The sequence below is a fragment of the Quercus lobata genome, chromosome 6 (assembly GCF_001633185.2).
Source record: "Quercus lobata isolate SW786 chromosome 6, ValleyOak3.0 Primary Assembly, whole genome shotgun sequence".
NCBI lineage: Eukaryota > Viridiplantae > Streptophyta > Magnoliopsida > Fagales > Fagaceae > Quercus > Quercus lobata.
In genome coordinates this window covers 30042226-30114314 of record NC_044909.1, presented here as the reverse complement: position 1 = coordinate 30114314, position 72089 = coordinate 30042226, and the positions used below count along the sequence as shown (strand labels likewise).

General features: G+C 34.9%; 2 protein-coding genes across 10 annotated transcripts in view; one reads left to right on the top strand and one right to left on the bottom strand.

The window, feature by feature from the left end:
• LOC115950099 (G-type lectin S-receptor-like serine/threonine-protein kinase LECRK1) overlaps positions 1 to 2253 on the bottom strand; it is a 2418-nt gene extending 165 nt beyond the window's left edge. The window contains exons 1-3 of the mRNA XM_031067348.1: positions 2196 to 2253; positions 606 to 1936; positions 1 to 525 (exon numbers count right to left, since the gene is read on the bottom strand). The exon at positions 1 to 525 is cut by the window's left edge and continues 165 nt beyond it. Of these exons, the coding sequence (XP_030923208.1) occupies positions 520 to 525; positions 606 to 1936; positions 2196 to 2253 (1395 nt within the window). The 3' untranslated portion in view covers positions 1 to 519. The remainder of the gene's footprint in view (positions 526 to 605; positions 1937 to 2195) is intronic.
• Positions 2254 to 16962: 14709 nt separating this feature from the next.
• On the top strand, positions 16963 to 30097 carry LOC115995305. Of its 9 annotated transcripts, none has more exons than XR_004093314.1 (5): positions 16963 to 17686; positions 21367 to 21396; positions 21510 to 21609; positions 21990 to 22060; positions 29917 to 30097. XR_004093314.1 is itself a non-coding variant. In XM_031119820.1 (4 exons), the coding sequence occupies exons 1-4, from the start codon at positions 17532 to 17534 to the stop codon at positions 30001 to 30003; spliced, it is 372 nt and encodes a 123-aa protein (XP_030975680.1). In that variant the 5' UTR covers positions 16963 to 17531; the 3' UTR covers positions 30004 to 30097. The 9 variants fall into 9 exon arrangements, 1 of the variants encoding a protein (XP_030975680.1); XR_004093313.1 differs by lacking the exon at positions 29917 to 30097 and adding an exon at positions 28796 to 28927; XR_004093311.1 differs by lacking the exon at positions 29917 to 30097 and adding an exon at positions 25371 to 25667.
• The last annotated feature ends 41992 nt before the right edge of the window (positions 30098 to 72089 follow it).

Below are 72089 nucleotides of genomic sequence, written 5' to 3'. Positions count from 1 at the left end.
ACCCAAAATCAGATATCTTTGCAGTCCATGTATCATCCAAGAGTATGTTTTGAGGCTTTATATTGCAGTGGATGATATGAACTTCACACTCTTCATGCAGATAGAGAATCCCTTTGGCAACATCAAGGGCAATTCTCACTCTTTCTTTCTAAATGGGGCGCATCTCAGCCTTGAAGAGAAGATCTGCTAACGAGCCATTACTCATGAATTCGTAAACTAGAAGCTTCCTAGAGCCCTCAATACAAAAACCAAGTAATCGAATCAAGTTTCTGTGATGAGTTCATGCAATTGCAGTCATCTCAGCTCGAAATTCCCTTTGCCCTTCTTCCACTACTTTCTCTAGTCTTTTAACAGCATAGCTTCGTTACCTTCAGATATAGTCCCTTTATAAACAGCTACAAAAAAACCCCTACCTAACTCTTCCTTGAAGTCATCTGTTGCTTTCTCAAGCTCGCTATAAGAAAATGATCTAGAGTTAACTCTTCAGTTAATCCCAAATTTGCATTTCCCAACAGCCTTCTATACCTGAAAAGTTGACGCCTGTATCTGAAGAAACTACAGATTGCAAAGATGAAACAAAAGCATGAAATGGAACCCAAACTTACAGAAAGAATCAAAATCAGACTTCTTTTGCTTTCAGTCAAGACCGTTGGAGCTAATGGGGGATTATGGTCTGGTAATGGTATTCTGAGATCATCCCTTATCACCTTAAAGAAGGCAGTATATGAAAAATTATCACTTACTCTGCCATATCTTAGTGGAAGCTTAAATTTGGTACACTCATCACCTGTATACAATACCGCCCCACATTTACAATCTTCCAAGCAAGATTTGCAACAATCTTCCTTCTCCATTTGTACCACCGAGTAAGGATAATCACTCCACCACAGATTCTCTAAAGGAACAATACTGTACAACATTGATGGATGTTTACTGCGTCTGCAATCATCGTCACTTGAGTTCTTGTAACAGCCCAGGAACAACTTACTGGCGTTAATGAAATGAAATCCAGGATAGCATTTACAGACATCTTTGTTGCCCATGCCTGAGCAGTAACTGTTGAATCCACAGATACCCTTGACTTCACATAGGTTAGACAATGCGGACCACTCCAGCAACACATCAGAGCCATTACTGCTCTCAAAGCGGTGTAAATACAATCTAAATATCCCATCTGCATCGAGTGTTGCACGATGGATAGCAGTCCTATTCTTGCTAGGGTAGGAGCTATTTGCCAAAATGTGTTCACGCAAATCACCACCACTAAGGAATAGAATGCCTATATGACTAAGAATAAGCTGTACATTGAAACCGCTATTAGGAGTGTCAGATGACCGATAAGCATCATCTGATTCTGCCGAGCTATTTACAGGGTAGCCAACAAGGTTTCCATCTTTCTGCATTTGAAGGAAAAATCTTCCACTTGATTGGTCTGATGTAGACACGCTAGAAACCAGTTTATACCCAGAAGAAAGATTCTGACCTCCTAGTATGGTGTCAGTTGGAAAATCAAAGCTCTCCCAAATGACAGAGAAATCATTGCCGTAGAGAACAAAATTACCAGAATCAAGCATAGCAGCTGAAACTAAAGGAGCAGGATCAAGCATTTGAGGAATTAACTTTTCTATGCCTTTCTCAATTTTTAGCAGCAGCTTACCATCTCTAGTTAAGTCCAGAGAAGCGTTTGAGGAGACAGGTGGGTCATCTCGATTTGCTGTCCAAATTATTGTTTTCTCAGTTTGATGAATCAACCATATTCCAATAAGAAAGCCATCACCTTGTTGGTAGAAACCAAATGCAAAAAGACCAGAAGGTGAGAGGCAAGAAGTATGGTTTGCACTGGGGGAAAGCGAAGACCCTAAGTTGATCACATTGGAGTGGTTTTGCCGAGCGCTTGAATCAATTGAAAGTGAGAAAACAAGCAGTAAGAGTAGAACTGGTTTGGAAATGGAAGTCATGAGATAAAGAATGAAAGAGGAGTATTAAGAGAATTTTGTCCAAAATTTATTGTAATTCTCTGAATAACTATAAATTCCCGAGTGTTAAATGGAACAAAAAGAAACAACCCAGGCAATTACACGGAGTTAGTTGCTGCCTAAAGTAGACTTGACTTGTTGACTTGACTTAGCTTCATCTGTTGCTGATAAGAAAACAAGCATTTTGTTGGTGCTGCTGGGTCCTAAACAAAAACATACCACAAGATTTATCATCTTTCTCAGCCACAGTCTTCAACAACTGAAATGGTATGGCCATTTCCTAAAGAAGACAAAGCTGATTGACCCAACCCAACCTCCATAAAGTTTTCCACAGGGCATCTTTAAGTTTTTCAACTCTAGAAAACGTAAATTCAAGAAGATCCAGGGACGCAATACCAAATTATTGAACCCAAAGACTTTTTTTTGGATAAACATAGACCGTAGTGTATTTTATCATTATAACATCAGGAAACAATAAAATGTTACTATATTTTTACAACCCTTGTATAATATTTTATTATTTTTATTTAATTTTTGTTTGGCAGAGACTGATACTTTAGTTATTGTAAAAATATTTTGACAATTCATTGAATCCCTAATACAACTCGTTTATACACACACACACACACAAAAAAAAAAGGTGAAAAACAAGAAGGATGATCAAGCCATATTGGGTTCTAGTTTGCTAAACTAGTCAAATCTCTAGTCTTCGAACAAAAGATCTATGATTCAAATCCAACCTACGTTAAAAATCAATTAGTGTCTTAGCTTAATAATAAAGAGAGCAATTATTTATTGTATTTAAATATATATATATATATATATATATTCAAGCCATGGGTCTCAAACCTTGACCCATAAAAGATGGGTTAGATAGACTTTATTTATTTATTTTTAATTTGTTTTGATTTCATTAGTTTTGTGAGAAAAAATGTGTTTTATGATTCGATCGCTTTTTTTTGTTTTGTTGTCCGTTTTAGTTGTTGAGATAAAGACAGTAATTTTAATCTATTGTGCATAATTTTTTATTCAAATTGTTTCAAGTCTGGATTATTTTAAGAGAGAAAAACTTTTTCGAGTTGCTATAGTGCTCACTCGGTCAAAAGAGCTACCATAATAACTTTAAAATAAAGTTGCATTAGAGCATTAGCAACGGAGATGTTATAAAAATTGTATTTTACTATCTAAAATCTTGTTTTATCTATTATATCAACTCACTTTACAATACACTTTACATCCTAGTTTTTATTTTTACATACAACTGATTAAAATAATATAACTACACAATAAAATTATATTAATATATATATATATATATATATGTTTCTCTCTTATCTCTTTTCCTCTGCTACTAGTCAAAACCATCAGCAATCCACCACCTTGCACCACCATTATTCACCAAGCATTCCACCACAAAAAGCCATATTCAACCAACAAACACACACCAAAAAAAAAATAAATAAATAACCATTTACTCACCCAACACCACCACAAGCCCACCACCGAACACATTTTGAAGCCACCCACAGTCGATCTAAAGCCACCAAAGCCATCTCCCACAGCCCCATGACCACCCCATGCCCACCAACAACCCACAACCCAAAATCCAAGATAGACAAGCTCTATAGCTAGCCACCCACCCAAGGCCAATCTAGCCAAATTCCAATCCGAACAACCACCAAACAACCACCCACAACCTGAAATGCAACTACTCCAACCAAATCTCCACCTAAACGCCAACCCAAATACCACCCAAACTCCGACCTAAACACCGACCAAATTTGACCCAAACCCACCAAACAACAACCACAACTATCTATTTCTATTACAGTGAGCAATCTATGATTTACAAGGCTAAGAGAGGAGATAGGTTCGAAGAGTGAAAGAGGCTGAAGGAGAAGAGAGAAAGGGAAAAGAGAGTGAAAACAAAGCACAGAAAAAGAGAGAGAGAGAGAGAGAGAGAGTGAGAGAGAGAAAAAGAGTGGAATAAAATATATTATTTATGTTTGCAATCTGATGAACAGTAGGTTGTAAATATAGAAACCTACTGTTCATATCTGCTTAAGAATTTTGCATTTCCATTCACGGATGTAACTCTATTTTTGAGTCTTGGTTGCTAAAATAGCAATTGGGGGGTTTTTACACCTCTGATGCTAGTGCTTTTATGGAAAGGCTATTTGAGCTGATATTTTGTAAGTTTGCTCTCCAAAAATGTGTTTGGACTTTGGAAAGGCTGTTAAAGTCGCTCTTTAGCATAACACACTAGAGCAAATTGGATATGGGGAACGACTCAGAGCTATTACCAAAAAAGGCCCTTATTAGACAATAAGCAATGGGCTACTTCATACATTACTTTTATGTAAAAAAGAAAATGCGATCCTTTGTAAACCCACGAACCAAGTCTATAATGTTTATTCTTCTCAAAAAAAAAAAAAAATGTCTATGATGTTTACCGTAACTACTTTTGGTTATCACAATAAAGAGGAGTAGTAGAAGAAGTCAACACACCAAAATCCTTAAGAAGCCATCAAAGCCAGAGGAGTTTAAATGTGGTATCAACAAGGGCACGATATTCCACTTTAGTACTGGAGCGGGCCACAACGGTTTGTTTCTTATTTCGCCAAGAAATTAGAGATGAACTAAAAAGAAAGCAATAACTAGTAGTTGAACTTCAATTAGTGAGATCTCCTGCCCTATCAGTATCAGTGAAAGCATAGAGAACAAGAGGAGACTAAGTAAAGTAAAAAGGCCATGAAAGAGAAAGTCCTTCATGTATCGAAGTATGCACAGGACAGTAGCATAGTGAGTCGATTGTGGAGGAAATAGAAACTAGCTCACCTGGTGAACAACATAGGAAATATCTCGATGAGTGACAGTGAGATAAACTAGGCTGCCAACCAATCGTCTATGAAGAGAGGGATTAGACAATGGTTTCCCCGCTAAGGAAGTCAGATGCACATTAAGTTCAATTAGAGTGTCAACAGTTTTACTATCAATGAGTCCAACTTGAGAAAAAAGTTCAAAAGCATAGCTTGAGTAATATAAAGTCTATTAGTGGATGAGTGATTTCAAGACCCAAGAAGTGGCTAAGATGTCTAAGATCTTTCATCTCAAATTGCTGACTAAGAAAATCCTTGAGTTCTTAAATGCCACTGAGGTCATCACTAGCTATGATCATATCATCCACATATAGGAAAAGCAAAATAATGTCTTTGTTGGTGCGACAAAAAAATAAGGCAAAATCATAAGAACTGGTAGTTAACCAAAGCAAGAGATGGTAGAGCTGAACTTGGCAAATCAAGCTCATGAAGCTTGTTTAAGGCCATAAAGTGCACGTCGAAGGTGATAAACCTTGTTTAGTTCAATAGAGAGATCGAGAGGAGGTTACATATAAACGTTTTCACTTAAATTCGCATTAAGAAAGGCATTTTTGACATCCATCTGAAAAATATCTCATTTACTAGCAATAACTAAAAGGGCACGGACAGATGAGATTCGAGCAACTAGAGTAAAAGTCTCTTCATAATCAATTTCATACTCCTGTGTAAAACCTTTTGCAACAAGACGAGTTTTATAGCGCTCAATGGACCCACTAGAGCGACTCTTAATCTTGTAAATCCACTTACAACCAACCATAGACTTCCTAGGGGGAGTCTCACCAAATCCCAAGTATGATTTTTAGATAATGCATCAAGTTCCTCTTTCATTACAATTTGCCATAAATGATCAATGGAAGCCTCATGATATGTTTGAGACTCGTGCAGTGTAGTAATGGTAGTGTAACAATGACAGCTAAGTAAATGTGCAGGAATAGATCTTACCTAAGTTAAGTGACGAGGTGGAATGTTTTGTGCAGATCTTTAGCCAGGGCAAGAGTAGGGGACCTAGGCTCAAAGTTGGGTAGCTTGTCTTCGACTTGTTCATCTTCCACCTGTTCATTAGAGGGTGATCTTGGAGAGGCATCAAAAATATTAGGTGATTGGACAAAGAAGTCTATAGAAGGATTGGGAGCAACTATAGAAGAAATATATGGCTCATGTGGAAAAAGATTTAAGACAAAAAAGGTAGATAGGGAGGCATGGAAGTGAGAGAGCTCAACAAAGGAGCGATGTTCCCAAAAGACAATATTGCAGGAGATATAAAGACGATGAGAGACAAGATCATAACACTGATACCCTTTCTAAGTTTTGCTATAGCCAAGAAAACAACAAAGTCTAAATCAAGGCTCAAGTTTTTTATGCTCATACGACTGAAGAAGAACGAAAGAGGCAGAACTGAAAGAGCGAAGGTGGTGATAATTTGGAGGTAACCCAAAAAGGCACTCTTATGGAGTTTGATTTTGGATGACAGTACTGGGAATGTGATTAATAGCATGAACAACATGAAGGGTGGCTTTGCCCCAAAAAGGAGCAGGAACTTTGGCAAAGATATGGAGAGCACGAACAGTGTTAAGAATATGATGAAGTTTTCGTTCGGCTCTACCATTTTGCTGAGAGGTACCTGGACAAGTTAGTTGATGAACAGTGACATAGGAATGCAAAATAGTTTTGTAACAATTCATAACGATATATCATATGAAAAATCCAACTATAACAAGAATAATCATTAACAAAGACAACAAAATATCGAGATCCACCAATACTAGAGACAGAGGAAGGCCTTCAAATATCAAAATGAATTAGGTCAAAGATATCAGTAAACATTGATTACTACTAATGAAAGGCAAAGCTAGTTGTTTTCCTAATTGACATGAAACACAATCAAAATTTTCTTTGGGCCTTGAACCTAACAAACCTCTAGAAGCCAAGTGTTGTACCCGAGAGGAAGATACGTGACCGAGTCAGGCATGCCAAAGTGCAAGGGAAGGAATAGAAGAAACTACAATAGTTGCAACAGCAATAGAATCAGGAGCAACAAGTGGAAGACGAAGGTTATCCACGAGAAACATACACCCAACTCTAGGATCAGTCTCAAGCTTCTGTCCCATCCTTGGATCTTGCACAGTACACCTAGAATAATCAAAAGTAATGCAATAATCCAACTCACCTAATTGTCCTACAGAAAATAAATTATAAGAAAGGTTAGGAATATTAAATATCCCAATAACTAAGAGGTTGGAGGTTGAGATAGAACCTATATTATGATCAAACATTGTGAAACCATTTGTTGTACGAATATTAAGAGGATGTGGTGCAGGTTCAAGTTGAGAAAATAAGGACGAGTAAGGTATCATGTGATTGCAACAAGCAGAATCCATAAGTTAAGAGGAAGGAGACATACCAGATAAAACTAAGAGAGAAGAAATAGATGTATTACCAATCGTATGAATTGTATTAGCGATGATGTTCTGTAGGTTAACTATCGAAATGGTGATAGTGGATCCAAAAGACTTGGACTTCCTGCAAATGGAAGCCATTGGTTGGATACTCTTAGTGTTAGTAACAGTAGTAGCAAAAATAGAAACAACTGATTTGTTACGATGCTAGCAAGTCTCAATACTATGACTAACACATCTACAAAAATTGCAAAATTGTTTGTTGGATTGTCGACGACGAATATTGCAATATGAAGACAAGTCATTTTTCTTCATTTAGAAGCAAAATATGCACACACAAAAAAAAAAAAAAAAAAAAAAAAAGACTACAAAAATGAAATCTACGCAAAAAAACTGGGTAAGAAGCACTTAAACTGCAAAAAGTCAACAGTCCAAGTTGGTCAAAGTTAACAAAAAGTCAACGGTCAATGGTCTATGTTAGTTTTTTAGATCCCTATAAACTAGATTGTTTAACCTAATCAATTAACCAAGTGAATACTTGGGTTTATTATTTAGATTTAGATTAAAATAATAAAGTCATATCATGTAAAGCAGCGGAAAATAAAGAACACAATGATATGATCATCTAAGAAAACCAAACCGTTAAAAAACTTGGGGAGGATTTAACCTAACTACCCTCAAGGTAAAAAGTAAATCCACCTGAAAGAATTGAAGTTTACAATAAGACTTAGACCACTAATATTCTATTGCTAGCAAATGTAGAACTTACGGACACAACCACGTGCAAGCTCCGAATCTACGGACTACTTCTCTCTTTGGCTTTGGTTAATTATTCAGATCTAGGTTAAAACAAAAAAAATTATATCATGTAAAGCAGCAGAAAATAAAGAATACAATGATATAATCACCCAGGAAAACTAAACCGATAAAAAACCTAGGGAGGATTTAACCTAGCTATTCTTAAGGTAAAAATAAATCGACTAGAAAGAATTTAATTTTACAATAAGACTTAGACCACTAACATCCTATTGCTTCCACATGTAGAACTTACTGACACGACCACGTACAAGTTCCGAATCCACAAACTACTTCTTTCTTTGGCCTTTGCAACAAAAACACCTACACTTGTGACTTTGACATCCCACTCAAAGGTTTATCAACACGAACTCTCCTGTTTGTGACTCCAAGACCACCCGTGAAGGTTTAGATCATCAGCACCTTTGATAACTAGAGAAGGCAGCAACTTCTACAACACTAGATCTTAAGATTCTTCAAGGCATAACACCGGTAGAAGATATGAGAGAGCTTTTTGGGTACCAAACCCTAGATACAAAGGAGGCACACTCTTCTCTCTTTGAAAAGCCTCACAAAAACGTGCGTAAAGTTTCCTTTATATACTAGAAGAAGTAGATCTGAAATCTTAAGCCTTAATGGGCTTAAACTGCTGTTTGGGTCGACTTAAAATTCTATAGACCCGTATTTTGATCGGTCAAGCCAGTCTTTCGATCGATCGAACCAGGCAAAACAAATGACGTCAACAGGCAACGATAGTGGCACATAGATGGAGATGTAGAAACTTCAGGCGAAGTGTGAGGGTGCGTGGGTCTTTCGATGAAACCGATTCTTTTTCGATGACGTAGATTGGAGAAAGATGATTTCGATGGTGGCGGCGGTGACAGGATCGGAATAACACTTATGGCGCATAAGCCGAGTGGAAAAAATTCATCAAAACTTTGACTGGCACATGGAGGTGCATGAATGGTCAAACGAGGATGATTTCGGCGACATTGAGTAGATCGGTCAAAGATCTACACAATGATATGTCTTATGTCCTAATTGGAGGTCCAATGTGAAAGATCCAATAGAGGTAGTAGTCTTGGTGGTGAAGAGCGAGCTTCTGGCGGTGGAGATTCAACCTTAAGGACCTCTAACGGTGACGGAGCAATCAGGAGAGGGCACCGAAAAGATTTACTAACCGGAGAAGTAGAGGCAGCGGAAAATACCAACAAAGACAAGACTGCAAGACATAAGAAAGTTAGAGCAATGACTCTGCATACCAACTTGGGAATACTGAATGAGCATTATTGTATTTCACCATAATAAAATATACATGAGTGCTTTTATATAGTAAAGGCATAGTGTTTAGTACATAGCATAGTATGCAATACAAGTATGTGTACTATACAAGTAAATAAGGTGGGTCTAAAGCCCATAGTCTATTACATGTTAACAATTAAAAACTAAAAAAGTCATTAGTTGAGGATGAGATGATATGATGAGGTGATATGGTTTAACCAATTAAATTGCACTGCGTCTGCATGGTAAAAAATAGATTTCGACAGTGGTCATATGAATTAAAAAAAAAGTGTTGACGCAGCATCACTACAAGAAAAACGAGCTATTGCGGCGGGTGCGAAAACTGCCGCTATATGTCGCCCATTGCGGCGCGTTTTTGGCCCACCGCTACACATGAGATCTATTGCGGCGTTTTTCATGACCGCCATTATAGGTAGGGTTTTTTGTGGCGTCCTACAACAACGGGACATAAAACCGCCGCAATAGACCTGTTTTAGCGGCGGTAATAGAGCTATAGTGGCGCTCCAAAAACCCCGCCGCAATAGGGATCCTTTTTGTGGCGGGTTGGACCGCCGCAACAGACCCTTAAATTTTCTAGCCCAAATTTTTCTCTCTTTTTTCGCTTTCCTACTTAACGATCAAATGGTAAATTACATCCGATTATTATGAAAATTGACATGCATGTTAAGAACATATAGAAAATGTGATCCAACGATTGGATTTTCAAAATATGAATTCAAAGATAAGTTATTGGTTGGTGTAACATTTTTTAGAGTTACATCAAGTGTAACATCAACCTAACCCTATATTTCTTAATTCGATGTGAATTTTGATAAATCTACCGTTAGATTACATTATCTTCATATATTTTTCATGCTTACAAAATTTCAAGGTGATCAAAAATTAATAGTCATGTCATCAATCAATTGTTTCAATTCAAGTTTTTGTAGTTTAAAATAACGCATAAAAGATGAGTTTAAATATCAAATGGTAAATTACATCCGATTGGCATTAAAATTGGCATGCATGTTAAGAACATATATAAAATGTGATCCAACAGTTGGATTTTCAAAAGATGAATTCAAAAATAAGTTATTGGTTAGTGTAACATTTTTTAGAGTTACATCAAGTGTAACTTGAACCCAACCCCACATTTCTTAATTCGATGTGAATTTTGACAAATCTACCGTTAGATTACATTATTTTCAAATATTTTGATGCCTATAGAATTTCAAGGTGATCAAAGATTAATAGTCATGTCATCAATCAATTGTTTAAATTCAAGTTTTTGTAGTTTAAAATAACTCATAAAAGATGAGTTTAAAGATCAAATGGTAAATTACATCCGATTGACATGAAAATTGGCATGGATGTTAAGAATATATAGAAAATGTAATCCAACGGTTGGATGTTCAAAATATGAATTCAACAATAAGTTATTGGTTGGTGTAACATTTTTTAGAGTTATATCACGTGTAACTTGAACCCAACCCTATATTTATTAATTCGATGTGAATTTTGACAAATCTACCGTTAGATTACATTTTCTTCATATATTTTTCATGCTTACAAAATTTCAAGGTGATTAAAGATTAATAGTCATGTCATCAATCAATTCTTTAAATTCAAGTTTTTGTAGTTTAAAATAATGCATAAAAGATGAGTTTAAAGATCAAATGGTAAATTACATCCAATTGGCATGAAAATTGGCATGCATGTTAAGAAAATATAGGAAATGTGATCCAATGGTTGGATTTTCAAAATATGAATTCAACAATAAGTTATTGGTTGGTTTAAAATTTTTTAGAGTTATATCACGTGTAACTTGAACCCAATCCTATATTTCTTAATTCGTTGTGAATTTTTACAAATATACCGTTAGATTTCATTATCTTCATATATTTTTCATGCTTACAAAATTTCAAGGTGATCAAAGATTAATAGCCATGTCATCAATCAATTGTATAAATTCAAGTTTTTTGTAATTTAAAATAACGCATAAAAGATGAGTTTAAAGATCAAATGGTAAATTGCATCTAATTATCATGACAATTTTCATGGATGTTAAGAACATATAGAAAATGTAATCCAACGGTTGGATTTTCAAAATATGAATTCAACAATAAGTTATTGGTTGGTTTAAAATTTTTTAGAGTTACATCACGTGTAACTTGAACCCAATCCTATATTTCTTAATTCGTTATGAATTTTTACAAATCTACCGTTAAATTGTATTATCTTCATATATTTTTCATGCTTGCAAAATTTTAAGGTAATCAAAGATTAATAGCCATGTCATCAATTAATTGTTTAAATTCAAGTTTTTGTAGTTTAAAATAACGCATAAAAGATGAGTTTAAAGATAAAATCGTAAATTACATCCGATTGGCATGAAAATTAGCATGCATGTTAAGAACATATAGAAACTATGATCCAACGGTTGGATTTTCAAAATATGAATTCAACAATAAGTTATTTGTTGGTGTAACATTTTTTAGAGTTATATCACGTTTAACTTGAACCCAACCCTATATTTCTTAATTCAATGTGAATTTTGACAAATCTACCGTTAAATTACATTATCTTCATATATTTTTCATGCTTACAAAATTTCAAGGTGATCAAAGATTAATAACCATGTCATCAATCAATTGTTTAAATTCAAGTTTTTGTAGTTTAAAATAACGCATAAAAAATGAGTTTAAAGATCAAATGGTAAATTACATCCGATTGGCATGAAAATTGGCATCCATGTTAAGAACATATAGAAAATGTGATCCAACGGTTGTAATTTCAAAATATAAATTCAACAATAAGTTATTGGTTGGTGTAACATTTTTTAGAATTACATCAAGTGTAACTTGAACCCAACCCCACATTTCTTAATTCGATGTGAATTTTGACAAATCTACCATTAGATTACATTATTTTCAAATATTTTTCATGCTTACAAAATTTCAAGGTGATCAAAAATTAATAGTCATGTCATGAATCAATTGTTTAAATTCAAGTTTTTGTAGTTTAAAATAACGCATAAAAGATGAGTTTAAAGATCAAATAGTAAATTACATCCGATTGGTATGAAAATTGGCATGCATGTTTAGAACATATAGGAAATATAATCCAACGGTTGGATTTTCAAAATATGAATTCAAAAATAAGTTATTGATTGGTGTAACAATTATTAGAGTTACATCACGTGTAACTTGAACCCAATCCTATATTTCTTAATTCAATGTGAAATTTGACAAATATACCGTTAGATTGCATTATCTTCATATATTTTTCATGCTTACAAAATTTCAAGGTGATCAAAGATTAATAGCCATGTCATCAATCAATTGTTTAAATTCAAGTTTTGTAGTTTAAAATAATGCATATAAGATGAGTTTAAAGATCGAATGGTAAATTACACCTGATTGGCATGGAAATCGGCCTGCATTTTAAGAACATATAGAACTTGTAATCCAACGGTTGAATTTTCAAAATATGAATTCAATAATAAGTTATTGGTTGGTGTAACATTCAATAATAAGTTATTGACCGCGCTTTTCTCTAAATCTGACCGTTGATTGTGACCATATTTTATAAGAATTAACCTTTCATTACACTCTTCTAATCTAATGTTAGATTTCAAATCTAAAAATGGCACGTGATGGACATGTGCTATGTACTTGTATGGTTATGTTCTCTCAATTTAACCATCCAATTAGTCATATTATTTTTTAAAAAGTTTTTTGTTTTTTGTTTTTTTATTGTTTTTTTTAAATTTTATTTCACAGTGCATTAATAAAATGACCAAGTGACTTCACCAAATTGCAGAATTTTTTTTAAATTTTTTTTTAAAAATATATATAATTTTTTTTTGTTTTTATCTTATTCTCCTATAATTTCTAAGTACCTATCATTTCTAACAAGTCTAACTTAAACTCAAATTCATCATTATCATTAATATTTAATTAAAATTATCATTTTATTTAAATATTAAAACCAAAACCTCTGAAACTTTCACAATTTTTCACATCATCATTTTAATTTTTTAAACTAAATAATGTGAGAGTTTTAATAAGAGTCTCTCTTTCTTTTTTCCTTAATCTTAAAGTTTTTTTTTTTTTTTTTTTTTTTTTACGTGAGTTTTTTTTCTTCTTCTTTTTTTTAAAAAAAAACTAAAGTGAGTCCTTTTAAAAAAAAAAAAAAAAAAAATTCTAACATGCGGTCTATTTAAAAACTAAATAGTGAGAGAGTCCTAATAGGAATCTCTCTCTTTTTTTTCCTTCATCCTAATTTTTTTTTTCTTTGTATTGAAACCTAAAGTGATTCCTTTATATATATATATATACTAGTATTATGCCCGTGCGATGCATGGTTTAATCAAGAATCATGTGTAATCTAAAGAAAATAATAAATATTTTTTTAATTTAATTAAATTTAAATAATAACATATATTTAAGTGGTAAACTCAATTTAATAGTTAAGAATTATAAACAACCCAAATTACTAAACAAAATAAATAAATAAAAGTAGTGAGATTTACATAAGAATTGAATTTTTGCATTTGAAAGTGATGGAGGAGGCACCGAATTTCAACCTATCAAAACAAATGTGTAAATATAAACTTCAAGAAATATTTTTGAGAAATACTAAGAGTTAAGACCTTGGCAATAAGTTTGCATTGATAATTGAAAATAGCTTCATTAGCATTGAGATGTCATAAGAATTAAAAAGTAATACCTTTTTATGAGTTGATCTAGAGAGAGAGGAAAAAAAAAAAAAAACACCTTTTTGTGAGGTCTGCACATCCTCCTAGGTTATAACTTCAAGGTGTTTAAAACTTTAATGGATCATGCCATATCTTGACCAATATCCTTTTTTAACCCTACACCTTCGATAAATCTCATTTTAGCAATTATTTTCTTATCCAATTCCAGAGTATATTTCAATTGACCCAAACTTGCTAAGCCAACTACACCTTAATTTTTGAGATTTTTATTTCTCTTGAGAATCCTTTGTTGTGATCATATCCCAATAGATTATCGTTGATGAAGATCTAGTTAATTAAGTTCCAACAATTCAAGCTTACTGTAAATAATCACTTTCAAAATTCTAATAACATGAATACTTCCATTTTTTTCTCCTTAGAAAATTTAGGTGAAAGAATAAAGAATACATACCAAAAGTAATGAGGATTGATCATACTTACCAATTATGGAATAAAAATCTTTATGATACATGAAAATAGCATCCATGACTCCACAAATGAGTACGTGCCTCCCTCCATGGCCAAATAGAGATGGTCAAAATAACAAAGCTTTTCAAAGTTCCCTTCAAAATCTATAGCTTTAAAGAGTTCCAATATAGTTAGTTGTAGTATAAATAATATGATGTATTTTATGAACATAATGAAACAAAAAAAGGAGAAAAAAAATTACAGGATAGAGTTAAATAACCTTGGAGAGGAAATAGAACCTATAGCTTTCATTATAGGCATCCTTAAAATATATACAAAAAAAAAAAAATAATAATAACAATACAAAAAATATAACCTTCATGAACAGTCCGAATGAGAAGTTTGAGGGAGGCAGAGCAAAAATATTTATAATTTTTTTTTCCTGATTGATTTTTATTCCCTATGATCTAATCGCAAGTTTTAGATATACTTGAAGGTAAGCAAAAATTGCAGCAATTTTTTCTAGATAGACACAAAATCTTAATTGTTCTTATCAACTTTTCCTCTACTAATCTTTGGATAAATACAAAATTTTACTTTTTCTTTTCAACTTTCCTCTATTTAGCTTAATTTTGATATCAACATTTTTTTTTTCCTTAACTTTATGAATAATTGTAACACAGTGGGAAAGATTAATTATTAAGAGTTTGAGTTTGAGTTTGAGACAAAGAGTTTAATTAGAATTAAGGATTTCAATCTTTGTATATCTCCATATAAACCACAACATATAAAGCACTTCAATTATAACATACGGATTCAATGAAACAACACATGTTCATAATTCAAGATTGAAATCTATTCAATCACACATATTCGTCCAGCCAAAAACAAAAACAACTGGCAATGTTATAATAAAGCTTTAATAAAACATCGATTCTACACGTCCCTTGATTGGCAATGTTATAGATTTCAATCTATTCTATAATTATGGTTTGACAATGTTGGATTTTTATCCACTTAGAAATTATAGTTGAAGAAAACTTATATATATTTTTTTCCTTAAAATCTCAAAATCTAAGAAAATTTCTCCAATTTGATGTCACCACTTGGCGCAACCACGGCATCTAAGCCCAACTTTTATTATATATATATATATATATATATATATAAAATCAAATGTGAGGTCTAATTAAAAAAAATTATAATTATTTTTTTAATCCTAATCCTAAAGTAAGTCAAAATTTTCAGTTTTATATGATATATAGATAATAATAATGATCAACAAAAACTTATGTTGCCTTAGTGGTTAACACGCGTGCCATTTATATTTTTCAAGGTCCCCATCCATGGTTCTAACCTATTTATCAAGGTCCCCATCCATGGTTCTAACCTCCATGACAGCTTTTTTTTTTTTAAGTTACTATTATCAAAACTAAGTCGTTTTGGTTCTATTTAAAACTAAACATAAAAAAAACCCTTATCGTCTCTTTCTCATTCAGCCGCCCTCCTCATTCCCCATCCCCTGTCTCCCTCTTAGAGCATCTCTAGTAGATTCTCCAAATTTTTGTACTATTGGGAGAATGAACAGTAAGTTTTACATTTAACTACCCACTTTTTCAAATCTACTTTCCAACAGATTCTCTATCACATTCTCTATCTCATTTAAATATTATTTCTTCATTCATTATTTATTCTTTTTTAATCATCATTTATTCTTTTTTTAACAACTATATTTTTTAATGAGAAGTGTTATGTTCACAATATTTTATGTAATATTTTCACAATAAAATTTATATGGAAAGTTGTTACTAGTTTTAATTTGAACTCACCACTGAAATTATTTTTTTACTCACCAATATTAACTAATAACAATCTATTACTTAAAATTTATTGTGAAAATATTATGGTAATATTTCTTAATTGCTATTTCTTATTTTGAATATTATATTTCCTTTCTTAATTACATCCATACGTTTCTTTTTTTTTTTTTTTTTTTTTTTTTTTTCTTTTGGCTTTTCCTCCACCACACACGTATCCCACTTATCTCTATCTACCCCTTCTTTTTCTTTTTCTAGTTCATTCCGGATCTCACTATCTCCAGCTCTCTCTCAAGCTCTCTCTTTTTTTACTTTGTCTATTTCTACTTATTCTAGAACACTCTCTAGCATGATCTTTTGACTTCTATTTCTGCTTCTATTTTCTTTCCTCTTCAGCCACTTCAAACACACACACACACACAGAGCCGACATGGCCTTCGTCTATCCTTTTTTTTTTTTTTTCCTGATTCACTTTGTTGTTACGATGGAGCTTAGATAGGCTTTCATGCTCTTGATCTGTTGTTTTTGTTTTGATTTTAGGTTTGTAGTTCTAATTAAATTTGTATTTTTCTTTGTTCTTGATCTGTTATTGTGTTTGTGTTTTGATTGTGATACCGTTTGAGAGAGAGAGAGAGACAGATGAACAAAGAAGAGAGGAGGAAAGAGAAATAATATTTTTTTTATTCAGCTGGGTATTTTTTTAAGATAAAATAATGGTTTGGAGTCGCTATAGTGTTTTCTAAATTAAGAGAAATACTGTAGCAACTTAAAAAAAAAATTTGGAGAATCTGTGACTTTAGATAAGCTGCTGGAGTGTGAACAGTAGCATTTGGTGCTCCAAAAATAGAGATACAAACTCTGTTGGAGATGCACTTAACTCGTCTCTTTCTAGGATTCATTTCTAAATTTCCTGAACAATACAAACAAAAACCGAAAAAACTTCAAAACATCTCTCACCTATTTAACCTTGAATCTATGGATTACATTACATTACAAACCTAGAAAGGAAATTCAAAAAATCGCACTTTAAAAAGCTGAGATAATTGTCCGATTTCAAGTCCTTTTGGATGGTATTGACAATCAAGATGATGAGATCGTGATTGTCGTTCAAGTAACCAGTGCGCTTGAGAAGCAAGGTATCGTCGTGGGTCCTCTTCACGGTGTGGATGTACCCAAACGGCGCGTCGTGGCCGAGCATTTCGATGTAGACGAATCAGATTATGAACTCCTTCATCTTCCTCTTCGGAATGTCCGGCTCCAAAATCCGACGCTTCGGGGTCTCGATCTCGTGGAGCACAATTCGATCCTCCTCGGCTTTCGATCGAGCCTCGCCGATCGATTTCACGAGCTCCAAGAACTCCTTCGATTGGAAGAGGTTTTGATTTCACGGCTCTCTTATTCTTTTTATATTTTGATTTAATCCTTTTGGGGTTTCGGTTCTCTTTTTATATTTTGATTTAATCCTTTTGATTTGATTAGCTTTCAAGTGCCTCCAGTTCTATATTTTATTGTTTCGTATCTAATCTTTGACTAGTTTGGCTTACTTGTTTTGTGATTCCTTACTCTTTTTTTTTTTAATCTGGGGTTTCTTGTTTTTCAATTAAAGTGGTTGTTTTTGATGTTTTATTGTGACAAGTTTTTGTTTTTATAGGTAATTTTGGATTGATGCATTATAATTGGATAGAATTCTATATAATTGGTACTCTGAAATAGTTTAATTCTAGCGTAATTTTAAGAGTTAGTGGTTTCAGCAACAACTTGAATTTATGTTGAGTTCTAGTCTGCAAGAAAAGTTTATAAATTGGTGGATTCAGGACTTATTACATGCCAAAGATTATTAATTTACATGCCAAAGATTGAAGCTTGAATAGTGGCAACAACTTGAATAGTGGTTTGCATTCAAGTAATCAAGTGATTAGATTATGCTGAGTTCTGGCCTGCAAGAAAACTTTATAAATTGGTGGATCCAGGACTAATTACATGCCAAAGATGGAAGTTTGACATATATACTCAAAAGGAAAATCATAGCAACAACTTGGGCAAATTCAAAAAACACCTGGGGGAGTTCAATTTCAATAGTTTTTTTTTTGTCAATTGCTAATTTCAACGAGTAATAAATGAATTTTATTTTATTTTTACTTAAATTATTAACTTTCTAGTTTCACCCGTCTCCATAAAAGGACAGATTTGTAATTGCCTTGTATGAGTTGCTATAGGAAGCTTCATGTTTTTGGCATTGCCTTTGTTTAGTAATGCTGATTAGCCACTTTTTTTTTTGGGTTGAGAAATAACAGCATTAATTGGAATTATGTCATATTAAACATTTGAGAGATGCCTTGTGTGCAGGGTAGCAGTGGCATTAACAATTGAGGATTTGTAATCATCCTAACTAAAACTAAAAAACAAACATATGTACGTAGCTTTTGCATTAATAATACTAACAATAATTTCAGAAACCATCTAATCGAAATTATTATGACATATTTTATAAGTTTTTGGAGATATGTCATGGCCTTTGGATTGTCTTAAAAATTATTGGGACCTTTGGGCTTGCTGTGGCTTGTTAAAGTTTGCGAGCAAATGCATGTGAGGTTTAAACCAAATCTTCTTGTACTCTTACTATGGATGGAAATCTTCCATTTGGATTTTGAGTTTTGTGCACCACCATGCCAACTTTAATTGGCCTTTTTAAACTATATACCGACCAATCTGTAGTTTCTATGCACTCAATTGCACATGAGGTTTATAGAATTGAAAATTTTGGTGGTGTGCTAGTTGTGACGAGAGAGACATCTTTTGGTGTATTAGGGGTTTAGGTTTTATGAGAATGTATTTGTGCCGCCTCTGTAATATCTATGTTTCTTAGTGAATCTTTTTCCTAGATGCTGCCTATGGATATGTCTAGGCTTAAAGTCGAACCACATATATTTATATGTTCTGTGTGATTGTGTTTTCTAATTGGGTGGCTTCCCTCTCATTAAAAATTCTCTTATATATTTTCTTAAGAAATGTAGCACATAAAAAAATCTAGAGGGATTAAAAAAAGAAGCCACATCATACATAATTTATTGTAGGTTAATTGCATTCGACTTACTTGAATATACTTCTAAAAGAAAATCAGATTTTGACGATTGATAATTTACGTAAAAGGAAGTTGTGGATTCTGGATTGGTGCTACATGTGTAAGAGAAATGGTGAATCGGTTGACCATCTATTTCTTCATTGTCCTTTTGCTTCGGATCTATGGTCTATGGTTTTGGGCCTTTTTGGAGTTTCTTGGGTTATGCCGCACACTGTTCTGGGGCTGTTATGGTGTTGGCAAGGCAACTTTGGTCGTCATCGAAATGGTTATATTTGGTCCATTATTCCTCATTGCTTATTGTGGTGTCTTTGGAGGGAGAGGAATAGTAGATGTTTTGAAGATACTGAGAAATTTATTCTAGACCTCAAGCTTCTCTTTTTTAGAACTTTAAGGGATTGGTTGTTTGCTTTGCAAGATAAATCTTTCCCCTCTTTTATTGATTTCCTAGATTCTTGCAATTTTTGTATTTGATTTCTTTTCCCTTGTACACTCCCTGTGCACTAGGGTGTCCCCTTTATATCAATATATCTTATTACTTATAAAGAAAAAAATAATTATTTTAATTTCAGAAAATTGTTGAGAATCGATTGATAGAAAAATTAAAGTCTCAGACAGATGTTCGAGTTGAATTCTCAAAGGGTAAGTTTTTGACTCTTTTGAGTCATTTACGTGAATGTGGAATCATGTAGCAGTACTTAGCCCTGCCATAGGTTCTTTTTGCTGATACCGGTCAATACAACTGGATTTGTCTATGTGGCTTGAAGGAAGATAGCTCCAAACCGGTTTGGAGCTAAATTTTTTTCTCTCATACAAATTATTACAATTCAATTGGACCATAAAACCAAAGACCATTCCCTTCTCAATTTTTTTTTTTTTTTTTAATCCTTTTTTTAAAACAATGCTTATAAACGAATAGGAGGAAGGTGGTGGCATAGAGATATCCTTTCCTTGGTTAAGAAATAAGTGAGAACCAAGCAATGGTTTTATAACATAGCATCACATATTGTCAACTAGTTATGAGTTTGTGAAAAAGGTGGTTTGTTTTTGTCTTGGTTGACTATAGAGGGGGGTTTGATCAGTGGTCCATTTTGGGTGTTCCTTAGGCTATGGAAGTGGTCCTCAGTGGCTTTGAAGGCGAGTGAACATAAGTTTTTTCTTGTGAACAGGAAGAGTGGATGCCAAATTGCCAATCTAGCTTACCAAAAAAAAAAAAAAAAACTAAGAATTGTTCACCTACATGTTTCTAACTTTCTATACACGTGGCTCACATGCAAGACATTTTAGTCAAATGTAACTCTTATATGACCTCTGCATGACATACAAATTAAATTCTCTCAGCTTAGCTCAAAAACAGCGTGATTGTATAACTGATCCACAAGATTCTTCATTATCGTTTATGAAAAAAAATCTTGTCTTCATGCCAATTTTACAATTTAATTACTACTACTATTAAAATTTCCTTGTCTTCTTGTGAAATATTGTATCTTAAAAAATTACTAAGTATTTTAATAAATTTATTGAAATTAATGTAAATGATTTTGCACTAGTTATGTGGAAGACATATAGTTTTATTTTTAGTTAGGGTCCCCATTCAGTCATATGTGCATGCATGGTAGGTATAAGGAGAAAATGTAATCTAGCGGTGGAATTGTCAAAATACACATCCCAAAAAAAATTATAGTGGTGTAACATGACCAAATGTTACATTAGGTGTAACTTGAACCCAACCCATATATATTGTTTTTATTATCTCGGTTATACTTTCATATCAAGCTATGTTGTTGGCTTCCCTTCTTAATTTTATGTTTATTCATCCTCATTGGCATAAATTCATGGATACACATAATTAGAGTGATTTAAAAAAAAAAAAAAAAAAACTCTCCAAGGAACATTTTGTTGAAGGTAATTTTAGGATTTTAATTGTTATTATCAGAATTTTAAATTATTCATTGATTTCCTTATTAATTTAATAGGTGGTTGTATCATTTGAAGATATAGATGAGGTATGTGCTCTCTCGCTCTCTCTCAATTCACACACTTGACCACCTTGTTGAATGATATGTAATGCTAAGTTATGAATTTTTTAATTTTTAATTTTTAATTTTTTTTTATGAAGATATGAAGGAGTTAGCATGCATTCATTAATCTTGCTATTACAATTATACTTCGCATGGGTGTTGGTGGACATGGTGTACCTCCTTTGGGAAGTCCTGATGGTTAGTAATTGTTTTTGAATGCCTGAAGGGCTTTTTATTATATATCTTTCTTGAAGTTAAGATGTACAAATCTTGTGCTTGACATGAAAGTAGCTTTTTGTGATAACTTTTCTTATTTGTTTGAAAGGCGTGATTATGTTTTTATAATGATGTAGTGGGTTTAGATATATTGTGTAGGTAGTATCAAATTAAAATATGGTGCTAGAATGGTGCATCCATTGAAAAGCATTATGTTGATATTTCTATCCTTTCTTAAATTTCCTTCACCATCTGTAATTAATGGGTCTCAAGGAAAGGTCAAAGTCCTCTAAAGTTAAAATCGTTGCTATTGGCCGCTCTATCTCAACTTTTCTGATGGTTTTTAAATGATGAATCTATAGGTCTACTTGCTTCTTTTGTAACTTGGATCAGCCAAATGCCACAGTTTGTTCTAGAGTCGGAAATCCCAAAGGTATTGACACAAAATCCAATCTTTATCTCCTTTTTACAAGAATGCTTGATTTTTTTTTTTTTTTAATAAAAATTTTATTTACCACTTTATTGGCATACGCTTTCAAAACTCCAAAAATTGTGTAAAGAAAAACTATACTGGTTTTATAGTGAGAAAAAGTGATAAGAATAATTGCATGCACTTTTTTTTATTTTTTTTTTCTTGTCTGTTTGAATCTTATCTTAATTCTTATCATTGGTTTGTGAGTAGTGATAAGAATATAATGTTAGTTTGGAGACATTTGTGGTAATTTCTTAGTGGAGCTAAAATTATTATAGGTTATTTGTAATAGAAATGTGGTTTTAGGACCCAAGAGGGAAAAAAAAAAAAAAAAAAAACCTATAGCGGCGGGGAAAAACCGCCATTGAAGGACTAAAATTATGAAATAATTGAAAAACTATAGTGGCGTTTATCGCCTGTCGCTATATGTTTGAAGCTTTAGCGGCGGGCGAAACTGCCGCTAAAAGGTGTATAGGGTATGTTGTACATGAAGCCCTATAGTGGCACTTATTAATCGCTGCTATAGGTGACAACCTATAGCGGCGGGCCTATCTTGCTGTGAAAAGGTCCCTTGACTTGAATGGCAACCTTATATGGCGGGGGTTTTTAGCCCACCGCAATAGACTAAAAGCGTTGCTAAATGGCAGATCTATTGCAGCGCTTTTCGCGACCGCCGCAATTGACCTATAGCAGCACTGCAACACTGACGGGATGGCTTGCCGCAATAGCACCCGTCGTTATAGGTCAAATGTACCTTTAGCGGCGCTTTTTTGGGCTTTAGCGGCGCTTCTGGCCTGTCGCAATAGCCCGTTTTTCTTGTAGTGCATGTGGCTTGAATTGCACCAAAAGACCATAAGGCTTTTGAAAGTTAGTGGGCTTCCCAAATCAGTAGTATTAGAAAGATTATTCTGATCACTCTTTTGTTGGTTTTGCTAGATACAACCCATTAGTTAGAAAAATAAGAAATTGTCATGTGTTTTGTGAGAGAGAGCCTCTTACATATGTGCCCCTAGTGTGATCTCTCTCTGTGTTAGAAGCTTCGCTAGAAGCAAGTAAGACAAGGTCGCTATGCTTTGTAGACAAGGCTCATAATAACACTAAAGATCACAAGCACCAAGTATGAAGGTGGAGAAATTTGGTGGTAATGAAAATTCTTGTCTTTGGTAAAGGTTGATGTAGGATCTATTAATCCAATTAGGAGTTTATAAAGCATTGCAAGGGAAAGTAAGGACTAAGGAAGCCCGAAAAGTTAAGGGATGAAGAATGAGAAGTCAACCAGTGCAATTCCTCTCAAACCTAGTTGATGAGGTCATTCACAACATCCTAAAAATACAAACAGTAGAACATATTTAGAATAAATTAAAATGTCTCTATATGAGAATATCTAAGAAACAAATTTTACATGGATAAGAGCTTCATGGCTTTTAGATGAACGAAGGTTTAGATATATTGGAGCATCTTAACATGTTGAACACTCAATTGTCACATTTTAGGGTGTAAAGTTTAAGGAGTAAGATAAACAATACTTCTATTGGCATTGCTCCTACATCCTTTAATCATCTGGTGACTACTTTGATGTATGGGAATGAGACTTTAGAACTCAAAGAGATGGCTGGTGTAATCCTATCGCGCATGAAGGTAAAGAAGGATGGTGATGATTCTCAAGTTGATGGATATGTTTCAAAGACAAAGTTGGACAATGGTAGTAGAAGCATGTCAAAACAAAGGAAATCCAATAGGAAGAGATCTCAATCTAGATCGCATTTGAAGAAAGACGTAGAGTGCTATTATTGTCAAAAGGATAAATAAAAGTATTAAAGGAAAGAGTTGAAAAAGGAATGAAAGGAAGCACTTAGAATCAGTTAGTGTCGTTTAAGAGAAATAAGAGAACAATAGGGTTGATGCAGATCTAGTTTTAGTCTCATCAAGTAGTGATGTTCTATTAGAATCACAAATTTGGATTTTGCATACTCTCCCATGTGCCGAAAGAAAAAATAGTTTGACACATAGATCTTGTAATGGAGGTATGGTCATAATGGTCAATGATGTTGCATGCTTGGTTATTAGGGTTTGTACTATGAAGATTAAGATGTTTTTGACGAAGTTGTGAGAGTTCTTAGATGTGTTAGACATGTTTTGAATTCGATAAAGAATTTATTTATTTTTTTAAGTATTAGCTGAAGGGATAAAAAGTGGAAAGTGTATATAGGATGATTGGAACTAGGGGTGTCAAATGGGTAGGTTTGGGATGGGCATAATTGGGTTGGGTATATAAAACCCATTTACCCATTATCATCAATTTAACTAATTATTTCTAACCCAAACCCACCCAACCCAATTATTATGGGTAAATCCTAACTCATCCAATTACCCAATAATTAAAATTACCAAAATAGTCTTAAAACTTGAAAATGACCAAAGTACTCCTAAAATCCTATAAAATTACCAAATTACCCCCTAAACCTATCAAATGACCGAAATGCCCTTGAAACCTAAAAAATCATCAAATATGCTAAAAAAACACTAAAAATGTCCAAAGTACACCCTAAACCTAAAAAATAATAAAAATACCTCTAAAACCTAAAATATCACCAAATATGCTAAAAAAAAACCCACTAAAATTATCAAATTACCTCCTAAACCTAAAAAATGACTAAAATACCCCAAAAACCTAAATATGACCAAAATATCCCTTGAAACCAGAAAATTACCAAAATACCCCCTAAAACCTAAAAAATGAACAAAATACCCACGAAATCTAAAAAATGATCAAAATTCCCCTCTAAACCTATAAAATGATCAAAATACCCCCGAAACCTAAAAATTACCAAAATATCCATAAACTTTAAAAATGACCGAAATACTTTGAAACCTTAAAAATGACCAAAATACCCCCCCGGCCCAAAAAAACTTTAAAATTACCAAAATATATATAAGATGGGTTTCAGTTATACTTGGTGTAACTCTAAAGAGTTACACATTTTTTAAATCATTGGATTTAAGTAGATCTAATGATCAAAACAAGACCCTTATTAATGCTAATATTTTAATTGATCTTTATTTATTATCTCTTATTTAATACATTTCATATTTATTTCTGTAAAGTTATGATTTACAACTATATTTTATGTTGGCTTTATTCTATGACAAAAAGTGTTATAATTGCTTTAATTTTATTCCTTGTATTTTGTGGGATTTTATTGTATTGGGTATAGTATTAAGTTGGTGAAGACTCAAACTTAATTGAAAATTATGTGGATTTTGCGAGAAGCTCACAAGAAGCTAACCCATGAAAGAGCTACGTGAGAAGCACATGATTGGAAGCGGAAGAGTCATGCCATGCTATCAAGCTCGCGACAAGCTAACCTGTGAAAGTGCCATGTGAGAAGCACATGACTGGAAGCATAAGAGTCATGTCAGGCTGTCAGTTTCGCGTGTGTCTTGCGGGTAAAGCCTTTCCACGAGATAGTCACAAAACATTCTACCTAGAGGTTTTTTTATAGTGACTTTCTTACCCTTCACCCATACTATATATACTTTCATTACCCACAAAAGTAAAGGAGGCTATTCTGAGAGAAAAACACTAGATAGGTTTTCTACAACACACACCCATCTTTTAGAGAGAGAGCTATTCATCCTTAGTGAGAAATCATTCTAGTCTCTTCTCCTTCCCTCTCCCATTGTCATACATTGAGAGGAGATTTGTACCCAAACACAACCAACACATTTTCAAAGTGTAGAAAGTGTTTTGGAGTTTAGGAAGTTTTGGGGATTTGTCAAAAGAAGTCGGTGAGACTTGGCGGATGCAACCGAGTGTATTGCGGGATCCAGAAAGCTAGACAAGACACGATTCTGAGAAGCTTTGTTGGAGTAGGAGTTTGGAGGGTTTAGGTAAATTGGGTAGATTAGGCTTGGAGGGTCTCTTGCTATTCGTGTATCCCCAACTTATTGTCTAGTGGATCAATTTACTGCTTGGAAGGGGGAGGAGAGGTTTTTCGCCGAATTCTTTGGTTTTCTCTTCGATAATATCGCCGTGTTATATTGTGTTTGCATTTCTCTTTCCTTACTCTTGTGCTTTACTTTTATTATTTGTTGTTTATTTTTATGCACTTGAGTAGTATTGGTTGATTGCGCTTCATTTACTCTTATTTCCACACTTAGATAAATTAGAGTAAAAGCAATCTAGCCGTAATCTTTTAATTGAGGGTCTAAACAGCTCTTGTGTCTTCACACAAATCCGAGCTTTCAATTGGTATCAGAATGGGTACACTTGTTTTGGTTTCATTACCTAAGTGTGATCTTTGACCCTTTGTGTGTTTTGTCATGGATAATACTTTGTATGCTTCCATGCATGTTTTGGTTGATGATGAGTGTAACATGCCATGTATTCGTGAAAATGCCTCTATGAGTGATAATCCTCATGACTGTGATATTACATGAATCTATGGGTGTTGATATTCCTAACATCAAACTCTTGAAGAAAGAGGCTAAGAAGTTTCATATGAATTTGAGCAAGTTTCATTGTGAAAATGATGATTTGATTATTAAGCTCAATGAATCCAATAAATTGGTTGAAAAGTATAAGAAGCTAGTTGAAAATTTTCTTGAAAAGCTGAAAGAGTTTGAATGTTTAAATATGGACTTGGTTGCTAAACTTGTCTTATCTAACAAACTAGTTGATGATCTTAAATATGAAAATGAATCTCTTAAGATGCATGCCAAGTGTTTGATTACTGAATCTATTGCAAAAAATGATGAAAATATTTTTTGCAATCATGTTGTGGTATCCGATTTTGTGCCTATTGTGTGTTCTACCTCAAAGGATAAATCGGTGTACATTCTTCCACACAAAAGAAATCAAAAAGTGGAGAGAAAGACTCTTAAGCCAAAGCCTCTGTTTAGGTCTCAACCTGAGGTTTTGGATGGATCTAAGTTTGTTCCAATTTGTCACAATTGTGGTGTGATTGGCTATATAAGACCTCAATGTCCAAAGTTGAGAGAACAAAACCATATTGCTAGATCCTCTCCCAAAAAGCCTAGTGGACCTAAACACATTATTTAACACAATTGTGGTGTCTTTAGTCATCTTATTAGACCTCACTGCTCTAAGTTTCAAGTTTTTAAAAAAATCGAAAGGAAAGAGAAACTTGAACTTTTTGGAAGTTGTGCTATAAAAGTAAAACCGGATTTAGGGGAAACTGGTAAGTTGTTGAAGAAAGTTTTTGATGTTCTTACCTCCTTGTCTATGTGCATCTCCGATTCTCATTCTTCCAACCTTCGTATCACTTCTTATGAGACACTCATTCCAAAAAATTGTTCCGTTTGGATGAGGAAGGATTCCTATGGTTGAGCTTATGCTCTTTTGGTCTTTGATCTAATTCTTTCGATTTTTGTAGAACCCTTCATGCATTGAATGTAATATCTTCATGCATTTTATGCATCTTGCATTTCTTTTTATGCATTGTTTTTGTTTGTTGATTTTACTTTACTTGCTTTGTTTTTAAGTGTGTTGAAAAATTCAAAAAACCCATAAAAATTGAAAAATCTCTAAAAATTTTGATCGCTTGTGTTGTGTATATCATATGTGAGTTTGGCCTAGTACCTTCGTACTAATGACGTAGTGCATTTACAAGCTTAACTTGTTTTATATGCACATCTATCTTTGTGGGAAAAATCTTGAAATCTATGTATGATTGTTGTAAATCGATCTTCAAGTTTGTCATAATGATTGGTCAATGATCTTGATGATTTTGATACATGCATAGACTTGTGCTTATATATCTTCCCACATTTTTTATGTTTTCTCTTAAAGAGTTCAACAAATGTAAATCTCAAAATGAAAAGAGATAATGAGCTACAAAAACCGTCTCACAAACTAGTATTTGACTAGAAAAAAGGGAAAACGACTTTATTGAAATGTATGGTGTCCAAAAAGCAAAAAGTTTATTCTTAAAAATGAAATGTCAAAAATTTCAGGCACCGATCTCAAAATGAGATATATTGTTCAAAAATTGATCGAATGTTATGATTTGTAAAGAAGCCAAATGAAAAGTTTCAAAGTTATATAATTATTTTTGTAGGAGGTCATATATGTTCATTTCTATAATTGAGATAAATCTCTTGACCTAGTACTAGTTGTGTATGACTTGATTGAATTGATCATTGAAACTTCACTCTGGACTATGGACTATTTCACATTTGATACTCATCCACAATATACAAGACTTTTGTTCAACAAATACTTATTTCATTTGTGTGATTGTACATGATCAAATTTGATTTGTATGCTCAATTGCTTGTTGATCAAACCCAAAAAGATTTTTGAGTATTTTATATGTTTTTGAAAGTGTTTTTATGTTTTTTAGTTTTAAGTTTTTGGTCAAATTGCATTTTTCATTATTTTCTTTAAAAACTTCTTCACAAGCATTTTCGCGAGAAGCTTGTAACTAAGCTCTTCTCGCGAAAATAGGTTAAGGTAAAACTTGAAAATACAAAAGTCAGATAGAGACTTTCGCGACTAAAGACTTCTCACGAAAGGTTTTGCGCTTCAGATGCATTTTTCATGAGTAACTTCGCAAGTAAGTAACCCGCAAAAAACGCGTGTTTTTAGTTTTAAAGGGTTGATGTGACAGATTTTCAAATACACTTCAGTTTCCCTCTTTTCACCTTCCTCGTGCCTCTCTCAATCTCAAACAGTTTTTCACTCAAAACCCTCGACAAACTTCAAGTACAATCTCTACAAAATCACTTCAAAGGTATGCTTTCAACAATCTTTTCTTTTTTTTTCCTTAGATTATGCAGAAAATATTCTAGGTTTACTTGATTTGGGGATTTTTGAAAAAAGGGTTGGGAACCTTAATTTTGGTCATAATTTTGTCAATCTTTTGATTGGGCTTTGTCCCATTTGACTTGTTTGTGATTGTGTTGGTCCCATGTGGCAATTTTAACGTGTATTTAGGCGGTTTTACATATGCTCATGCATTGCCCACATTTTAAGTATAGTGATGCATATCAAGTGTTTAATAAATTGTCCAAATGACATTTTCTCGTTGTTTTGGACTCTGATGAGTACCAAACTTTGGGGATTACCATGATTATGTATGTTTATCATGTTTTGATCATTGGTTGAGTGTTTTATACACTTTTCCCCATGAGTGCTTACTCATGCATTGGTCATGCATCTCACATGCACACTAGATGCACCTTACTGCACATTAAATGCACCTTGATGCACACACTTTATCACTTGACATGTTTTGCATTCACTCATGCTAGTTAAGTATTTTTGGACTTTTTAGCACACAACATGTTTTTGGACCTTTTAGAGAATATACCGGATTGTATCGTCATTTCTATATGATTCTTGTGCACATTCTTAGGGGGAGAAGTGCTACCTCATGCACATTCGTAGGGGAAGAAAGTCATAGGGGAGATGCATATAGGGGAGAAGACATTTTGCTTTTTTAGAAAACCTTGTTTTGTTTTGTTTTACCTTTTGCTTGTTTTCTCATTGTTTTATGGTGCTTTGAGTTATGTTTAGTACCTTTGCTTTATTGCTCTCATCACATTGTTTTTGTTTGTTAGACATGCATATATCCTTATGTTATTGTGCTTTATTGGTTGCATGTTCGGATGATCATTTGCTTGGCTATATGATCATTGTAGTAATTTCTATATGACTGTTTTGGTGTATGATCAAGTTACTTACATGTTTCACATCATATTTACTTGATCGCAATTTACTTGTTACATTATACTTGTCATTTTATTACTTGTTTTACCTTGAGGGTCTAATGTGTTTTGTGCAAGTGTTTCAGGTTACAGGTATATATGCTCCAAGTTCATCACAGTTTCTAGATTTAGGTGTGAGTGAGTTTTGCCATTGTTTCCAAACTCACGTTTAAATCTAGAGTCTGTTATAGGGCGTTTTGTCATGGAATAGCTAAATGGGGAGATTGTAAAGATGTGATTTACAACTATGTTTTATGTTGACTTTATTCTATGACAAAAAGTGTTGTAATTGCTTTAATTTTGTTCCTTGTATTTTGTATGATTTTATTGTATTGGATTTAGTATTAAGTTGGTGAAAAATCAAGCTTAATTGAAGATTAAGTGGATTTCGTAAGAAACTAACTCGCGAAAGAGCCACATGAGAAGCACATAACTGGAAGCTGAAGAGTCGTGTCAAGCTGTCAGTTTCATGAGTGTCTCGCGAGTAAGGTCTTCTTGCGAGATAGTCGCGAAACATTTTTCCTGGAGGGTTTTTTTTAGAGTGATTTTCTTACTTTTCACCCATACTATATATACCCTCATTACCCACAAAAGTAAATGAGGCTATTCAGAGAGAAAAACTCTAGATAGGTTTTTTACAATACACGCACCCATCTTTTAGAGAAAGAGCTACTCATCCTTAGTGAGAAATCATTCTAGCACTTTCTCCTTTCTTTTCTCATTGTCATACCTTGAGAAAAAATTTGTACCCAAACACAACCTACACATTTTCAGAGTATAGAGAGTGTTTTGGAGCTTAGGAAACTTTGGAGATTTGCTAAAAGAAGCCAGTGAGGCTTAGAGGATGCAATCGGGTGTATTGCAGGATCCAGAAAGTTAGAAAAGACACGGTTCCAAGAAGCCTTGTTGGAGTAGGAGTTTGGAGGGCCTAGGTACATTGGGTAGATTAGGCTTGGAGGGTTTCTTGCTATTCATGTATCCCAACTTATTGTATAGTGGATCGATTTACCGCTTGGAGGGCAGTGGAGAGGTTTTTCGCCGAGTTCTTCGGTTTCCTCTTCGATAACATTTCGCCGTGTTATTTTGTGTTTTCATCTCTTTTCCCATACTTGTACTTTACTTTTATTGTTTGTTGTTCATGTTTATGCATTAGAGTAGTATCGGTTGATTGCACTTCATTTACTCTTATTTTTGCACTTAGAAAAGTTAGAGTAAAAACAATCTAGCCGTAATCTTTTAATTGGGGGTCTAAACAACTTTTGTGTCTTCACACAAATATGAGCTTTCAATTTCTAAACCTAAAAAAAGTGTATACCTCTATCTCTCTCTTTCCTTCACTGCTCTTCCACTTCCGCAGATATGTCGTCGACAACCAAAAAAAAAAAAAAAAAAAAAAAAAAAAACTGCCACTGGACACTGACATTAAAGGTTTATGTGTTCCTTTAAATTTCAATTTTTCCAGTTTCCCTTTCTTTTATGGTTGTGACTGCTCTATTTTGTTGTCTCACGTAATTCATTAAGTATTCTGTCCTATAACTCTAAGTGATTCACCTCTAAGTTCTAGACTTTGTTGTCTCACGATTCTTTCCATTTTTATAATTTGTTAACTAGAACTATTTAATTGTATGCAACTATATTTGAGTGCTAATGTTTAATAATTTGGTGGGTGTAGTGGTTGGTTGTCACTATTTCTCCCATTTTGCAGAGACCTCGTTCCCGCACGAGGTCCTGTCATGTGGCGCTCTAATTTTGCATTTAACCTTTTTTTACTTCTTTTCATTGAGCTTTTTTTATTATTATCCAAAAGATCACATTAATTTATTTTTACTGATATCTTATTAATCTCTTATTAATTGCTTGAGTTTACACCACACATTTCTCTCTTCTTCATGTCTTTTAGCGTACCCACAATTTTAGTATTTAAAGCCAAAAAAAAAAAAAAAAAAACTAATATAACTAACCAGATAAGACCATGTGGAGAGATAGAGAGAAATGAAAATGTGGACTGTTAAATGAAACACACTATTTCACTATTACCAAAACAAAAGACTAGAAATTGAAAAAACATTTGTAAGAGAGAGAAAGAGAGGAAATTGAAAGGCTACCAACATTGTCATGTTGGCCTCCCACCACCATCAAGCCACCAAAACTCTCGAGGGTAATTTTTTTTTGTTGCTTCTTATGATGAACTCAATACTAACAACGTTATATAACAATATTGCAATAATATATGTACAAAATTCTCCAAATCATCTTACATAAAAACATTACAACATTATCCTTGCATCACACAGACAACTTACTAGTTAGCATTAAGTAAAAGAAACTAATAAAACTATTACAAGTTTAACTACAAATATCTTATAAATTGATGTGGAAAGAATATGATTGGTGTTACTTTTTTTGGGGGGGGGGGGGTGGGGGAGGAGGAGAGGGATGAAATAATTAGTGTCACTTAAACAATATAATAAATGAGTATTTGATTCATAAAAAAATTTCTTCATTGGTGCCACGTCAATTTGTAAGACCTATATAGTAAAATTTGTAATATTACTAACTTTAAATAAAGCTGATTATAATATATAACATTAACTAAATTGATGGTTAAAAAAATTATTATTTAATTGAAATTTAAATATAAAAATGGCCATTTAAATTTTTTGCCTTAAGCCTCAAATTGAATTACGTTGGTACTGGAAATAGGACATCAATTTTAAGACAAGCTCTCATACAAGTAAAGGTATTCTTGACTACATTGATTTGGATATTTACGGGGTAGTATCGGTATATTCTCAAGACAGTGTTGTTTGGAAAACATTGTACATCTGTTGCATGATATGCGTAGGGGAAATAAATCCAAGATCTACTTCATATTTTGCATAAACACATCATCTAAGCATGAATTTGAAGTTTGTAAGAGAAAGAAGCATCCCTTTATTGCATCTAATTTACAGAACACGAACTTATCAAGAACTTATCTTTACCAAGTTTTGATCAAAATTTAGACCTCTTGATCTTTACCTCAATGACAATAGACTTGGTCGAGAGTGTGGGCTCTCTTAGTTGACGTGGCCCTGCATCCACTAGAAAGGAAGAGGAAAGCTATTTTTCTCTTCTTATTTGACCTAGCTTCCACACCCTTTAGGGCTTCACACTATTGCGCATGTAACACTTAAGGTTTTATATTATGGCCAGCCACTATGGGCTTTAATATATTAGGCTTGAGGTGAGACCAAAGGGAATATAAAAGCCTAGTTCCAATGGGCCTTAGATTCTTGTTATCTCAAAACTAGTCCAAAGTTACCCATTAATTATAATATGTTCCATTATAAAAATATAATTGTACTCTAGGTTATATTTAATTACACAATGTATCTCTTGACTACTTATTATTGTAATTTAACTCCTTCAGGAAATAAAGTCATATGTTATTGTCACTTTATTAACACTATATCTTGACTCCTTGAGTCCACATTTCAATCTCATGATTATTCTTATACTTTTGGAATCTAATTTCATTTTAAATTTTAGTAATTACTTACTAAAATCATCAACACTATACATAATCAATTCCCATTAAATCTATCTCAAGAGGATGTTTATTGTCTCTTATCAAGATTATAAATTCCATCTTGAGGAATTTTATTCCCAACACGTTATATGTGATTACCCAACATACGGAGGTATTGACCGTATGATATCTCACTCTGGTATTCTTCAAAGTAACCTACAAAGCACATTTGTGTTTATATTCCTCTCATGATTAAGAGTTAATGCATTTAACAGTCATGAGGTCATTTATTCAAGTGGTAGTATTTTATAGAAGAATGACTCACAATGGTCCCGGTTTGATGTATTCCAAATACATCAATAAATCGATTAAAAACCTCCACTTTTATACTCAAGATAGATCATCATGATTGATTTATAGTCTTAGTAGAAGAGATGCTTAATCTCATCACAATCTACAAACTAAAACATTCTAAGTTTTCAAGTATTTGTGATTTAGATCTTCTGTATGCATAAATCCCAACAAGTGCTAAGTAATTTGTCAATTTCGTTGATGACTAATTTTGGAAGGTATAAGGTGACTTTATAGAACACAAATTTGAGGTATGTAACAAATTTAAAATGTAGATCAATAATGGAATTCTTGGAATTTTGTAAATCATTAGATAATGCTTAGCAGTTCATAGTTATAGAAGTCCACAACAAAGGCTATAGCTTTGGTATCCAATCTCAAAGAATGGAAGATTCAAAGTCAAGAAACTGCATATTTCTTGGTTTTGAGAAAGGAGTTAAAGGCTATAGCTTTGGTATCCAATCTCAAAGAAAAACATGACTAATATAGATGTTAGATTTAATGAAGTTGTTTTGAAGCATAATGAAGTAGAGGTTGGCGATGATAGTCCAAAGGAGAAATAAATAGTAAAGATGGAGTTTATGACAAGAATGATTCACCTACTGATAAGGGTAATGATGAGATTTTCTTGCAACAATAGCGTAGTAGCAAGAAAATTGGTATTCAATTGGCAAGGATAGAGACTATTGGGTACACAAATCACCATAAATATACGACTTTAACGATATTGTTATCAATACACTATGCTACAAACAATAAGGACAATAATAAATGACTTGTAGCAATTTTAGAAGAGATGAAGTCACTACGAAAGAACATGACTTAGGAATTGGTGAAATTGCCTAAGGTAAAGAAGGTTATTTGGTTGCAAAGGGGTTACTGCAAGAAATATTGTTAGAAAATGAATGTGAAAAATACAAGGTTGCTAAAGATTACTCACAAAGATAACGCATTGGTTAAAATGAGATATTTTCACTAGTTGTGACACACCAATTTAGATAATTGTACTATTGTGACAATGCATGACTTGGAGTTGGAATAGCTCAATGTGAAGCCAACATTCCTCCATGGAGATATTGAAGGGTAAATCAATATGCAACAACCAAGGTTTCAAACAACCTAACTAGGATGACTGTTTATTTTAGGAAGAAGTCGTTATATTAACTTGAAGTAGTCTTCTTAGAATTATTACTAACAATTAGACTCATTCATGGTAACACATGGGTAAATGCACCATGGGTATGAATGTTGTGTTTATAAAAAGTACTTATTGATAGTTCCTATACCATTCTTGTTCTGTATATTGATGATATGTTGGTCGCTACAAAGAGTAAGAAAAATAATTCTTAAGTTGAAGTCTTTCTTAATTAGTGAATTAGATATGACGGATCTTGGAGTTTCTAAGATCCTTAGGATAGAAATTCACCATGATAGAGGGGTTGGAAAATTGTGGTTATCTCAAAAGGCCATCTTAAGAATGAATTAGAGAGGTTTACCATGCTTATTACAAAACTTGTTAGTGCAATACTTGCTGTACATTTCAAATTATCCTCACAGTTATGTCATAGTTCAAATGAGGAGTACTCATAGTATACTAAGTGCCATATGCAAATGCAGTGGGTGTCTCATGCACTTAATACTGTGCATTAAGCCCAATATTTCTCATGTAGTCAACTTGGTCAACAAGTATTTGATCAAGGAAAAGATCATTGCAAGGTAAATCTCAAGATATCTTGCGGGTACTTGTGACTATGATATCCTGTTTGATTAGTGAACTTATACATAAACTATAGGCTGTGTAGACGTCGATTATGTAGGGGATTTTGATTCTTAGAGATCCACGATAAACTATGTGTTTACGCTTCTTGGTGGCGCTATTTGCAGGAAGCTTACTCTAGGGGATGCCATCGCTTTATCCGTCATAGAGGCAAAAAATATATGGTAGTAATAGAGTAACCAAACAAAGAAATATATGGCTTAAAGATTAATGAGCTTACATTCAAATGAGATAGCATGGTTCTTCATTGCGATAGTTAGACAACAATTCACCAAAAAAACCTATCAAATATTGAAGTATATCATGCAAGAATAAAGCATATTGATATGTGATCTCACAAGATCAAAAAATGAATTACTTTGAGAGAAATTTATGTTTTAAAGATTCACACTAATAAGAATGCCACTGACATTTTTACAAAGCCAGTTTGTAGAGACAAGTTCAAGCACTGCTTGGTCTTAACTGTTATCAATAGTTTGTGATAGCCCTTAAGGGCTTTAGTGAAGAAGGTGTAGGAATTTCTTTTGTGTAGCTTAATTGATCCAATTCAAACCAATGTGGAATTTTTTTTGACATGACACATGGCTTGAATTGAATCACAAACCTACGGTCTTTTGAAAATAAAAGAAATGCATTCGTGTTTTCTTTGTATGTGTGCCTATTGATTTATTTTTATCTTTATTGTTATTGGTTTGAATACTAGGATGCCATTACACAACATAGAGAAAATGAAAGAAATACATCATATATAAAACTTACCTAAAACAACTATATCACACATTATTTTGTGGCCAAAGCAATAGTATTTCTTTATGACTATATCAGAAGTTTTTACTCAATGATACAATACTGACCTATAGGAACCATATTGTGAATGGAAGACTACCATATTAAGGGGGCCACGTGTTAGTAAATTTGTTGCATCAATTTTTTTTTTTTTTTTAAACGGATCATTAATTCTTTCATAAAATTAGTACAAAGCTTCCATAGCAGGTGGAGGTGAGTCCTCCATCCAATACATATCATCAGAAATATTTCTAATATGTTGTGCAAGAGCATGTGCAACCTTATTTCCTCCTCTCCTCGTGCAGCAAATATTCACCTAGTGCAGACCATGGATCAAATGATGAATATCTTCTACCACATTCCCTATCATTGATAGGTTAGCCATTGAAGATGAAATAGCTTGCATAACATTAGCATTATCCCCTTCAACGACTAGTTATGAGAATCCAACATCTGTTGCAAATTCAATTACCTTTCTACAAGCTAGCATCTCAACTTCATCACTATTGGGAAATTTAGACCCCGATTGATAGAATTAACAAGTTTTAAACCCAAGTTGTTAATTAGATTTATTATGAATAAACTTTGTTAAAACAAACAAACATCAATATCAAGCATAGCGGAATAGTAAATAAGACAAGATATGATGATCTAGGAAAACTAATGAAACAAACTAATTTCACAGTAAAAAACCTAGGGGGAAGCCTTCCCAAAAAGCAATTCACTATAGTAAAGAGAAATTTCAGATCTAGTGCAAAACCTTTGTCCTTAGACTCTACAATCTTCGTAGATGAACTTATAATAGAAATCTTCTACCGCTTCAGAACCTCTAAACTCTTCAATATATAAACGCCAACCTTTTGCACAAATCCCAGTACGTGACTAACCAATGATGTAGGGATCCTAGTACGTGACTAACTCCAGCAACTTGAAGATGTTGTTGGCTGCAAAGTTCTTTACTTCATCAACAATGAAGATCAAGAAGTACTTGGTTACAAAACCCTAAGGCACAAAAGACATAGTAACTTCTTGTAAAGAGAATAAGACACTAGATCACTTTTTGCATGTGTTCTTCTTGTATGACGGCCTTTAAAACAAGCCTTACATATGTCTAGGATTGTGAAAAAAGAAACCCTACACATACATGTTAGCTAGGCCCAAAAATCAGATCTGAAAATTCTGATTTCGTAAATCTCGACAAATTCAGCTTCTATCAAGCTTCTATCGAGCTTCATCCTTAAATCTCAATAGATACTGTTTCTATCGAGCTTTAATGAACAACTCTTGAACACTTGTTTCTTGGTTAGATTTGCATGGCTTCAATACTTAACTTGAACACTTGTTTCTTAAAGTATTAAACTCATTCTTGAACACTTGCTAGCACCATCCTTATCATCCTTATTATCATCATCGGGCGAGGCCTCTGGAGAAGGAAAGGGAGAAGGAGCAAGACCTGCTATGCAAGTCTGCCAGCGGGCAATGCGGCCTAATCGGGTGTTCATCTGACACATCTCATCAGTGAGATAGTCAATCTCTGAAGTAACTACGATGCACGTACCTTGAACGCGAAAGAAGAAATGAGGTACAAAAGTATCAAATATGTGCATATTGGAGTAAAACTCTTGTATGATCACGGAGGGACAAGTGACCAGGCACCACACAGTGACTCCTAGCCCCGACTGAAGATGACAGTGGGAAGGTCAGTATCGAAAAAATTTGATAGGATGACTTGGCGTTCCAAATGAATGCCTCGTCTAGAAAAGTTCTCCAAAAAGTCCTTCCGGGCTTTATCATCACAGAACCGTACGTGAGAAGGAGTAGGGTCAGAAGAAGAAGTAGATGCCCCAGAATGAAGAGGGTTCTGGGATGGAGTGGATTTGCATTTGGGTGCCATAGTGCAGACTAATGCAAGAAAGGGAGAGAGAGGGAGAGAGAGAAATAATCAGAAAAGCACCAATAACGCAATATACAAGAATATAAAGAATTGAAGGTACGTATGCATGAAAATGCATGAACATGTGACATGCAAACTTAAAAACGTAATGGGCTTAGCCTAATCCAAACCTAACAGCACACAATCATTGCAACAAATTAAACACACATCTAAAATGCATGGACCATTGTTATAATGCATGGACCATTGTTATAATGCATGGACCATTGTTATAATGCAAATGAGATGCAATGCATGATGATTTAAAAACATTTTCATAAAAACCAACCCAATTTTTTTTTGAAAAACCCAACAGTTTTGAAAACCCCAAATGCATGATGAATGAGTGGAAAAGAGACATACTAGAAGTAGAAAATGCACATAAAGACCAAAGAACACTTGGGTTGGAGGTTTGGAGTGAGAGAGAGAGGTTTTGGGAGGTGAAGAGACAGAAAGGATCGAGAGAGATCAAGAAAAGTGAAGCTAAAATCACGCTAACCCTTTAAATAGAAGTTCATAATTCTTGATGGATCGAGAGCTATGGAGAATTAAAGAGCAAGAAATAGCTAACGAGATAGCTAACAAAGATTTGTCGAGAGGTATCCATAGCAAGAGGGGCTTGATGGATCGAGGTAGCTATCAAGAAGCTATCAAGCATCCAGAAGGTTTCTCGATGGATTGAAGTAGCTATTGAAAATGTGATAAAAGGCAGCTGAAGGGTCTCAATAGATAGCATAACTGTCGAGAGGTATCGAGAAACTATGGAGATTGCTTAAAACAGTTTTTGAAAAAGAGAAAAACACAAATATGAATGCAATCAAGCATGCTACACAACCAAAGATCCAAACAAAATTTTGAGCTCTCAAAATCATCTCTCAACCAAAAAAAAAAAAAAAAATGTTATGCACAAAGATCCAAAACACACACACACATACACACACACATTAAACAAGTCTAACCAATTTTATATTTAAAAAACAAGTTAAGACAGTTTAGTGAGTATACATTAATATATGTAATCCTTGTGATGCCCAAATCACATTTTACCTGCACATATATCAAAAGTAGCAATGAATATTGCGTGTTGTGTGTGAAAAGCATTGCAAGATTGCATACGTGTCTACATGTTATAACAATTTAAGATATGAGAAAATCACTTTAACTCACACACAATCATAACTGTTTGATGGGGACTATCACCTTCAAGGTACATCTTATAACTCCCATAACTTCTAGAATACACGCTTGCAACCATATATAAAGCATTTTGATTCTTTTTACTTTTTGTTGTTCTTTGCATATTTTTCTTTTAAGCAAACCATGCATGGGCATATAAGAGATAAAAAAGAAATACCCAATGATGTTAAGCATTTGACATTTCACTTTTGCTATGCCGAAGCATACAAATGTCATTTCATGATTGGTGGGCAACAGTGGTGAGATGGTTATTTATACATTTCTCTTAGGATTTTCTAGCTCTTCCCATCAAAAAGAGTGATACGAGTGTTAAGCACAAGAGATTACTTAACCTTACTCATCACAAACATAAGCCACAAAGCTCACCTACTTAGTTGTGCATAGAGATGCTCATCTAAGCTACAAATGATACAAAGTTTAGAAAAATTTGTTTCAATGGCCATCCAAGGTACACAAGTACCAATGTACACAAACACATTGTTTTTGTATTTTTCTGATTTTTCAAAAAAATAATTATTTTATATGAAAAACAAAATAAAGCAAATTCCTTTGTCTATGTTCTCACTAGCTAATTCATTTTTAACATTATTGTTCTCAGTTTTAACATTATTAGCAAGAGGAACAAAAACAGTAGAACTAGAAGTAGCAATACTAGGAGAAAAGAAATCATAGCCTAAACCGGTTAGATCGGAAGCAGATTTCTAAAGTCTGAGCATCTCATCGAGCTTTGCACTTGAAGTTCTTTCCAACTGGGCTCTGACTTAGAACTGTTCTGCCTCAAGCTTCTTGGTCTTCTCAGCCAAGAAATTATTCTCAAATCTTAGTGCTTCAATGGTCTGATTTACTTCATCAAACTTTGTGAAGATTTCTTCTCGTTCAAGCTCTACTTCACTAAGTTTCTTGGTGGCCAACCTATATAACTTCTCATGCTTTTCCGAGACCTTGTATAACTTTGCATAGGCTATGTGGATGTCACTTGTTCATCCATCTTTTCAAGCTTAGACTCCACCAATTCCTCCTCTTCATCCACATCTTCAATAGGATTTACAGTGGCAGTGAAGGAATTTAGGATTCCATCATCCTCACTGTCAAAATCATCTTCAGGCTTGGTGTCGTTCAAGGTAGTAGCAAGTGCCTTACTTTTCCCAATGGTCTTGAGATATGTAGGCACTCTTGTTTCATGTTTCCGAAGCCTTGACACCCAAAACATTTTGGTCCTGAGGGAACAGTGTACTGACCGCCATCCCTAGCATCTAGGCTTGTCTACGGGTCGGTCCAGGTCGGGTTTGTGCCCAACTCGAAACTGACCCAACCAAATTGGGTTTCCTAAACTTGGACCCGCCACCGAACCACTGACGGCATTGGTTCGGGTGGTCGGATGTCAGCGGTTCGTCGGTCGGGTATTGGTTGGTTTCGGATTTTATAGAAATCGTTGTTGGATTTCGCTGAAATCTCTATTTTTTGCTGGATTTGACCGGATCTCAAAGAGATCTTGATGAATCTCAATGAGATTAGGCTAGATCTTGAAGAGATCTCGGCAGATTTTAACAAGATCAATTCAGATCTCAAAGAGATCTGGCGAGATCTCTGTGTAAAATCGACAGAGAACAGATGGTAACCATTTTCTGATGTGTTTCCCGATCAGGTCGGTTGAAAATCGGTTTTTCATGCTCAAACCTATCAACCGACCTGCCAGTCGACCTGCCAGTCTTGAGTTTTATGGGTGAAGACCTGCTGCCGACCGTCACCAGCATTGGGTCAGTCGGTTTTTGGATTGGGTCGGCCAAGTTGGGCAGGTTGGTCGGGTTTTGGGTCTGCTTGGACACCCCTAGCATCCTTCTTCCCTCTATCTTGGCTCTTGAACTACGAAGGACTGGATTGCTTTCGGTCCTTGTTAAATCCTTTCGCGTTGACATTCTTCATAAACTTCTTGAACTGCCTCGTGATATAGTATTTTATCTTAAAATCTTTATCGTTTGAAGACTCATCAATGTCACTGCTCCTTGCCTTCAATGCCATGCTTTTGCTATTGCTTGATTTCTCGATCCTTGTCAAACCTAACTCATAGGTTTGTAGATTTCCAACCAACTTTGTCAAAGGAATTTTTTCAATATCCTTTGATTTCTTAATCGCAGTGATCTTGGCATGAAATCTCTTGGGTAGAGATCTGAGCACCTTTCTCACAATCTTGGGTTTAGGAATGGTTTCCCTAAGATTAAAGGCTAAGTTCATGATGTCCTTGAGTTTGGCATAGAACTCATCGAATGACTCATCCTTCTCCATCTTAATCTCTTCAAAGCTTGTAGTAAGCTGAAGCTTTGAATCCTTGACAGCCTTGGTTCCTTCATAGGTTGTCTGGATAATGGTCCATGCTTCCTTAGCAGTTTTAGTAGAGGATATCTTCTTAAACTCTTCATTCGTGACTTCACTGAATAAAGCATTCAATGCCTTACTATTGAAGTTCGCCACCTTGATCTTAGCATCATCCCAATCGATCGGTGCTTTCGTAGGCTTGCTCTAACCTATCTCCACAACTTGCTACATCTTTTCATCTAATGACGGCAAAAAAGCTCTCATGTGTACTTTCTAGTATGCATAGTTATATCAAATAAAGGAGGTATAATAAGAGACTATCCTCTATCCATGACAAACGGAGTCAATGGATCACACAGCAAAGATTAAAATCTAATCAGAGTGTGCCTGCTCTAATACCACTTGATAGGCCCAGAATGTATTGACCTTTTGTGGTGAATTAACAAATTAATTAGCCAAGTTAATTAATTAATTCAATTAACATGCAATAAGCATGGTAGCACAAACAAATCACCAGTTAATCTAAATGTAGTGAAAATTAAATTGACACGGTAATTTATTTACAAATGGAGAAAACCTATACGGTAAAAACCCCACTAAGTGATTTTAAGGTCACCACTCCCGAGAATCTATTATTATCAAAACAAGCGGTTACAAGTAAAGGAATCTCAGTACCTTATACCAACCTACAGTTGAACCCTTATCTCAATACCCAATTGGACTTGTTCTATAGTGACAATATTTCCTTTTAATGCACGGCTCCCAGTACGTGACTAACCAATTCGATGCGTGGATCCAAGTACGCGGCTTACTCACCAACTTGAGAAAGATGTTGGTTGCAAAGTTTTTCAGTTCATCACACGATGAAGATCAAGAAGCTCCTTGGTCACAAAACCCTACGGTGTACAAACACAGCAGCTTCTTCAAGAGAAAGATGAACTAGGGCAAATTCTATCTCCAGTCACAATTTGAATAAACACAACTTTGCTTCACACTCACGCAACCTTTGACGGCCCTTAAAATAATCCTTATATATGTTTAGGATTGTGAGAAAAGAAATCCTAAACATGTACCCACGGATTTGATGCAAAACGAAATTGAACTGTTTTCATAAATCTCGATAGATAGCTTATCTATCGAGCTATCTATCAAGCATCGAGTTTCAGTTGCTTTTAAACCTCGGTAGATACTAGCTGTCGAGTTTTAAAATCCAACACTTCTTCACTTGTTTTTTTGGACAGATTTGCATGGCTTGAACACTTGAACTTAAAACTTTGTTCCTTGAAGTATTAAACACATCCTAGATCTACCCAATTATAAGTAAAGTGCGTTTTGTCAAAAGATTAGCCAATTACATAAAATATTGACATATGTTCCTAACATAATTCACATTTGTCCTAACAGAAAATACAGTAACTTAGGATAAAAGCCATACTTTATGAGTTTGGCAAATCAGCTTCAATTTACTCAAAATGGAGAGAGGAGAAGATAGATGTGAGATCTCAAATGGATCAGATTTGGGGATTTTCTGGTAGGGGGATAGCTATGAACTAAGCAAGAGTAGGGGGGATTTGTGTTTCTTGTGAGAGGAGAGGTAGAGAGAGATGGATCTGAATTCCACAGTGAGGAGAGTGAAGGAGATTAGCTAGAGGGAGAAAGGAGAGTGAAGGAGAAGGAGAGTGACAACATATTCTTTTGTTTATGGGTTTAAGTTGCAGTCGAATTCAATATATTTAACATTGAGTTCCATTTTTTTTTTCTTAAAACTTAATGGGATGACAAAGTTGGAGCTAGGTAGGTATCATTGAAATGTTGAAGATAAATAAAATCATTCTTGGTCGAGATGTATTTGAGATGAGATGGCAAGAAGGGTTATGGGCTATATAGAAAGGAGTAGATGTGTAAGAGATTTATCTTGAAACATTAAACCAATGAAAATAAAGAGTCTTACAAGGAATCCTTATTCTCTAATAGGAAAAGTCTTGAAACATTGAACCAAAGAAACAGAAAGTCTATATTTTTTTTGTTTTTATCATGGCTTAAGAGTACTTCGATTCTCTTTAAAAAGTGCACTATATGGTAGAACCTCATACTCTTTTGCACGAGGTATATCCTTTTATATATAATAATTGATTTTAATTAGTAATTTAAACATGCCTACTTTTTTTTTTCAATTTACATATTTATTTTATGAAATTTTAAACATACTTTTATATTTATTTATATTTTTATTTAATCATGTGGTTTGACCGATGGCCTATTTGTTGAACCATTGACCTAATGACCTAACTCTTAGACTAAGTTAACGTCTGGTAAGGGTTTAATAACTAGTCACATACTACCCACATCGCCTTGATTTTCTTACATTCCCAATAGTGTGTATGTTTTGATTTTCTATATGTTAGGTTCTAAAGAATTAGGAACTAATGTATTAGAATTTCATTTTGTAATGTTGGCAAACCATGATCAAATTGTTTTAGTCTTGTTTAGACTTGCTTAAAGTATATGATTTTTATGTAAAGTTGGAATCGAGTTGTTGTAGAATTTACTATGTAAATTTGCCTGGCTCGATCAATCGAGAATTAGACTCGACCAATCGAAACTCGGGTAGAACGTTTTTCTATTGAATTTTCCAACTCAGCCCAAGCCCATTTGACATGTAGGGTTTTATGTTTTGCCTTAAGTGTAAAAGGGAAAACCCTAGCCATATTTTATGGTTGCTCCTTTTGCTGTGTGTGTGAACCTTTTGTGAGATCTAGAGGTGTTTTCCTTCACACATACTTAGGGTTATCAAGAATCAAGATTATGTCAAGAACTTGATGATCAATTCAGTTGCTGCTTCAAGAGCTCAAAGATACACAAGCAAGAGTGCTTGTACTTACTGGGAATCCAAGAAAGAAGTTGTCCGTGGACTCAGAGCTATCACGTGGTCGTGGTAGTAAGTTTCCTACTCGAGGTAGCAATAGGATGTTAGTGGTCTAAGTCGCTATTGTGTAAATTTCAATTCTTTCACAGTGGATTCGTTTTACCTTGAGGATAGCTAGGTTAAATCTTCCCCAGGTTTTTTACTGGTTTGGTTTTCCTGGGTTATCATATCATTGTGTTCTTTATTTTCTGCACTTTACAATGATATGATATATTTGTGTTAACCTAGATCTGATTAATTTGACTAAGTAATCACTTGGCTAATTAACTAGGTTAATCTGGTTGTGTTTTAAGGGGTTTAAATATGTACACTATACTTTCTAAAAGTGTCCTTTGTTACTTTCTTTCATGGTATGCTGACTTTATGCTTTATTTACAGTTTCCCTATAAAATGTTTTCCTAAAATTTTATGCATTTTACTATGTTTGTTTTATTATAAAATTTTGTCAATCCTTAAAATGTTTTTTATTGAGCATAAAATCATTTGAAAAGTTTTAAAAATGTTTCACAAATAAAAACTTGGTAAAGCATTTTACAAAAAACACATAGTCGTTCTCCTCTTCCCCCTCCCATTTGATGGTTAGGTCATCTGTAATGTCCTAGTTAAACCAAAAAAAAAAAAAAAAAAAGAGTCGGATTTTTAAGTTCCCACGTGCCCCACCTAACCCCACTCCCCACCACTCATTTTCACTTATCTCTTACTCTCTTTGACCGGCTCCTCACTTCTCCTTATTTCTCTTTTCTTTCTTTTTCACTTTCGGTAGAACACTCCTCTTCACTCCTTCAAACTCTCCCGTCGGTACCTCCATATCACTATTTCCACCATCATTTTCCAGCAAGACCACCGGAAAAATCCTTAGGAACCCCTAAGCATCATCATCCCTTTTTTTTTTGAGGTAAAATTTTCTAATTTTTTGGTGGGTTTTACACTTTTGCTTGAGGTTATTTTTATCTAAACTTTAATAATGACACCTATGTGATTTATGAGTATTGGAAGTGATATTTATGTGTTTTTATGTATGGGTTTTGTATTGGTGGAATTATTTGATGAGTGAGTATATAATTTGTGCTAATAATGACTACTTAAGGTTTATGCATGGTGGAAAATTTAGGGGTTTTAAGTTATAACTTGTGATGGTTGGTAAATTTAATTTTTCCATTGCCATTGGGTTTATTTAGAGTTAGTTGAAGTTCTAAATTTCTTGTCTTTGAGGACATTTTGATTTTGCTTTTATGGGTCTCTTAATGATGTAGTGTAAATTTTATGGAAACTAGTCATGATGTTGGAGATGATATTAAATGGGTTAACTTTATAAATTGGAGTTTATGCCTTGTGAATCAATTTGTTGAGAAACTTTGGAAGTGGAATATATTATTATTGATGAGGTTAAATATTAGGCTTGCCTAATTAAGTGCTTATTTGGCAATTCCGAATTTGTAGCTCGATACAATTTTAAGCTCTATGTTTATTGTGATAGGTTTACTTGATATTGTTTAGGTTCTAGCTAATCTCCTTGGAGCTTGGAGAATTAGGCTTTTGCGGTTGCGAGGTAAGTAGCTTTTTAATGAGATTTTTGAAAAATAACCATGTTTCATAAATGTTGTTTTTGGGTTAGACACACTTTTGGAAACTACCTATGGAAACTATATTTTTCCTAAAAACTATTGTGATGTAACCTTAATATATATATATATATATATATATATGATTATATATGAAAATGCATCATATTTGGTATTGCATTTGGGGAAATGCGTGAATTGTTGATATGAAAAAATGAGTATCTTTTATTTAATCTTTGATAAGGAAATCACGGATTTTATGGTATATTAGAAAATTCAAAGATGCTTGTCTTGTCTTGTTATGTGGGAAATTGATAGAAAATCTCTTGACAAGATGAAGTTGAAAACCTTACAAACCTTGTAGAAGTTGGATTATTTAAGGTTTTTCTGAAATTACCTAGATATAAACTATGTGTTTCAAAGTATATGTAACCTGTGAGATTTATGTGGTTTTAACATCATGCCATGTGTGATTTCTCGGTGATCACCCGATTTAGTTTTCGTAGTCTTTGTGACAACGGAATTGAATTTAGGTCAGTGTCCTTTCACTTTGGATGACACATTCTTCCCTGCTGCCTATGGGGGGAAAAGGTTCCTTGATTGTGTGTGGGTAAGGCTCCTACCCAGGGGGCCAAGAGACCACATGAAAGAGGTTCTATTTGACGTGCTCTCTCTACTACCCATGTGGGGAGAGAAAAACCTTGAGGAAATGGGTGAGGCTGTTGTCCATGGGGCCAAGAGTTTGCATACTAGAGAGGACAATATCATGCCAGTTGTGAATGAGTGGATCTCCTGACTGGTCTATGTGGTAGTTTGGTATATTTGTGATAATTTACCTTATGTTAGATATTGTGGTTTTGGAAATTATGTTGTTGTGCTCACAAATTATAGTATATAGTTTCAAGGTATTTACTTTGGGAAACTTTGTGTTTCACTATTATTGAAAATGGAACTTGCATTTCCCCCACCCCATTAATTATGCTATTTATTGGGCTCTGTTTCATCCCATTATTTTATAAACTTTTCAGAGTAGGCAACAATCTTTTGAGACAGCTTTTTGGTGGCTAATAGTAGTTTGACTAACTACTGATGGAGGCTGAACTTATGTAATGGAGATATTAGATGTTGTACATCTTAGAATAGGCTTGACTCATTCTTTTGTATATTATAGTGGTTGTGAATTTATTCCCACTAATGGATAAGCTGTTGATATGTAATTATTTATTCAGACCTCTATTCTTTTGTGCCTAATGGTAATTGTAATTAATACTTATAGCTTTGACTTACTTTGAGAGTATATTCAATGGAATTATTGTGATAATTTTTTATATTGGTACTTGATATGAATTTTTGTGGATTGGGTTGTCAAAAAGGAAAAAAAATCTACAGGTACTTTAAGTTGTCTTTCTCATGCTTTGAACCCTTTGGGGTTTGGGGCGTGACACCATTTGTCTGGTGTCGGGTAGCCAAAGCTGCCGATCCAACGGTCACTGGGAGGCATTGATTTTGGTGCTTTGAAAAGTTTTATATCATACTAGACTCATAAAATTTTCTTATTAAAAATTTTTTCAAATGATTTTTTTTTTAAAGTAAAAACATATTACATTTGAATTTTTTTTTTTTAATTTTTACAAATATGAGTTAGATTTTAGCCCTCTGTTAATTTTAGAAATCCAATTCTCATTAAGGGGGAAAAAAATGATCTTTTGGCTTTTTTGATACCAAATATGACTTGGATTTAGCCCTATGTTAATTTTAGAATTTCTAAAATATTTAAAATGATCATTTTCCATTTATTTTAATTTTATTTAAATATTGAGATTCTTTATTTTAATTTTATTTAGCCCTATATTAATTTTATTTTAATTCAACCTTATCTATTTTTAGGGCTTTAAACAAGTTGAGTTGACCCAAGTTTTAAAGGTTCAAGCTTTCTCCTTCATTTTTATTTCGATGAAGAGGCAAACCTGAGCTCATCACTAAACAAGATTACATGTTCAAACTTGGTTCATTTACTTGTTAAATTAGCTCAAGCTTATTCATGATACTTGATTAACTATTATCCTTTTCCCATGTATAGTAAAACCATGACCGAAATTATCTAATCATTCACAAATCAATCAATTTTTACTACTGTTGGATTGTTTATATTAATAAACTACAATAATAATTTGATATCATATGAAAGCTATTTACAAATTCACACAATTGACTCTCAAGTCTATATTAGACAAGTATACATGAAAAAAATATAATATAATATTGTCATATATAGTTAAATTAAGCCTCATATTAACTAGCTTGTTCACAAACACATAATTATGTTTGAGTTTGGTTTGTTTAATAATTGAATTTGATAGTTTTTAGATCCTTTAAAAAACACAATTTGATTAACCTAGGTAATTAGCCAAGTTGTTACTTAGTCCAAATTAACAAATCTAGATTATCACAATCAAAACAATCATATCATGCAAAGCAACAGAAAGATAAATAACACAAAGATATGATCACCCAAGAAACCAAACCAGTAAAAACCTGGGGAGGATTTAACCTAACTATCCTCAAGGTAAATCTGAATCCACTATGAAAGAATCAAAGTTGTTCAACAGAACTTAGACCACTAACATCGTATTGCTACCCACCAGTAGAAACTTACTGACACGACCACGTGCAAGCTTCGAAACCACGAACTCCTTCTTTCTTAGATTCTTCAGCAAGTACAAGCACATCCGCTTGTGTTTCTTTAAGTTCTTATGGCAGCAACTGAATGATCATCAAGCTCTTGAAGAAATCTCCTTCTTGATAATTCTAAACTTTTGTAAAGGAAAGCTCCTCACATATCTCACAAAAGATTTACACAAACAGTAATATGAGCAACACTAAAACGTGACTAGGGTTTGCCTTTTATACATAGGGAAAATTAGAAAATCCTAAACATTTTAAAACATAACTAGGGCTGAGTTGGAATTCTGCAGAAAACGCCTCTGACTCGATTTTCGATTGATCGAGCCTAAGTTTCGATCGATCGAACCAGGCCGATAAGCTTAAATAACTTCTGCAACAGTTTATTCCAACTTTACATAAAATGAACCAATTTTGAGCAAGTCTAAACACAACTAACCAACTTGTTTTGATCATGGTTTGCGAACAATACACATTAGAGTTCTAAATATATAAAATCCTAAGTCTTTAGAACCTAACAAACTCCCCCTTTGGCAATCCGTGACAAAACACATCTAATAGCTCAAAATTTACAAGGAAAAGCCCTTTACAAAAATAATGCTCATAAAAACAAATTCAATCCTAACTACCATCCATCAGTTGCAAGTGTAGACAGCAGCTCAATTGAATTAACCTGTATATTTCCTGAAACACTAAACAAAATGCATAACCGCATGTGTGACAGAAAAACAAAAACAGTAAATCAACAAATATGCAAACTAACTCTCCCCCTAAGTTAGATACATAAAAAACAATGTTAACTCCCCCTAAACAGAACATTCTTGTATTTTCCACACATATTTCCACATTTCATTTAAATCTCCCCCTTTTTGTCACGAATTGACAAAAATAACTTAAACAAAGAGTAACAAAGGTCAAGAGAAAATAGACAATCAAGGGAATACAAAACAATCCAACTCTGTAGAAAATAGAGACAACCCCCTCTATGAACAACAAAGGTTAAAAACAAACTTCTCCCCCTATTAAAATAGGAAACACAAAACAAGTGTTGGGAAAAACAGTTTTGGGGAAAAATAGGAGGTGGGGAAAAGAAAAACACACAAACCTAATCTAAAAAAGATTAAGTTGAGGATATTCACTGAGAAAAATATTCTCTCTTTCAATAAATGCAAACATGACACTATGTGACCCATAAACAGTTACATGAGTAGAGATAATATTTGCACATTGATTATCCATCATCTCTCTTAAGAAAAATATTTTCTACAGTTCACATATAAAAATAGCATATACTAAAAAGTACCTAACTCAAAAATTAATCAATCAATTTTTAAATCAAGTTGAGTACCCAATTTAGCAAAGTGTATGAATATTATGTGTGAAACAATGAGAAATATGACTGCAAAACTGCAAGATGGACACAAAAAATCAATGCAATGCATGTGAATCCTAAACATAAATGATGCATGAAAAAAAATTTGGTCAAAAAATTAAAAATGAAAATTTTCAATTTCGATCGGTCGAGAAATAGGTTCGATTGATCAAAAATCTAGAAAAGTGAACTTTTGAAAAACAGAGCAAGTTAATGCAAAAACTCCTCAAAGCATAGTATTTCATGAATGAAATGCATGAGTATGAGATTAAAAGTTTTTCAAAAACACTTGAATTCAACCCAGATCTTCCAAAAACAAGATTTTCAATCAATTTGTCCTCAAATCTCAAACTTTAAACACATTTTGCATCAAAATCAAGGAACTTTAATCTTGGATGGCCACAAAAAGATCACATACAATATAATGTATGAAAGTTCAAAAACGTGTATAAACACCCTTGAACGTTTAAATCCCCAAATACAAAATTACCAATTCAAGCTTTATGACAAACAACTAGTGTGCGGAAAATGAACATAAGCTATAAACAGAATTGGAAATCAATCTAAGCCAATTATAAATCACATCCACAGCAGAAAATAAAAGGCAAAGATAAAGGGAAGAGAGATGCAAACACAAGGACAACACACGATGTGTTATCGAAGAGGAAACCGAAGCCCTCGGCGTAAAACCTCTCCGCCGCCCTCTAAGCGGTCAATAATCCACTAAAAAATGTAGTTGGGATACATGAACAGCAATAGACCCTCCAAGCCTAATCTACCAGATGTACCTAAGCCCTCCAAGCTTCTTGCTCCAACGAGGTTGCGCCGAACCTTTTTCTTTTCTAGCTTACCGGATTCCGCTACTAAACCATAGCATCCGCCATCCTTGGCATCTTCCAATGCTTCCCAAAACTCCAAGAACACTCAACACTCTAAATGGGTGTGGGTAGTGTTTGGATAGAAATCTCCTCTCAATACATATGACAATGAGAGAGGGAATGAGAAGAGACTACAAAGATTTCTCTCTAAGAATGAGTAGCTCTCTCTAATTGGGTGGGTGTTTTGAAGAAACCTCTCTTAGGGTTTTTCTTTCTGAATAGCCACCCATATCTTGTGGGAATGAGGGGTATTTATACTGGTGTGAGAATGGAATACGAAGAGTCAGTTTTTCCAAAAACAGGGCTGGCTGGCGACTTGACCTCGCGACTTGACTGAGTCGCGAGTTCAAGTCGCGAGCTAACTTAATGGCCAGTCTGGATTTTTGTCGTGTAGTGCTCCAGGTGGCGTGACTGTTCAGCTCCCCTGCATGCTCTGCACGTGAGCAACTTTTGGCGGCTTGCAAGCCGCGAGCCACCCGCGAGTTCTAGCCGCGAGTCTCTGCTTCACTGCACTGTCTTGAGCATTTCTTCACACTCTCTCACACACTACCCTTACATGATTCTCACCTAAATACAAGGTTTCTAAGTGCTATATTACAAGCAAATTTGTCATGGAATAAAGCCAACACATGGTTGATTAAATTCAACCTTACAATGTATCAAGTTTAGCAAAGAATAACTTGTGTAGTGTGTGCAACTAGCAAAAACTTGAAAAACATATGAGGTGATATGTAAATAGAAATCAAGCACAATTTCTACAAAATTCTTCACATAAATTTGAAAGAGACTATCACTTAAAGAGTTACATCATACAACTCCTACATCTCTCAGAAAACAAGCTTGCAATCATGTAAGTTTCTTGATTTTGCCTCACATTGTACACAAATTTTAATTATTCAGAAACTTATTAAAATAGCCAGGATAATGTACACACCAATTTTAGCAATTATTTGATTTAGTTTTAAGTCCAATAATGTACACACCAATTTTAGCATTTAAACTGAGGCTACACCTTATATTCTTATTGTGCATGTGCTACACTTTCTCAAGCACAAAATCTTACGATATGCACTAAGGTGTTCATGATTAGCTCGTAAACAGTGGTGAGATGGTTATTGATGCCTTTCTCAAAAGGTTCAAGTTCGACAGTCAAAGACATGTGACTTCAAGATCAAGACAAAGTGATCAAAAACTATAAACATCTCCCACACAACATGCACTACAAAGCTCAAACTAGCAAAGTGCAATACAAAAAGCTCATCCAAGCTAAACAAGGTACATGAACTTGTTATGTAAAGATAATATGACCAATCCTTGATTATAAATTTAAGATGTGAAATACAAACACAATAATCTTTTTGGTTTAAAAAAAATTTATGACCAAAAACAAAGAGCATACATTAGGCTAAATGAACAATGCAAAAGTAATTCATGACAGTGCTTAACTAAGCTATAGAGGGTACACAAACAAGAAATATCAATTTCTTAATTAACCCTTGAGTACATGTACAAACTAGTACATACTCACATAAAATCAGAAATAGCTTAGCACTTATATAACACATACTATCCAAGTTTCTCCACAATGTCAAGCATGTTCTAAATCAAGAGAGAGGTATCATAATTCATGTAATCCTTAAAACAAATAAAACAAGACACAAAATAAAATATTTTTGTCTTTTTGAAAATTTTCAATGTTTTTGGTTTTTTTTTTTTTTTAAAAAAAAAAAAAAAAAAAACAACCAAAAACAGAATCAAGACATGTCCATAAATAATTGAAAGAATTAAATCAGGGACAAGTCAGCAACACTCACCTTAGAGAATTTTTTCTCACCTATATAGCACGAGTCTTCGGCTTTGTAGGTGAAAATCCATGAGAAGCAGAGTGTATTTGAGGAATTACACCAATCTTCTGAGAAAGACTAAAATCCTGCAAATTCCTTTCACAAGCCAACAAGCTCAAATTTTTCAAAAAATATGAAACAATTTATATGGACTTATGGCAAGAGAAATATCATCACAAATCCTAGATTGAAACACAGAATATTTAAATTTCAGTTTATGATAATTAGAACAAATGTGACCGGAGACACCACAAAAGTGACAAACAGGAACAAATTTAGGAACATCAGTATTCCTAACAACAAATCTAGTCTCAGATTTTGGTTTTTGCCTCAACAAAGAACAATTTGGTCTAATATGACCAACAACACCACAAAGGTGACAAGTAGGCACAAAAACAGATTTATTTTGCTCTCTAATAGTAGGTTTAGATATAGGTTTAGAAACTTTAGCGTCTACATTAGAACTGTTACCTTTGTTTAACCTAGCAAAATATGCCTTTTCTTTATTATTCCTCTTGAAAGGAGGGATATAAACTTTCTCAGTTTTAGGCTTAAGAAAAATACAAACACTTCTGTTATCAACAGTAGGCTTGGTACTAGTCAAATTTTCAATTTTAGCTTTAGATTCAACTAACTCTTGTTCCAAGCTTTTCATCTTCTCATCTTGAGAGGAAATTTTGTTAGGTTTTGAGTTTGTAATGTTGGCAAACCATGACAAAAACTAAGTCTTATTAGTTTAGAATGGTCTACATTGAAGCCCAAGACAAAAAAACTCAAGTTTGGGATAAAAACAAATGAGTTACAAGCTGGTTGGTTTGATTGATCGAAAGACAGGCTCGATTGATCCAAAATCGCATATCAGCAAAATTAGCAAACGTAAAAAGGCCATAACTTATCCGTTTGAAGCTCAAATCGCGAGCCGTTTTTTTCCAGTATTTAAAGGACATTATAAGCTAACCCTAGGTGGGGTTTTGAGAGTTTTTTAGAGAGATTAGAGTGCATCTTGTGCCTCTTTTGTAAATCTAGGGTTTTGTACCCAAAAGCTCTCTTATGTCTTCTACCGGTGTTCTTACTTGAAGAATCTCAAGATCCAGTATTGTAGAAGTTGCTGCCTTCTCTTGTCATCAAAGGTGTTGATGATCTAAACTTTTAGGGGTGGTCTTGGAGTCACAAACAGGAGAGTTTGTGTTGCTAAACCTTTGAGTGAGATCTCAAAATCACAAACGTGGGTGTTTATGTTTTGCAAAGGCCAAAGAAAGAAGGAGTCCGTGGATTCGGAGCTTGCACGTGGTCGTGTCAGTAAGTTCTACTGGTGGGTAGCAATAAGAAGTCGAGCGTGGGGGCTTGTAAGTCTTATTGTATGAATTTCGATTCTTTCTAGTGGATTTTCTTTTTACCTTGAGGATAGATAGGTTAAATCCACCCCAGGTTTTTTACCAGTTTGGTTTTCCTGGGTTATCATATCATTGTGTTTTTTATTTTCCGCTGCTATACATTGATATGATATATTTGTGTTAACCTAGATTTGCTAATTTGACTATAATATCACTTGGCTAATTACTTAGGTTAATTTGTTTGTGATTTTAAGGAGTCTAAAAACCAACAAGTGGTATCAGAGCGGGTTGCTCTTCTGTTTTAGATCTTTTGATCTAAGAGCTGATCCTTGACTCTTGTTGTCATGGATAATTTGAAGTGTCTTTTTGATCATGTTTCTGCTCATGCTTCTGTTGATTTTATTGATGCATGTGAAACTCTTCGTAAGGAATTATTGAAATCTATGAAAATTGCTAAGAAATTTAAGGAAGAGTTTAAATTGACTAATCTTGAAAAAGAGGAATTAATTGTTAGATTAGATGAATCTAATAAAAAGAATGAATTTTTGAGAAATCAAATTTCCTCTCAAGATGAGAAGATGAAAGGCTTGGAACCAGAGTTAGTTGAATTTAAAGCTAAAATTGAAAATTTAACTAGTACCAAGCCTGTTGTTGATAACAGAAGTGTTTTTGTTTCTCTTAAGCCTAAAACTGAAAAAATTTATATCCCTCCTCTAAGGAGGAATAATAAAGAAAATGCTTATTTTGCTAGGTTAGACAAAGGTAAAAGTTCTGATGTAGACGCTAAAATTTCTAAGTCTAAGTCTAAACCTACTATTAGAGAGCATAATAAATCTGTTTTTGTGCCTACCTATCACCTTTGTGGTGTAGTTGGTCATATTAGACCAAATTGTTCTTTGTTGAGGCAAAAACCAAAATCTGATACTAGACTTGTTGTTAGGAATACTGATGTTCCTAAATTTGTTCCTATTTGTCACTTTTGTGGTGTCTCCGGTCACATTCGTCCTAATTTTCATATACTGAAATTTAAGCATTCAATGTTTCAGTCTAGGATTTGTGATGATATTTCTCCTGCCATAAGTCCATATAAATTGTTTCATATTCTTTTGAAAAATTTGAGCTTGTTGGCTTGTGAAAGGAATTTGCAGGATTTCAGTCTTTCTCAAAAGATTGGTGTAATCCCTCAAATACACTCTGCTTCACATGGATTTTCATCAACAAAGCCGAAGACTCGTGCTAGATGGGTGAGAAAAGATTCTCTAAAGTGAGTGTTGTTGACTTGTCCCTGATTTAATTCTTTCAATTGTTTGTGGACATGTTTGTTTTTATTTTTGGTTGTTTTGTTTTTTAGGTTTTTTTTTTTTTAAAAAAAAAAATCCAAAAAGATTGAAAAATTTCAAAAAAGACAAAAATATTTTATTTTGTGTCTTGTTTTATTTGTTTTGAGGATTACATGAATTATGATATCTGAAAGTTCAAATAGTGTATAAAACACCCTTGAATGTTTAGACCCCTAATTACAAAATAACCAATTCAAGCTTTATGACAAACAATTAGTGTGCGGAAAATGAACAAAAGCTATAAATAGAATTGGTAAACCATCTAAGCCAATTAAAATCACAACCATAGCAGATAATAAAATGCAAAGATAAAAGGGAAGGAAGATGCAAACACAAGGATAACACATGATGTGTTATCGAAGAGGAAACCGAAGCCCTTGGCGTAAAACCTCTCCGCCGCCCTCCAAGCGGTAAGTAATCCACTAGAAAATGTAGTTGGGATACATGAACAGCAACAGACCCTTCAAGCCTAATCTACCCAGTGTATCTAAGCCCTCCAAGCTTCTTGCTCCAACGAGGTTGCGCCGAACCTATTTCTTTTCTAGCTTCCTGGATTCCGCTGCTTGACCATAGCATCAACCAATATAGATTGGTTCCTTCCTAACTGCTTCCCAGAACACCAAACAGCCATCTCACAGTAATGGATATGGTGAGAAAATGTTTTGGTAAAAAGACCTCTCAAGGGTTTAACAATGGAGAGGAAGAGAGTTGAGGAATTTGAAGAGTCTCTTATGTAAAGATTGTGGATGAATCAATCTTATTTTACTCTAGGGTTTCTCTCTCAAAATTCTCTCTGGAAGCTCTCTTTCTTTTGTGGGTATAAGGGGTATTTATACTGAGGTGAGAATGGAATGTGAAGAGTCAGGATTTTCAAAACAAGGCTGGCTCGCGGCTTGACTAAGTAGCGAGATCCAGTCGCAAGATAACAAAACGACCAGTTGTCCTATTTTGTCCTGTAGTGCTCCAGCTAGCCTGACACTTCAACTTCTGGCATGCTTGGCACGTGTGCTGCTTCTGGTGGCTTGAAGCTGCGAGTCATCCGCGAGTCACCCGCGAGATCCAGTCGTGAGTCTCTGTTTTCTTGTACACTCTTGAGCATTTCAACACTCTATCTCACTCACTACCCTTACAACAATTCTACCTAAATACAGGGTTACTAAATGCTGAAATATAAGCAAATTTGGCACGGAATAAAGCCAACAAGATGGTTGATTAAATTCAACCTTACAATCTCCCCATTTGGCTATTCCGTGACAAAACCCTAAAACAGACTCTAAACTTAACATGTGAGTTGGGAACAGTTGAGCAAAACTCACTCACATCTAACTCTAGAAACTGTGAAGCACTTGAATCATATGAACATGAAACTCCTGAAACACAACAATACATCATGATCATTGTATGCAGAAAAACATGAAATGCATATGAAGCAGACAATATGTGATCAAGCAAAGATGGAGTTAGGATACAAACCATGGCTTGATTAATTAAGCAATCACTACAAGGTAGTGACCACAATGCTCATTCATACTTGGAATGAATACTTGAACAAACAAGCTAACAAGCTCAATGCAAGTCACTTGCATACCCAACACTCAACCAATGCACAATACTCTAAGTATATGCATCTAGGAACAATCCTACAAGGGCATAAGAGTGACAGTACTTAACAAGAAAATGCATGACATTTAGTTAACAGTACTGATTTAAACAAAGTATAAAAGGCTGCATAAAGCATGGTACAAACCATAAAGCCTACAGATAAAGAACCTAAACCCTAAAAGCTTACAAAAGTAGCATGGGCACAAACACATTAAAAACTAAAAAAACAACTTAAAGTAATGTATTGAAACTGCTTGCAGAAACACTCCCCCTTAGGTAATTTTCTCCCCCTCTGATCAAGCTATCACTCCCCCTTTTTGTCATGGAATAGCTACATATCCTCTTCTAGTTTCCTCTGAATCTGATCCAATTGAGTTTGTAGTGAGGTAAACTTCATATCCCATCGAGTGTTGTGATGGTGTAGAGTAGATGTGAGTCTGGACATCTTGGTACTCAACTCGTGGACAGATGACACAATGTGGTCAAGTTTTTCGTCAAGGGAGAAAGTGCTGAAATGCGAACCACTATGAGATGTGGAAGTTTTCGGTTTGACTCTCTTCCGACTATGACCAATGCTTGCGTTGAATGTACGCATATTGATTGGACTCGGTTTTGGGCAAGGAGATTCATCTGCTGTTGGATAAATTCCTTTGAGCTTCAAGATCCTTGAAATGAGACAGCAAAAAGGAACACATATTCGGGACTCAGTTCGTAGAACCGTTTTGCGCAGAACATGAAAGATATGAGCATATATGTCAATCTCTACATCAGAGATTAGGTCATGAAGAAACAAGGCACGGCCGAGGTTCATATACCTAGTGCTGGATAGGGGGTACAAATTGTGAAACATTACAATTGTAAGCACTCTCAGTTTCGGAGGAAGAGAGGAAATGCTGACTGAGTTTCCATTGGATGAGAATTCCAAGTCTTGTCCAAGACCATCCTTAAGGAGCTCCTCATCAGGACAAAGATCATCATAAACTGGTGAGTGTTTAAGCATTGGCTGGTTGATGTGAAGAATCTCTGCCAAATATGCAGGAGAGACTGAAAAACTCTTTCTTCTAACCCAGCACTTGAGTTCTTCTCCTTCCACAATTGCATTGGCATAAAATTCCTTTACCAAATTCTCATAAGCTTCATCCAGATCGGAGAGAAGGTAATTCCAATCCTTGTGAGCAAACCATTTTGGAATGTCAATGTCATGAAGTGACAATTGGTCAACAGGTCTTTCCAGTAATAGTGTAGCATTTCGGAAATAATTCTCATGAGTCTGAAAGGCAGCATAGGATCTGAACTTGTTGGGATCGAACACTCCTGATGAAGAACGAGTCCTTTTTGTTTGAGGTGAGTAGTCATTGACATCAATGACATGCTCTTTTCCGTTGGAACTACCTCCTTTCATAGCTGCTTTCTTGAATGGAGACATTTCCAGTCTGCATCATGTAATATAGGAAAAAAGAACACAATCCAAGAGACATTATTAGTAGTGGGTTAGTTTAAAAGTATGGATAATGAAGAAAACCCTAAGAACTAGATGGAAATGTCCAGAAGAAGACAATGAGAGACAATAATTACCCAATGTTGTCACAATATAGAGTAGATCAGAGAATAATATCCGAAAAACGCACAATGAGGACACTAAACAATCAAACATCCAAACACAGTCAAGAGATATACAAATATCATAGGAAGCACAAAATCCATGAGGAAAAGGCTATAACTGTGAAAAAGGAAGAGTAGAGAACAAAACCCATACCTTTCCTTGAAGGTTGAGAAAATGGTGACAAAATAGTGGAAGATTTTGGAGTTTACCACGGTGGTGTTGAAATATTGAAAGTGAGATCAGAAAATGAATAGCCACATGATGCAAGAAAAGCAAATTAAGACCCTTTGTGAGAACAGAGTTTGAAAATGAGCTAACTTTTGCAAACCACGCGATTTTCGCGACTGAGGTAAGTTGCCAGTTTCACCCGCCAAAACACGTTAAGCCATAAGTTTTGAAATAATTTCTAAGTATTTTTCGTGACTGGAAGTCTCACTCGCGAGACAGTCGTGAGCTGAGCTATGAAAATCTCTGTGTATCCCTTGCGACTAGACCTTCCACTCTCGACCAAGTCACCAAAACTGACCCGCGAGCACGCGACTGTGGCATGCGACTTGAATGACTCGCGATTGAGTCGCCAAAATAGGGTAACACTGTTTTTTGAAATTTTTAGTTTTTGAAGAACAAAATACTTTCCAAAAACACCTAAAACACTCAAAAATCTTTTTGTGTTTGAATCAACAAAGATTGAACATGTGAAAACACATTTTATCAAGTACAATCACACAAATGAATATGGCATTCATTGAACATAAACTTGTGTGTTGTGTATGGGTATCAACAATGAGATAGTCCTTAGTCTAATGTGAAGCTTCAATGATCAATTCAACCAAGGCATACACAATTAGCACTAGATCATGTGACCCATCTCAATTACAGAAGTATGCATATATGACCTCCCACAAGACTTGATTACATAATTTGGAGTTTTACATTTGACTCCACTTTCAATCATAACATTTGATCTTTTTGATCCTTTTGAGACAATCACCTCTCATTGTGAGAGTGATATTTGATATTTCACCTTGATGAGATAGCCTTTGGCTTTTTGAATAATCATTCACTTTAATTTTTGGTTGCTTTTCCTCTTTCCTAGTCGAATACTAATATGTGCGACAGGCTTTTGCAGCTCAATATCTCTTTTCATTTGGAGATTTACATTTGGTGAGCTCTTTTTAGCAAAAACAAAAATAAAGAGTAGGAAGATATATAGGCACAAGTCTATGCATGTCTCAAGATCAACATAACCATTCACTAATCATTCATGACAAGTTTGAAGATCTATTTACAACAGTCACATAGATTTCAAGATTTCTTCCACAGTGATAAGAGTACAAAGGAACAAGCTATGCTCGTAAATGCACAAAGTCATTAGCACAAAGATACAAGGCAAAACAAGTTTTGATACAAAACTCAACAATGTCAATCAAACTTTTTGATTTTCTACTATTTATGTGGTTTTTTGGATTTTTGACACAAAAGAAGAAAAAGATTGATCAAAAGCAACAATGTAAAAACAACAAAAACAAACAAAGCAATTAACAGCCAACAGAATTATGCTATACAAATAGCCAACAAAGTAGTGTGTGCCCCCAACAAACAAAATAACACATTGTAAATATGTGAAGCACACATCACACAAGAGATTCAAGGAATTGTACCAACACCAATGGTCTTACGGAGGGATTCAAATCGTGGACTATCGAGAGGCTTGGTGAAGATGTCTGCCTTTTGATTGTCGATGTGTATTAATTCAAGACACACAACTCTTTCCTCTACCAAATCTTGAATGAAATGGTAACGTATCTATATGTGTTTATATTTTAAATGTTGGACAGGGTTCTTAGAAAGATTGATGGCATTGGTGTTATCACAGAAGACATACATCGTCTCTTGAGGAATTCCATAGTCATGGAGTAATTTCTTCATCCAAAGAAGCTGGGTGCAGCAACTTCTAGCTGCTATGTACTCTGCTTTAGCAGTAGAGAGAGACACGAAATTTTGTTTCTTACTCATCCACGAGACAAGATTGTTACCAAGGTAGAAGCAGCCTCCTGAAGTAGTCTTCCGATCATCCACACTACCAGCCCAGTCAACATCTGAATACCCAGCAAGGCAAGCATTTAAGTCTTTTGAATACCACAGACCATAGTCTGAAGTTCCATACCGAATAATTCCCTTAATCGCAGTTAGGTGAGATTCCTTTGGAGCAGCTTGATATTTGGCACAAACACCAACGTTGAATGCAATGTCCGGTTTACTAGCTGTAAGATAGAGTAAACTCCCAATGATACTCCTATACAAGGTAGGACTCACTTCCACTCCGGAAAAATCAACATTCAGTTTAGTAGACGAGCTCATGGGAGTGGAGGCATGTTTTTTGGAGTCTAGTCCAAACTTCTTGACAATATTTCTAGCATACTTTTCTTGTGAAACGAATATACCTTCCTTCTGTTGTTTGACTTGAAGGCCCAAGAGAAATGTGAGTTCCCCCACCATACTCATCTCAAATTCTTTCTTCATCTCCTCAGAGAATTCAATAGCTCGATCTTCAATGATAGCCCTAAATACTATGTCATCAACATATACTTGTGCCACAAGGAGATAATCTTTATCATTTTTGACAAACAAAGTCCGATCGGCATATCCCCTTTTGAATCCTTTATCTAGGAAGTAATGTATAAGTCGATCATACCAAGCTCTAGGTGCTTGTTTTAAGCCATAAAGGGCTTTCTTCAATCTCAACACATGATAAGGAAAGTGAGGATCCTTCAAGCCTTTTGGTTGCTCAACAAACACTTCTTCATTTAGGTGTCAATTTAGAAATGCATATTTTAAATCCATTTGATAGAGTTTGAAGTTCATAGTACATGCAATGGACATGAGAATTTGAATAGACTCAAGTCTTGCCACAGGAGCGAAGGATTCATCAAAGTCTGCTCCTTCTACTTGAGTGTATCCTTGAGCTACTAATCGAGATTTATTCCGTATTATCTCTCCATCTTCATCGGTTTTGTTTTTGAATATCCATTTTTTGCCTATGACATGAACATTTTCAGGCCTTGGAGCAAGTTCCCACACATCATTCCTCACAACTTGATTCAGCTCTTCATGCATTGACTCAACCCAATTCTCATCTTGAAGAGCTTCTTTTACCCTTTTTGGCTCAAATTGAGCAAGGTAGCAATGGTATGTTACATGATTGGCCAAAAGGATGTTTCCTTTTCTGAGGCGAAGACCTTCATCTAAAGACCATATAATGTTGCTTTCCGGATGGTTCTTAATCACCCTTGATGATGGCTTCTTTGATGTGGAGACTTCATCACTCCGTGAGATGGGAGGATGAACTTCCGGAAGAGTGAGAGGACTTGATGTTCTAGACATCGATCTAGTTTCCATTCTTGGATTCATGGGAGTTGATTCTTCTTCTGGTGTAGATCCTTCAACTTCTATATCAAGAGCTTCGACCTCAACATCGGGTTCTTTGGTGCTCGGCCCTTCTCCATCATCAATCATCTCTACCTTTGTTAAGGCATCATCAATCTTGACATTGATGGACCCCATCACTGTCTTAGTTCTCTTGTTAAACACTCTATACGCCCCGCTAGTAGTAGAGTACCCAAGGAAAATACCTTCATCACTTTTTGCATCAAATTTCCCAAGATTCTCCCGATCATTTAGGATATAACACTTGCTTCCAAACACTCGGAAATACTTTACTCTGGGCTTCTTTCCATTCCAAATCTCATAGGCGGTCTTCTTTGTTCCTACTCGGAAGAATATTCTATTACCAATGTGACACAAGGTGTTCACGGCTTCTCCCCAAAACTTTTGAGGTATTTGCTTGTTAAGTAATATGACTCTTGCCATTTCTTGAATCATCTGATTCTTTCTCTACCACTCCATTTTGTTGAGGAGTTTTGGGGGCTGAAAATTCCCTTTTGATTCCATTCTTTTCACAGAAAGACTCAAATCTTGCATTCTCAAATTCCTTCCCATGATCACTTCTTATCTTGGCAATAGGAACCCCTTTCTCGTTTTGTAGTTTCTTGCAAAGAATTTCCAACCTTTCACATGATTCTGATTTTTCTCTAAGAAATTCAACCCAAGTGTATCTTGAGTAATCATCCACGATGACCATAATGTACCTCTTTCCTTCTAGACTTTCAGTTCTTGTAGGCCCCATTAGATCAACATTAAGTAACTCTAAACAGCGTGAAGTAGTAATCACATTCACCTTGTGATGATTTGCCTTTGTTTGCTTTCTCATTTGGCATGCACCACAAATAGTCTTCTTCACCTTTCCAAACTTTGGAAGTCCCACAACTGCTTCAAGTTTAGACACTTTAGCTACTTGTTTGAAATTCGCATGCCCAAATCTGTGATGCCAAAGTTCCAACATGTCAACACGAGCACTTCTACACGAAATGGGTGCCGTAGGAACTACTCCATAGTAGTTGTTTGTAGTCAGATTTCCCTCCAAGACTTGAATCCCTTATTCATTGATGATTAAGCATCCCTTCTTAAAGAATTGGACAAGGAAATCCTCATCACATATTTGAGTGATGCTCAAAAGATTTCCCTTCAGCCCTTTGATGTATAATACATCTTTCAACAGAGGTAATCTAGGTATCTCGATAGTCTCTTCACCGAGAACTTGAGCATGACTTCCATCACCAAAAGTCACATAGTCACCAACCTTCTCTTCGAATGTCTTAAACAGTGATTTATCTCCTGTCATGTGACGAGAACACCCATTGTCAAGATACCACAAGTATGAAGTAAATACCTTCAATGAGGTATGCACAAATAAGCTCACATGAGACAAACATTCTTGACCTTCAAACATAACTTTATCTTCAGTCTTCATGTTTCTGTTAGATTGACATTTCATTTTCAGATTATCAATCATCTCACACAACATTCTATTTTTTCTTTTGTACTTCTTAATCAAAGATTTAGATTCAGATATGCTATTGTGTAAGATGTGATTCTTATTATCAAAATATTTCAGCATGTGAACAAATATCCTAGCATGTTTTTTAGTTTTTAACAACTCTAGGAGTTCATTGTTAGGACACCCTTCAAACATACTCATAGAGTCATTATCACAAACACTTAAACTACAATTCAGTATGGCCTTTTCCATAACAGCATCTATAACAAAGGGGTCTAGGATCGCACTTAGGTAGTTAAACCACAACAAGTGCACCCATTCTGATACCAATTGAAAGTTCAAATAGTGTATAAAACACCCTTAAACGTTTAGACCCCCAATTACAAAATAACCAATTCAAGCTTTATGACAAACAACTAATGTGTGGAAAATGAACAAAAGTTATAAACAGAATTGGTAAACAATCTAAGCCAATTAAAATCACAACCATAGCAGATAATAAAAGGCAAAGATAAAAGGGAAGGAAGATGCAAACACAAGGACAACACACGATGTGTTATCGAAGAGGAAACCTAAGCCCTCGGCGTAAAACCTCTCCGCAGCCCTCCAAGCGGTAAGTAATCCACTAGAAAATGTAGTTGGGATACATGAACATCAATAAACCCTCCAAGCCTTATCTACCCAGTATACCTAAGCCCTCCAAGCTTCTTGCTCCAACGAGGTTGCGCCAAACCTATTTCTTTTCTAGCTTCCCGGATTCCGCTACTTGACCATAGTATCAACCAATGTAGATTGGTTCCTTCCTAACTGCTTCCCAGAACACCAAACAGCCCTCTCACAGTAATGGATATGGTGAGAAAAGGTTTTGGTAAAAAGTCCTCTCAAGGGTTTAACAACGGAGAGGAAGATAGTTGAGGAATTTGAAGAGACTCTTATGTAAAGATTGTGGATGAATAAATCTTGTTTTATTCTAGGGTTTCTCTCTCAAAATTCTCTCTGGAAGCTCTCTTTCTTTTGTGGGTATAAGGGGTATTTATACTGGGGTGAGAATGGAATGTGAAGAGTCAAGATTTTCAAAACAGGGCTGGCTCGCGGCTTGACTAAGTCGTGAAATCCAGCCGCGAGATACCAGAACAGCCAATTCTCCTGTTTTGTCCTGTAGTGCTCCAGCTAGCATGACGCTTCAACTTCTGGCATGCTTGGAATGTATGCTACTTCTGGCGGCTTGAAGCCGTGAGTCACCCGCGAGATCCAGTCGCAAATCTCTGTTTTCGTGCACACTCTTGAGCATTTCAATACTCTATCTCACTTGCTACCCTTACAACAATCCCACCTAAATACAGGGTTACTAAATGCTGAAATACAAGCAAATTTTGCATGGAATAAAGCTAACAAGATGGTTGATTAAATTCAGCCTTACAATATCTCTCTTGATTGAGAACATGCTTGACATTGTGGAGAAACTTGAATAGTATGTGTTATATAGGTGCTAAGCTATTTATAATTTTGTATGAGTATATACTAGTTTGTACATGTACTCATGGGTTAATTAAGAAATTGATATTTCTTATTTGTGTACCCTCTATAACTTAGTTAATCACTGTCATGCACTGCATTTGCATTGTTCATTTAGCATAATGTGTGCTTTTTGTTTTTGGTCATAAATTTTTTAAAAAAACCAAAAAGATTTTTGTGTTTTGTATTTCACATCTTGGATTTATAATCAAGGATTGGCCATATTATTTTTACATAGCATGCGTATGTACCTTGTTTAACTTGGATGAGCTTATTTTTTTCACTTTACTAGAAGATGCACACGTGCCAGGCACGCCAGAAGTTGAAGCGTCATGCTAGCTGGAGCACTACAAGAAAAAATAGGACAACTGACCGTTCTGTTATCTCGCAGTTGGATCTCGCGACTCAGTCAAGTCGCGAGCCAGCCTTGTTTTGAAAAACCTGACTCTTCACATTCCATTCTCACCCCAGTATAAATACCCCTTATACCTACGAAAGAATGAGAGCTTCTAGAGAGAATTTTGAGAGAGAAACCCTAGAGTAAAACAAGATTGATTCATCCACAATCTTCACATAAGAGTCTCTTCAAATTCCTCAACTCTCTTCCTCTCCATTGTTAAACCCTTAAGAGGTCTTTTACCAAAACATTTTCTCACCATATCCATTACTGTGAGAGGGCTGTTTGGTGTTCTGGGAAGCAGTTAGGAAGTAACCAATTTACATTGGTTGATGCTATGGTGAAGTAGCGGAATTCAGGAAGCTAGAAAAGAAACAGGTTCAGCGCAACCTCGTTGGAGCAAGAAGTTTGGAGGGCTTAGGTACACTGGGTAGATTAGGCTTGGAGGGTCTATTGTTATTCATGTATCCCAACTACATTTTCTAGTGGACTACTTACCGCTTGGAGGGCGGAGGAGAGGTTTTACGCCGAGGGCTTCGGTTTCCTCTTCGATAACACATCGTTGTGTTGTCCTTGTGTTTGCATCTTCCTTCCCTTAATTTTTTCCTTTTATTTTCTGCTGTGGATGTGATTTTAATTGGCTTAGATTGTTTACCAATTTTGTTTATAGCTTGTTTTTATTTTCCGCACACTAGTTGTTTGTAATAAAGCTTGAATTTGTTATTTTGTAATTGGCGGTCTAAACATTCAAGGGTGTTTTATACACTATTTGAACTTTCAATTGGTATAAGAGCAGGTACACTTTTAGTGGTTTCATTACCATAGTGTGATCCTTGACCCCTTATTGAGATGGATCGGTCTCAATCCCTAAATGCACCTCCATATTTTGGTGGTAGTAATTATGCTTTTTGGAAGGTTCACATGAGAGCATTTCTATGTTCCATTGATGAATCAGTTTGGGATGCTGTTGATATAGGTTGGACCAGGCCTGGGGTAGCCAAATCCACATGGGATAAGGCAGCACTCGCCGCATCTAATGCTAACAGTAAAGCACTTAATGCAATTTTCTGTGGTGTGTCTCAAGATGAGTTTCATAGGATTTCTCACATTACTGTTGCCAAAGAGGTATAGGAGATATTGGAGACCACCTACGGAGGCACGAAGAAAGTGAAAGACACCAAGCTATAGATGCTGACCACTCGGTTTGAGGAGCTAAAAATGAGTCAGGATGAGTCCTTTGACTCTTTCTATAGCAAGCTGAATGAGGTGGTTGTCAGCAAGTTCAATTTGGGTGAGAAAACAGAGGATTCTAAAATAGTAAGGAAGATCCTTCTATCATTGCTGGAAAGCTTTCATGCCAAAGTGACAACGATTGAAGAGAGTAAGGACCTTGATGACATCAAAGTCCAAGAGCTGGTTGTTTCTCTTCAGACTTATGAAATGTTGCTGCCCAATCAATGAAAGAGAAAATCTCTTGCTCTTAAGACCATTAATGAAAAGTTAGAAGTCCATGACTCATCGGATGAAAATGTGGATGACAAAGATGTTGCATACCTTGTAAAAAATTTCTGAAAATTCATGAAATTCAAGAATAATGGCAAATTGGGTGATAAAGGGAAATTCCAAAGTTCAGGAAGGGAGAAAAGGGAATTCAAAAAGAAAGATGAAAAAGAATCCCAATCTACACAAGGTATCACTTGTTTTGAATGCAACGGGCATGGACACTTTAAGAAAGAATGTCCGAATTATTTGAAATCAAAACGCAAGGTGTATGCCACGACACTAAGTGACTCGGATTCATCCAACTTAGATTCTGAGGAAAGTTGTGACGGAGAAGGAAATTATTCTGCTTTTATGACTATTGCTCATGTTGAGTCTTCAAACGAGTTGAATTTGCTTGTATGAGAACTTGGAGAATATGGTGATGAAGAATCATTAGGAGTTGTTGAAGAATCAGATGCTGAAAAAGATAAAAGCACAGCCAATCTTCAAGAGAATTATAACTCACTCCTGGAGAAGTCGGGTGAGTACACAAAGGTGGCCAAGGCAGCTGTGAGAAAGATCAAGAAGGCAGAGGAGGACTATAAAAGTCTCCTAATTTGCTATAAGGAGGCCAAATGTGAGATAGAAACACTAAATGGTAAGCTGTCAGAAGCCTACACAAAAGTGAGATATCTTGAGCAAGAGATTGTGCAAGCAAATGCTAAGATAGAGAGGGTCACCAACAAGAAGCTCGATGATGTTATTTCATCTCAAAAGCATTTTTCAGACAAATCCAGGTTGGGATATACCAGAGGTAGTAGCTCATCTGGCAATATCACTAAAGAAGTGAAGTTTATAAAAGCTAAAGAGTCAGTTGAAGTTGGCCCTATTGTTGAGAAGCCCAGGATAGAGGAGAAGAGGAATGTGGAGATCCAACAGATGGTGAACAACCCCCGTAATCAATCTGTGGGTAGGTCTGAATCCCGAGCCAAGTCTCATCCACAATCACAAAGAAGTCCTAGATCGAACTATGTGTGTCATCACTGTGGACTTTAAGGGCATACTCGGCCAAATTGTCAAAAGCTGAGAGCAATGAATAATGCAATTGCTCCAAGGTCACGAGGACCTAGAAATGACAGGAAAAATTGGGTTGGTGAACCATCAAGAGATCAAAGTGGTGATCCCGGAATGATGGACGTGATGAAGATGATTGGTACTTTCACCAACTGCTTGGAAAGCTTCACACGAAGGTTTGAAAGCCCTAACTCTCGTACCCAATCCTATAAGAAAATCACCCCAAACGCAAGTGACGTATGGGTGAAAAAGGGTACTCATGCATAAGCATTACAACATGTCCATGTATTAATACTTCCTATGCTTTGTGACTTTGTTTGGTTGTTTGTTTTTTTTTATTGTGTGGGTTGAAATTTGTTTGTTTGTTTTTTTTTTATTGTGTGGGTTGAAATTTGTTTGTTTGTTTTTGCATTCTATCTTTTAATTTTTTTTTTTTTTAAATGTTGCTTTTGATCAATTTTTTTTTTGTGTCAAAAATTCAAAACCCACATAAAAAGTAGAAAATCAAAAAGTTTGATCGACATTGTTGAGTTTTTGTCTTAAAACTTGTTTTGCCTTTTACCTTTGTGCTAATGGCTTTGTGCATTTACGAGCGTAGCTTGTTCCTTTGCACTCTTATCACTGTGGAAGAAATCTTGAAATTTATGTGACTGTTGTAAATAGATCTTCAAACTTGTCATGGATGATTAGTGAATGGTTATGTTGATCTTGAGACATGCATAGACTTGTGCCTATATATCTTCCCACTCTGTATTTTTGTTTTTGCTGAAAAGATCTCACCAAATGTAAATCTCCAAATGAAAAGAGATATTGAGTTGCAAAAGCCTGTCGCACATTATTCGACTAGGAAAAAGGGAAAACGACCAAAAAAAATAAAGTGAATGATTATTCAATAAGCCAAAGGCTATCTCATTAAGGTGAAATATCGAATATGACTCTCACAATGAGAGGTGATTGTCTCAAAAGGATCAAAATGATCAAATGTTATGATTGAAAGTGGAGTCAAATGTAAAGCTCCAAATTATGTAATCAAATCTTGTGGGAGGTCATATATGCATACTTCTATAATTGATATAGGTCACATGATCTAGTGCTAATTGTGTATGCCTTGGTTGAATTGATCATTGAAGGTTCACATTAGACTAAAGACTATCTCATTGTTGATACCCACACACAACACACAAGTTTATGTTCAATGAATGCCATATCCATTTGTGTGATTGTATTTGATAAAATGTGTTTTTCACATGCTCAATTTTTGTTGATTCAAACACAAAAAGATTTTTGAGTATTTTAGTTGTTTTTGGAAAGTATTTTGTTCTTCAAAAAATGAAATTTCAAAAACAGTGTTGCCCTGTTTTGGCGACTTTGTAGTGGGTAAGTCAAGTCGCATGCCACAGTCACGATCTCGCGGGTCAGTTTTGGCGACTTATTCGCGAGTGGAAGGTCCAGTCGCGAGGGGTACACAGAGATTTTTGCGGCTCAGCTCGCGACTCCCTCGTGAGTGAGACTTCCAGTTGTGAAAAATATTTAGAAAATTTTTCAAAACTTTTGGCTTGAAGTGTTTTGGCGGGTGTATCTTCCGACTTACCTCAGCCGCAAAAAACGCATGTTTTGCACAGTGATGGCAGTTTTTAAAATCTTTTTTAGTTTTCCCTCGAACTTTATGTGACTGTTCTTGTTCTCTTTCGTCTGAAACTTACCCAAACACTCTATGTCACCCCATTCGAACTCCATCGTTGCTTCATTTCAACTCAAAATCTTCAAGAAAAAGGTATGGGTTTTCATTCTCACACTAAGTATTTCTTGTTTTTGAGCTTTTCCCTCTTGATTATATGTGTTGATATTCTGATTTGTGTTGGGTTAGTGTTTCGGTATTGTTCTCTCTCCATGCTTAGCTAGTTGAGGCTCTTGGTTTTTATGAACTTGTTTAGGTTGCTAGATTTGTTCTTTATCGTTTGTCTCTCTCTTAGCTTAGGATTTGTTGACTGACTTATACCCATCCTGTTTGATCTTATTTTGGTGTGTTGTTTAAAAATGTTTGGGTTTTATTTGTTGGCTTTTATTGATTTGTTTTTGTGGCTGTAGATCGTATGTGTGCTTCTGTCTTAAGTATTTTTTGTTATCTCATTCTCATCAAAATATATGTCTCATTGACATATGTTTGTCATTTGGGTGATATTATACTCTGCAGCATTAGAACTCTTTTGCAGATTGTTGGTTATTCTTGAATATCTACCAATGGGTACACTCTTTTGAGTTATTGGTTTAAGTTTTGGGGCTTTTCTTTTGTACCTGTCTTTATGCCATCTTTGGTCTTATTGCTCTACACTCATCTCTTTATGACACTAACAGAGTACTGATTTTTTTTACACATGTACTGTACTTTGTTGTTGTGGCATTTTCTACTTGTTTACAGATGGCCCCTTCATCCCCAAAGAAGAAAACACCTGCCAAGAAAGCAGATAAGAGAATGAAAATGGACCCTAATTTGTTTAGGTCTGTTTCCCATTTTGAGAGATATAAGAATTTTTTCTTAAAGGCAGGAATCATACAAGAAAGGTTTGTGGATTTGGAGGACTTGAGAAACACCTTTATCCCTAGTTGTTTTGAGGGGAGAGGATGGGATAAGCTGCTGAGTGATTTACTAGTTGTGTGTGAACCCCTGATTAGGGAGTTTTACTCCAATGCCGTGATAAAGGGAAGAAGAGCTGAGCTGCTGGGTTAGAGGAACAGAATTTACCTTAGATGCACATGACATTGATGATGTGCTAGGTCTTGAGGGGTTAGAAGATCATGAGTTCATCAATTATAAAGATAGGATGCTTTTTATAGAAACTGTACAGCAGAGGATTGGTGGACAGACAGAAGGGAAATGCCTTAATACCACAGCCTTTCCAGTGGACATGAGGTGTCTCACTATTATCATGATGTTCAACCTGTATCCTATAAAGAAGTTGACTACAATTAACAATGCCAGAGCTATTTTTCTGATGGAGCTCAAGGAAAAGGCATTCATTGATATCAGCTCCCACATATTTGATACAATTGTGGATGAGACTAGAACCACTTCTAGGCCTAAACTGATCTTCCCTAGTCTGCTCATGAGGATTTTCAGAAAGAAGGGTGTTGCAATCCCTCGAGACATCAGTCCTATGTCTACACCTTCAACAATTAACAAGCAAACCTTCAAGAGGATAAATGTACGTCTTCCAAGTGAAGAAGATGAAGGTGATGATGGAGAGGGTGTCCCAATGGAGACTGAGGTAGAGGCAGCAGGTCAGGCATCAACTTCAACACCCAGAAGGAGTGGCAAGAGGACTAGAGCATCAACTTCTTTAGATATACCTCTAGATGCATTTCAGGTCATTTTGGAAAGACTTGATGGAATCAGAAAAGTTCAGACCGAGTAGTTTGAGAAGATAGCAGCCATACAGGACCAGCTTGATGTTCTTTCAGCAAAATTTGATAGCTTCACCACACATCACGGACAGTGACCCTTTGGCCATTCCGGTCAAAAATGGGGAGAAGTTTTTGAGAAGCAGCTCTTGAGGGGGAGTACTATTTTGAGAGGGAGCAGTCAAAAACAGTGTCTATCTTATTTATTTTGTTTTTGTTTATGGCTAAAGTATTATGTTTTGGTTAATTTTTGTTACTATGGATTTGATACACTGTGGTTTTGGTGTATGTTTGATTCCAACTCATAACACATGGATGGTTTTGAAACTTAGTTTACTTTATATATATATATATATATATATTATTGATGTTTTTCAGTTTATAATGTGTTTGTACCCATATTGCTTCTGTAAGCTTTTTGGGTGTATGTTCATTATTTGTAGGCTTTATGGTCTGTACCTTGCTTCATGCAGCCTTTATACTT

Bases quoted from the DNA above. Each gene is read 5' to 3' on its own strand.
- LOC115995305 (XM_031119820.1), top strand. From the start codon at position 17,532: ATGAACTCCTTCATCTTCCTCTTCGGAATGTCCGGCTCCAAAATCCGA. The intron at 17,687-21,989 runs GTTTTGATTTCA...ATGAATCTATAG, and splicing joins AACTCCTTCGATTGGAAGAG to GTCTACTTGCTTCTTTTGTA. The intron at 28,855-29,916 runs GTATGCTTTCAA...CAAGTGTTTCAG, and splicing joins TCTACAAAATCACTTCAAAG to GTTACAGGTATATATGCTCC.